This window comes from Achroia grisella, unplaced genomic scaffold, assembly GCF_030625045.1.
Source record: "Achroia grisella isolate CSIRO2021 unplaced genomic scaffold, CSIRO_AGI_Agris_v1 utg544, whole genome shotgun sequence".
Classification (NCBI taxonomy): Eukaryota; Metazoa; Arthropoda; class Insecta; order Lepidoptera; family Pyralidae; genus Achroia; species Achroia grisella.
Genome location: NW_026712929.1, coordinates 3,077,593 through 3,149,681, shown reverse-complemented (window position 1 = coordinate 3,149,681; position 72,089 = coordinate 3,077,593). Strand labels below are relative to the sequence as shown.

The 72,089-nt window shown below is 30.8% G+C and overlaps 1 protein-coding gene and 1 long non-coding RNA gene across 2 annotated transcripts; one reads left to right on the top strand and one right to left on the bottom strand.

Moving 5' to 3' along the window:
* The first annotated feature begins 8,889 nt into the window (after nucleotides 1-8,889).
* On the top strand, nucleotides 8,890-12,907 carry LOC131847937 (uncharacterized). Its single transcript, XR_009357741.1, has 4 exons — nucleotides 8,890-8,974; nucleotides 9,060-9,139; nucleotides 9,942-10,061; nucleotides 12,518-12,907. It is a non-coding gene; the product is annotated as an uncharacterized LOC131847937 (long non-coding RNA).
* A 14,480-nt stretch (nucleotides 12,908-27,387) lies between these two features.
* On the bottom strand, nucleotides 27,388-71,199 carry LOC131847819 (homeotic protein Sex combs reduced). The gene is made up of 3 exons (XM_059197474.1): nucleotides 70,849-71,199; nucleotides 64,555-65,465; nucleotides 27,388-29,513 (listed from the first exon to the last, which is right to left on the bottom strand). Exons 2-3 carry the CDS (start codon nucleotides 65,312-65,314, stop codon nucleotides 29,209-29,211), a joined length of 1,065 nt encoding a protein of 354 aa, XP_059053457.1. The 5' UTR covers nucleotides 65,315-65,465; nucleotides 70,849-71,199; the 3' UTR covers nucleotides 27,388-29,208.
* Nucleotides 71,200-72,089: the final 890 nt, after the last annotated feature.

Here is a 72,089-nt window from a genome sequence, read left to right as displayed (position 1 = left end):
CCAAGGATGAAGTTATCGCGTATTATAGCTTCGAATTGGATAGATAGGTATATTCAAATTTGGTATCATAAACAAACAACGGTAGTTAGTAAGATAATGTTTATCTATGTACAAAATTAAGACAAAACACCACAAAAATGTACTCCCAATGAGGTTTTGTTTAAAAATAGAGGAAAAAATTTTACAATTAATATCTTAACACTTATACATAAACTAAAGACTTCAAACACTTCTAGTAAATTTAGGATGAATACAAAAACAATAAGGATATAATTAAGTACCTACAAAATACTTAATATGTTATATAAACCTATTTTTACACATAGCTATTTATAATTAAAACATGAATTATACACCAACGTTCTTAAACAAAAACACGATTACAATATAAATTACTCATAACAATAATTAAAATAAAATATTCCAAAACCACAGAAAGTAAATCCAAAGCAAAGAAGCAGTTTCAATCGTCATTAACGATACAGACACAAAATTACCAGTTTATCGAGTAAAAATGGTGTATAACGATACACTAGTAATTTGTGGCACTAGAAACTGCATGCGTTGAACTTCGTGTACTAAATATATAAGGTATAAATCAGAAATAACTGAAGACATTTTCTTATACAAAAAGACAAAAGATATACATCTTTTTAAAATACATCTAATAAGATAAATGCCCGACTTATGGTATAAAAAATATTCGACTCCCCAACCTTTGAAACCCTGAAAGGAATTATGAATTGAATATATAACATAGTGATGATTTAATTAATGTATAAAATAAATATAATAAATTATATATTATGGGGAATAACTATATGACATATAACAAGAGCCATAAGAAAATATATATAACCACATAATTATACAATATTAACACAGCGTCAACAAATATACTTTTCAATAATAAAGAGAATTGATACATATATAATTGAAGAATATTTATGAAAAAAGAAAACATCTTATTGAACATTGAGGTACATTCTTAAATTATATTCCAGGATATCTTGATAAACAAATCCAGTCTCCAGTTGTCTTGCTCTTGATCGTTGCAGTGCATGCACCACACAAACCTCTCTAGAACCGAATTTGTCGCCTCACTTCAAACAAATTCGGATCTACAGGGTAGATGTAGGGCACTAATATTGATGCCGACGGGCACCAAATTAATATTGACAAAGTGCTGAAAAGAATGACAAAAAACATATTTAGCTACGAGGATAAAATATACAAGTATTCATACACGGTTTTTATATACGAATTCCACAGTTATTCCGCAGCCACAAGGAATTTTGTTACAATTATTTAAGTTTTTTATAGATTTCGTGGTTTTAGTGATCTATTCTATTCAACAATTGCTATTACGATATACATATTATATAATAATATGCTATATATACCCTTTTAATCTAAAGGGAAATATCAGTAAACTCATAATCTATTTAATTATTAATAGAGTAACAATATTTTAAGGAAACCTTATATACTGCCTATATAAATTATTCGCATATTTGTATACAAAATTTGGGATGTACAATATATGAAACCAAAATATTTTAATGTAAGTTAAAATAACTAAAAAAACATAAAGATATTGATTAAGAGTGAATTAATTTATTCTTTATGTATTATAATAATACAAACGCCTATTTGATATCTTATAAGATCATCTAACCCTAATATTTATTATTTCAAAGATGAGAAAATGATATAAGGTGATTTTTTTTTACAAACTCTACTCCTCTTGGTTACAGGTACTCCTTCGAAGTTCCAAGTGCTTCGTTGTAAGTTACACTGCGTCTGTAATAATAGAAATACAAGCCCAATTATTTCGTGTATAAAGTATGCATACATCGATTTAAATTATTAATAAAAGTGGGTAGGTAACATATCATACTGATTAATGAGTATTCATTTGTACGGAGATTGATAGGAAAAAAACATGAAAATATGGAAGTCTCTAAACAGAAGACAGGTTAAGGCATCACTCATTTTGTCACACGTTAATATCAAATTATCAAAACACCCATCCGTCAAATTTATAAATAGTGCCGTCAAGCCGTTATGAATTTTTTAATCGACTAAAGTTAAATAATCTGAATATTGACTCGTCACCTGCGATTCATTTCTTAATTTGACGTGTAAAATTCGACAATGGCCGCCTGTCATAATCGATCATCGTAATTGCGGTAGACGACTCTTAGATAAACAAGGTGACAAGTGAGGACGACACTGTTTGAATGGCCTTACAGAGTGTCCACACATAGGTTATTAAAGTTGACTCGTGATCGCATTAACTCGACAAGGTTGAACGCCTCAACGAGGGAAAGTTGTGTTAAAAATTCCATTGCGTTATGCATATTTACATTCGTTAACGGAAGGATGTTTTAGAGGAGAATGCATTTTAGATGGTATACGCTAATCATTATTTAACAATGTTTGTACAGATCGTGCCTATAGTGTTATAGAATCTTGCAAATCTTGCATCATTATGAGTCACGTGAATACGTCATTTATAAACTATAAGAATAACAATTTAAAAATAGATGTTTTAGTTACTATAGTTAACTGTCTCGTGACTAGCTGGAAGCTCGTGATGAATATTAATTGAATGTGTGACACATAAGGCAGCGTTGTTTTAGTATCGAATAAAGAATATCATGTACTGATAATTACCAATTCTGTGATGAACGTTACAGTATTTGAAACATGAAATTTCCCCACTATCCTTCGATTCGAACAATATCACACTAATGTAAAAAGAAATGACTATTATACTAGAATTAATTTGTTTAGAATTCAATACTTTTCTAAAATAGAATAGATTTATAGAATTTATCGAGGCGTCGCGTCACTACGTCTGCGACTCGCGAATTCGTTGATTCGCCAACCTTGGCGTAACGAGGCCGCCATCCGTTCGGCGCGGCGGGCGATGGCAGCGACGCGGCGGTGGCAAGTGGGTCAGGGGACGCGCATGCGTGCTCCGGACACAAGCAATGAGCGCCGCCCCCGGCCTGGGACCGAATGAATGGCCTAGACCCCCACTTGTGACCACCCTAAATTGATCTCCCCTAGCCAAGCCAACCGGTGATAAACTGCCTTTGTTAAAGGCTCCTTAGAGCTCTTCCCGTTCTGGCAGCAATGTAACCAAGCAGCTGTTGGATAAATCTGTTGAGCGCTCAGCCCACTAGTTGCTAAGCGGATCTTAGGACATTTGATTTGATCTGTCTTGTAGTTAACAATTTTGTAGACTACCTAATTAATTATACTTTTATTATGCTTTTATCTATAATAGCATTTAATAAAAAAAAATGAGATCGTTATTGTAACTGACTGTATATCGATTAACATTACCTCAATAGTTATGAATAAAAATGTGTATATGAACACTTTAGCAGCTCTCAGCTTACTCCTATGTCCATCTTTCCTCATCCCATTAGAAAGTAATGAAATGCGATTTTATATTTAAATGGAAATATCTAAAATATTTTCTTTTGCAGACAGATATAGAAGTCTGCAGTCTAGTTACTTAAATATAAACATATTTGGAGTTATCATTAATATCATTGTGATAAAACAAAAATGCTATTGTTTAAGTAAAGAGTTAGAAGAAGTTAATTATGATGTAAGTGTTATATAAAATGAGAAATATTTGTAAAAAAATAACCAACGAATATTTTGCCAAAATATATATAGTAACTTAGTACTCTGTCAGATAGAAATTATTCATCAAGAATAGGTACTACTATAGCTACAATACAGATAAACTAACTTTACGAACACACATAATTCGTATTTATGGCATAGAGTGAACCAAAGTTTATTTTCTTTATGTCGTTAACTTATAAATAATTTATGAAGGTAGCACTTCCGTCTATTCTGAATTATTTATTTTATGACATACACACGTACGTGAGGTGCTGTTTTGAGCCTGAAGGCAAAACAAATCCTGTATGTGAATTAGGAAATAGAACAAAGACTACATACAATACGAACGCTAAACCATAGTAAACAAATAGAATAATGCATGAGTAACATTTAAACTTACACTAATACATTCCAGGTACGAGTATTAAATAAAAATTGCAGCACTAGATAAATATCAAACAATTTCCTATTTAGTCTAAATCTATCTTGATATAAGAGTCCTAAAAGTGTAAGACTTAATACTAAGTCTAGTGTTTTAGATAGTACTTACAATTTAATTTCTGTCTTTATACGATATTTACTCTTTATCATGTGTGCAATTAGGTTATTGAACACTCCCGTTATTGTAAAAAATGCGTGAATAGGAATTGCTCAATCAGCAAATTATCAGAGGTTATGTTCTCAGTTCAAAGTCAAAAAGATTGTATAAAAGATTCTTCTTAAACGGGTCAGTTTGAATCACGCTGATTTAAACTAAAAGGACACCAGAATAACTTTCGGTAATTGAATGCAATTGAGAAACAAAAGAACTCTTTAAATCCATGCATAATTGTATAAAACAGAAAAGCCGCAGAAATAAATGAATAACGAGTATATGCTAGGTTAAACTCAAGTATACAGAATATATAATATGCAAAACTATAACAATAATCTATGTACAATTTACAATTACGAATAGCTTTGATCGAATCCACAGATATACTATAATAAATATTAGTTGATAATATTTTACCGTTATAAATTTAAAATCAAAATCTATTTGAAGTTATCGGTATAGCCAATAGATACTATTACTATTATATCATAACATTAAAAAACTATGCCAGTGGGTTGTGTATCTTGAAAACTGGTTTACGATCATCATTTTTAAACTGCCATCGAATATTTGTTAAGGTAGGTTTGAAAACGAAATGGTATATTGTGTTATAATTATTTAATTTAGAGACAAAAATGTTTTTCTTTTTTTTAGTGAAAGATATCACAAAAAATGTGTGTTTTATCCTTACACTTTATAAAAGTAATTTGACTTTTAAAGTCAGAAGTTTTATGTTTCGAAGCGACTCTACAATAAAACGTTCTAAAGTCCAATTAATGAGCCAAGTCCGAATTTATTAACAGTTAACGGAGGGTTTAACACTTTTGAAACTACCTTTAGAGTCGTTAAAATTATATGTGAGCTTTGGAACTTTATAGCTAAGCACCATTAAATTATTGATCTATTCTGAAATGTAGCGCACATGTCAAAATCTTTTCAAAAAATTTACTTCATCTTTATGAATTAATAAATTAGTCAAATTAAAGTACTATAAATTTCATTACTACCTATGAAATAATTTTTATATATGCAATAATATCCAATGTATAACAGAATTGTATAAGTTATAACATGTTCAATGTTTCCAATAAAAATAAAAATAGTAAAAGTGCTTTTTAAGCATGAAATATATTAATAAAAAACAGGGACATACCTTGACAATGTAGCCACGAGGTGCCAGATAATACAAGATGTAACTGAAATTAAACAAAAGAGAATCTTGAAGAACACTATTTAGAATATTTTGTATTAGATATACTTTGGATATTTTATTATCACTCTCAGGAATGAAACGTTGTGATCATAACGAGGGACGGTGTCGATCTGATCTGTTCTCATACTGCGTATCGTTTGAAACTATTGGTGATGAAAACTATTAGCAACCCACTAATTGTACGGTAGCCTACATTCACAGCGGTAATTGGCCCATTTACACGTTTTGTTAGTCCGCTCTGCATAATTGTAGCCTGTTTACACGAGATGATACGTATGTGCCAACTCCATAGGTATTAGGAAATCATACTAATGGAATGTCGGAAGAAGTGCTCTTCTTAAGACTTCTCAAAAACTGACCAAACACACTAATTGTGATAACATGGAAATTAAAAAGCAATCATTTTAGCAGAATAATGGTAAGTAATCTAATAGATAAAAGTAGGTTAGAAATGATAGAAGCCTTCATGGTCAGTCTACGAAAGAATTTATAGAATACTAGAATATGTACAGATCGATATTTGTCACGAATTATAAGCACCCGCTACTTCCTCCATAAGAAGTTAGTTCTAGTTAGTTACTATATATGAATCATATATTAAAATATTTAATTTAATAGCTGCAAAGTTATCAGACTAGTATTTGATAATGTACATTTATGTTAGTAGACCATGTATACAAATGGAAAAATAAAAATATAAATGACGTTCCAATACTAAAAAAATATATTTGTAGATGGCATTGTGGTAATACTGAAGTCTGATTAAGGTGAAGTATTAGAATAAATTTAAGACATATATAGAGCAGTATATTTAGGTATTTTCAGAAAAAAGATAAAGAATTATTTTTAACATAGGAAACTTTACTGCATGTACAAGATATATTACGTAATGTAATATATAAATTTCTAGTATCAAAATGTTTATAACAAAACTCCTATGCAACCGAGTGCTTGACCGATTCTCATGAAATTTTGTATTATAATTGTATGGCAAAACGTTTGCCGGGTCAGCTAATATAATATAAAAATAAAATAGAGACGACCATTGCACACTAGTAATGGACAGTAAATAAAAAAAAACTATGACAAGAATTCGTGCATTACATTTATGGGTGACAAGTTTTATATGAGGCTTTGAATATATTTAGCGTTAGACAATGGCGTCAGTTATATGATTTATAATAATGTTCCTACTCTTATTTGGTGGGCGAGTGATAAATATTGTGTAATGTCAAATTAATTATCAATTATAGAATATCAAAAGATTGTATGAATATATTGGATTTTTTATGATATATTAATTATCAAGTATACATTATATTAATATTCACTCATTGTTTAAAACACATTAATTTATAGTTCGATTAAAAATAACTCGTACCAATCACAGGAGACATTGACGTTATAATGGAATGCTGTGAAAAACATGCTATCTAAACATGTACGTTTTGTTAGTTTTATGCATCAACATAGTAAACACAATTCTTTTAACTATACTTTTATATCTCATAGGCCACAGCGACAAACAATAGAGTGACAAAAAAGTAAACTCGTAGGTTACGTAGGTACATACATATATTATGAAATTCTTTCCGCAGGGATTGAAATAATTGCAGACCATTATTTATAGAAAACAGCTTTAAAATCAGTCGAAAATTTAATCATTAATGGGAAACAGAAGCCGTTACTTCACTGACTAGTCGTCCAGTATATTTTTACCTTTTAAATTCGAGACCCAAAAGCAGTAACTAATGCAGGGTCTTTGGCGCTAATAAACAGCGACCCAGAAAGTTTGTTTGAGCTCAAACAATTATCGGCAAAGCTTTGTTACGTCTTTTGATGTTGAACACATTGAATCTATTGTCTATAACTTAGCCTTTTATGAGATCTCTGACTCTTTCGTAAATTTTATTTGTTTATTTTAGGGAAGCACAATAGATATGGTAACCAATAGAGCAGGTCTGGGCTACATGCTATGGTCAAAATTCAAGCCTATGTTTATTCAAGTTATAAAATTATAATATTTTAGTATAACATAAATGTGAAAAAAAAAAAGCTTCAAAATTATTTTGCAAAGAATATTAAAAGAACTCGTTCACATATTAATACAAATATTTATTTATTGTCCAGAGGCCTATGACAAACGAGGAAAATTACCCATAAAACGAACAAAATGAATGTTCTTGGAGTGGTGCCAAAATATATCCAATATTTTACTTAGGGGGAAGAATTATATAAGATATTAATATTTTTATTCTATACAATCAACTATATCTGCAACCACTTACAATTGATCTCGCTTCTTGTCCGCTTATAATCCATTGGACGCCATCTGAAATAGATTTTATAATTACTATATTATAAAATTAATTTAGAGGACATATGTTATGATGTAAGGTATAAAATAGGGAACAAAAGATTTTCACTGATGGAAACCGACCTTGTTCATCCAGCTTGATACGCGCCAAACTGGCGTTGACTTGACAGTCCCGCCAAACATGGCTGCCACTCGTGTGGGAAGCGGAAACACACGAATTAGTACGAGTCAGAAAGGATAGCACAATCTGAACGCGTGTGCAAAAAGGGGATGGGCGACAGGTCCTGGCTATCCGAACTTTTAGACAGAGATAAGGTTATATGATTTGACAGTTGAGTAAGAGGATAAAAATCTTGTCTAAACGGTTTTTAGGGTGGAGCTGTCTGGACGTTCGGGTCGCAAGCCGCGCAGATGGCAACAAAAAGGGACCAGTCGGGACTAAAATTTGGGCATAAATTGAACAACATTTTTGGCACATAGCTGTAAAGGTGTCCTCTTCGGGCATAGACGCAGAAAAATGTTTACACTAGAATTGTAATATAACTATTATGCATACATTCCACAGTTTGAATTAATGTTCTATTTTCGTACATTCCTACATAAGTAGTTTGTTTTTATAATGACTTTTCATGTGAATCATAAATAGTAGGTAGTTATTTATGTTAGTCTGGATATATGAGCATACAACACATGTAGTATTCTAGTCACGAGGTCACTGACACAGGATTTATTGTTAACTTCCTGCCTTTTTATTAACCTTCATATATTTTTCCTAAACACGAATTCTCTTACTAAATTCGTATTTTGCTTATACATATACCCATAGGATTGGCGAATATTTCATGTATATATCTATTTACTTTTATAAAATATACAACTTTACACAGATTGTAGCTAAATGAATTACAGGAAATATATTTATTTTATTATTACATCGATAATGTTAATCAGTTATAATTTATAATTTTGATACATTTCTTCATAGATTTAAAAAATATGTTTGACAATGTTTGAAATATTTCAATATTTATAAAAAAAAAATTGTTAAAATTTGACATGAAATTATCTTACTGTATCACTGATATTGTTTACGAATATGTTCCGGTAATACAATGGCACTTTAATATTACTATGTTATTATTTAAACCATGAAGATTAAGGATAAATTATTAATCTTCAGATATCTCACCGGCATTAGGTAAATATTGACACCAGATAAGATTAAGCACTTATTTATTGAGTTAGCCTACTAAAACTTGAACAATTATCTCCTTTATTTATAGATTAAGCCAACGGAAGCTGCCTTAACAAATGTTTGCGCTGTTTACATCTTCTAATACATATTCCTATCTCTGAGATTAAGGTGTGTACCAACTGTTTGTCATCTTACACAGTTAACAGATAACAATTTATTTGTGTTTGATTATCCTGGGTAAGAAAATTATTACTTAAAATTCCATGACATAGTGAAAAGGGGGTAAATATAATTAAGAATACGAGTGATAAAATGTCGTACCATTTTAGACGACATGAAGCTTAGATATAGAGTGGAGAAAGGTTGGTATATACAACAGTAGCCGCGACAAAATAAATAATAAGTTAGATTAGGATATATGTACTATATGTATGTTTTTATAATATCTTATCAGAACTTATCAACACAAAAGAAAAATGATTGTATTATTACAATTTATATAGTTGCTTATGTGTAAATTGTGTAGATGTAAATTTCTTCAATATGGATAACATTGGATCATTGAAAATTAATATCGAATTAAATTCTTTTTAAATATCAAACAAAAATACAGTCAATTTAAGAAACTGTGTTTTAGGAAGTTAATTGAAAATTAGACCATTTAAATAGACTATTTCGGTCACTAATTGCTATTTAATTTAAGCAATGAGCCCACTAGTGTGTGTATACTCCTAACTAGTTATATGGTTTTTTTTAAATTCTTTCCATAAGATTAGTCACGTGACCATTAATAGAGGTGGTAAAATGATTATGAACACCTCTTTTATCGTTGGAAATCAATAAGAATTGAATTTGTATAAATATTAGCTTTCCTGAGCTATGAAGTAAATATATTAATTCTATCACATTATGCTATCGAATTTGATCAATAGATACGTTAAATTATTTTTTGTTCTTTATAAACGGACAGAAAAACGCAACCATGTTAACTCAAACGAAACTAAACGGCACGCAATCCTCGAGAACATTTATTTATTTACCGGCCCGTTTATGAACTTTGAAAGTTTTAATGACAATGAATGTAACTTAGGTAAGTAATAAAAATACATTATTTTCATACAACTTTGTCACGCGACTATCCCCATAGGTACGCGCTGTCTACAACCTTGCGCAGAACAAGATTCCATTTTAAAAAACTTTCCTGTTATTTAATAAATAAATGGGGAAATGTTCGCTATGTAATTACACAATAATTCACGGTAGCGCGAGAAATTTTATGTTCATGTAGATTTACAGGATTTACTTCTGGGCGTTGGTCTATTTAAATTGTAACTAAAATAATTTCGGTTAGATATAATTTTCTCGCAAATATATCGATACAGTAAAAAATTATAATTGTTCATGTTGTTAACTGTCTACGTACGCAACTCTATGCCAATATATTTGATATTGCATTAGATTGATACCAATATATAGCATTAGATAAAAAGTTCAACGTTTTTTATTAGACAAATTATAGCAACAATGCAAATATATACTTTAATGGAAAATGTGTGGACATGTTCTGTCAAAGGTACGTAATGAAGAGAAAGGAGATAGAATGGTCAGACCTCTTTTGATATCATACATTAACATGCATAAAAGGAGAAATCAGAATATTATCAAAGCACCGCCAAGGTTTCCGCACATGCGTACTAGGGCGTTCAGTATCGACGAGCGGCGAGGCGTCCTTCGTCGCGCAGACTCCCGCATACCCCGATAACGTAAATAATACAATAAAAATAATACAATCCCACTCGATTTGAATGTCTTCTACTCTTGGTAGGTTTGCCGAAGTCAGCTTGATGGACTGTTACGAGCGGTCCCTTGGTACAAGGCGATTTTGTTGCGAGTATACGATTTTTTTACGACGACGGTGTAATTGATCGAGTTGACCCCGAAAAACGGGAGGTTGTGTCAATACAGACAGGGCAAATTTAATAGATTACATGCGCCAAAAACGGGCTGACAACTAGCTTACATATTGATCAAGTCGACAATGTAAATTTATCATAAGAAGAATAAAGACTGGCAGTAGCGCGTAGGAAAGATTTTCATTTAGCGTTATCGCATGCGGGGGTGTTAGGGCACTTTTATGGTGTAGATGTGCGTTTTAATACATCCTATAAACTTTTATTCGTAATTCAAGGTTGAAATTAACACCTACTGGAATACATTTATTGAAATTGTCTTAAATGAATATTTCTAAACAATTTAGTATTTTAATAAAAATACCTATATTTGCCTAATATACATATTTATATCAATTACATGTATAAAAAAAGGTATGTATTTTCTATATTCCTATAATATAAAACAATGGTTGAAATTTACATTTATTTTTATTACTATAGATACTTATCTTAAAAAACGTAAATGTTACATAAGCATAATGTTCAAGTAATAATAATTATTAATATTCATTTATAATTAAAATATTTAATAGAAATAGAATAATATTATAACTTACTTATTATAAATACTACAATATGTACTCTATGCTGAATTTTATTCCTACATCATAAAATGTACGCGGAAATATCCTGTGGTCTATGTCAGAAGCTTATGTAGTTACAAGTGTTAACACCGCGCCACCGTGACAAAGCAGAATCACGCGGGCGTGACAGGGGAATGCGGTCTGACATATTTGAGTATAAATGAGTGTACGGTTAATCTAATATTTGTGAAGTTAACCCGAGGATAACAATCCGATGATATGAGAAAGCTATAATAGCTGGGTACGTTTTGATTTAGCAAGTCATTATTATACTGACTATTACAATAACTTACATAGTATTAAAAACGTATTGAAATTTGTCACAATCGTTTTTTTGTTGAATTAAATATCAAATCTTTAATAAATAATATAATTATTAAAAATCAATAGATTGACTCAGTAAATATCTTCGAACTGAATCGTACTGATTTCTTTCATGTATGAAAATTTATATTATATATTCAGCATAATTTTACTCATTTAATTACTATTTTCACTTTGTCAACTTAAGTTAGTCATTCAGGTTGACCTTTATCCTCTTACTTGGACCAAACCCTAAGTAACTAAATGCTACAAGCATTGAAAATTTTTACTTTACTAGTAATTTATTGGAAATTAAAGATATAGGCTACTAAAATTTTGATACTTCAAAGATTTGTGTGAAGAAAATTGCTAAAAATTGCATGTTATGTATAACACTACGCGTAATATAAATAGACTGGGATTTTTTATCAAGTATGAACTATGTATCATTAATTTTATTTATTGATTACGAAGGATAAATGAGTATTAAACTTACCAGTCTTTGTAACGGCACCCATAAAATTTCCTTTATCTGAAAATAGAAAAAAATTGTGTTAATTCCTTTAGTATTCTGTAAATGACTTTAAAATGTGTATGTTAATGATAATTAGTCTAGTAATAATCTATCTAAGATCTAAGTGCAATTGGATATCTGTACGGTGGGTGTAATAAAAAAAATTAAATGTGACAAATCTAACCGTTTGCAGAGCACGGGAGCGTGTGGGCCACAAGCCAGCTGCGCGTTGCGGAGTGCCACCGGCGACACAGGCCTACTACATCACCCCCTCTCACCCTCCCCCACACGCCTCACTACCCCTCCCTACACCTCAGATTTGCTTACCCCTCGTTCCGGGTCTAACAAGGTCTGCGAGACCTAATAATAACCAGGAAGGGATGGTTTTTCGAAGCTCCTCCATGTCAAGTATCAGAGGTTGAGGGCAAATGGATTTTCAAGTGTTATTTTACGGCAGTGTTTAGGACAACGATAATATAATGTATAAAGTAAATTGACACATAGTTCAGAGAAAATGGATACCTTTAAGTATTAACGGCCACTTTTGTGGGACATAAAAGTTGCTAATAGGTTTTTGCTAAAAATAACGTACCTAGTAGAAATAAAAATATCCATTTAATGATATTTTAGTTACGTTTAAATTCTATAAGAAAAAAATATTATAGATATATAAATATTATATAGAAAAAAAATATTATTTATTCAAATAAACTTACATTGATATATAAATATTATATATATAATATATATATATATATAAATATAATATTATATATTTTAAATAAAAAATCTCTCTGTGAATCGACTAAGTCTTTGCGACTTTTGACTAATTGCGATTTTTTATATTTCAAAACTAATTTGGAATAACACATTAATTGTAACTTAGTAACTTCACCCTTCTAATTGTAAACTTTGGAGACAATACATTGCCCTTTACAAAGTTAGTATTTTATTTAAAATAATGGGTGCGGCCAAATGAAATCGGCAAACTTAACCGGCTTACCCGGCCGTTGCTGCTAATGGTCCTTCGAGCAGGATAGAGAACATGTGCATGTCGTTATTTACTGTTCTATTTCTAGTAAAGCTGCGTTTGTGAGTATATATTTGAAATTTATTGGATTATCGACCCCAGATATACTATATTATTAACAAAGAAAAGTACCTACAGAAAAACAAATCTGGTCATTAATTAAATGCAACCAAATGAGAAGTTTGTATTTCGACTGAAAATAAAATAGATGACGAAATTCGATTTACAAGAAGGGAATTGTTTTTTATTGAACATGACGCAATGTGACGTCTAACACATTGACTAATCTCCATAAGTGATAAATAATGCTAGCTTTCAATTGAAAATCTATAATGTTCCCTAGAAGTGTTACAATTAACTATGTAAGTTAAGTATATTATATCTGTAATTAAAATAAGCCTTTGAATAAAATCTAAATACATAATTTCTCAGATTCATTACAATTATTTTTTAATATCAGTGAAAAGTTTATTCAGCTGACTGTAACAAGCTGTTTGTATCTTTATTTGTATAATAAAATAAAGTGTTAATTTAATCAATATCTACATTCACTTTGATTTCTGTTAGGAAGATATTTACTTATATGAAAGTGAAACACAGTCAACATTTTATTAGCAAGCTCTGCGTAGTGTGTGCAATAGTAAAGTAAATAGGTAGGTACAGGTACCTACAATTTTATCGAGTTACAAAACACTTTTATTACTAAATAGCAATAAAAATGTTTTGTTAAGGTAACTATATATTTGTATGTATGAATGTATGTCGTCTTAGATATATATCTTGTGACGGTCAGACCGTTAAATAGGCGGGCACGTGTAGTGACGTAACAGTAAGCAGCCGGTCTCTCTTCTCAGGGTGTGGTCATACTACGGTATATGGTAATAGCAATAGTACATAATATGTATAATGTACTAGTACATGATGCTATTTAGTACATCCATCACAAACAATACTAAGCATTTTTTAAATAATACACGCCTAATAGTGAAAAATCATTTTATTTTGCAAGTACTTATGAATAATATTGTTCTCATAACTTTTTTTATTAAAAACGGTTAATTCGTATATTAAATTATTAACGATGTTACGTTATATACAAAACACGGATTTTATATATAGATAAAATGTAAACAAAATGTTTATAAGTAATAAAATAATGAAAAATTATATATTAGATACACATATTAAAAACACGAATATGAAAGAGTACTTGTAGATATGTCTGAGAGACGCCTTTAAACATATATAAGGAGAATATAAAAATAAATGAAACCGAAAAAGCAGAAATTAAATTTAATATTTCTGGTCAATGGTTAGTGCCAAAGAAAAAATCGAGATCATTAAATTTCTACAGAAGCAAATAAAACATAAAAATATACGCATCGAACACTGTTTGAGCCACAAGCGCAGAAATCACGAGAATGCGCTGGCCATCAAGATTCAAGCCGTTACATTTTTACTCTTCTAATTTTTGCGTCATTGTTAGTTTGTTTGACATCGACACAAAATGAGGTCAGATTGAAAGCTTAGTTTTTTAATTTATAGGTTTATATGATCACCTTCGGTTACAATATCGGCTATCGATGTACAATTTTCAGTATTAGAAGCAAAATATAGTTTAGCTTTCAAGTTGCACATTTTAACAAATTATGAGTACAATATTTTTAGTTGGTTTAGACTAATAGCTTAGTGTGGACTACAAAGTTAATGTTGTGTTGTACTTTTTAATTTATTTTCATAATATAATAATTACATATATCCCGCGACTTTCCCTTGAGATTTAATCTAAAACATATTCTAGGAGTGTGTACTAATCCAGCATATATCTCGTGTGCTATTTGTGGGGTCAAAATTTAATTTAAACCACTTTAGAATTTTAAACGTAATTAATTAAATTACATCCAAACACATATAAACTTTTACGTTTATTGCATTAGTGGGATTAGTAGAATAAATAAAAAGACATAGTAATGTACCAAAATTACTTAGGTGAAAAATTGCAAGCAAAATGAGGCAACATTATGGCCGTAGGTTTATCACCCGACACGACACGTCCGTCCGGTACTATGTCCAACTAACAAGATGCCATATGTTGTCTCAGTTCACGGGCCGGTGACTCAATACATTTTGTACAGTCCGCCGAGAATAAACAGTGAAATATATGTTTATGTCTATATTGTTCTGTTTGTGATAGCGCACAAATAACAATATATTTTTAATATACCTACTATAGAGATAAATTTTATTTTAATGAAATTATTGAAGTCTTTTATATATAGACATATATTTATAGGTCTGGTAAATACGCTGTATAATTTTTTGACAATTCACCTCCGTTACATGATTTTATTCGCAACAGCTCAATAACTGAAAATACATGTTACACTAAAATTTATCACTTTGAAATCCTAAACCTTATTGTTATTGTCTCTAAATGTACTTCAAAGAATTATTTATTTTTTAAAGAATAAGTCGTAAAACTTAACGAAATTGACCTATAATGTTAGTTTAAATGGATTTGATGACATGGCGTATTTCTAAACTACTAAAATATGCAACTACTTACTGCTCTTAGTCATAAAATATTTAATTAAATATAAATTTGCTACTTTACTTTGACTTTTCAACTGTATAAAAGTAAAAAGATAAATTAATCGTTAAAAGTTTTCGAAATTAATATGGTCACGTAACAAAATCCACGTCTAATATATTAAAAAAATTACAAGATTTTTTTATAGTAAGTATATACCTATTATTTATATACTTAGTATGTTTGTGAATGTGAACAATAATTACATGATTAATATAAATTTCAATTAGTTAACACCTTTATAGGTATCTGTTAAATATTTGATTATACTGTCACTTTGGTTGTGTAAATTATGATAAAACTATAATTAAGTAATAGAATAGTTATGTTATACATGTGACTGAGTGTACTTAATTGTTGGACACCGCCCAATGAAGCATACTATAAAATATGTTTTTATCATTGATATAAGAAATACTCATCTATTATCTAACAGTCTATTAATTCTTTTTATTAAAGAAATTAATTTTTCTTTTGTTTCACTACAGACTTCAAAGAAACAAAAGATCATTTTCCATTGCATATGCTTAATTATAGAGATTTATATAAACATTTCAACCAGTAACTGTTAGTTTCTTAAGACTATACAAATATTGAAACTCGTGGTAGCATGCAATGTTAAGACATCTTTGCTACAACATTGTTCTATAAATAAAATATGTAACAAACCAAAGCGTTATGAAATAATAATATCACAAACGCAACAAACTGCATGTCAATCAGAGGATTATTTCGCTCGAACGCATCGAGCCAATCCGACGTCACCCCTCCCCCATTGGTGAATTTAAAAAAGGAATTTCAATTTAATCGCTCCCCTTCGAATATAGCTGACAGGCGGCTCTTTACCCAGCCGGGGCCTGGTTCCCTAGCAAATTATTAACTGTTCGCTTTTTGAATTTGTTTTACTTTTTAAATAATGATGACGTAATGTTATTTAATTCGAACTTTTTGTTTTTAGAATGTTATTTAGTTTTTAATATTTACTCAATACTAAAACAATACCAAAGACACCCAAAATTTTATTAATAATTTTGTAAAGACAATTTATTACTGCATATGAATAATTATTATAAACTCATGAGTACCTATACATTATAAGATAAAGATATGTAGGTACTATTTTTTAATAAATACTATTATATCTGTCTATTTCTTTGTATGACTCTCAATATTAGGAGTGAAATAGAAAATAAGGCAGTGATTTTGTATTTCGATGAATGTCTATTACAACGTAATATCTTTTGTTCGTATCATGTGAAGCAAACCATACATATATAAGAATCAAAACATCTACAGTATCCTACCTGCCCCCAATCCTGATCCCGTTCTGTCAAAATGCGCAAGTCCGATATCGGCGCAGCCGCACTAGAGGTGCCTTTGTGGCAGCCTCATTTTTATTTCTTTTTATTTTTTTCTCTCAAGCAACGTTTAAACAAAATATCCATTCATGGAAGGCAGGTATAAATTTCGTGCTAACAGTTTTTATGATAAACTTCAACGCAACATTCGGCTACTTATTTAACAGGATTATAGTCGGTTCGATTCTCGGAAGTATTTTTTGTATTAAATGTCGCTGTTAATCTTATTATGTTTAGTGTCATATTGTAATCGATAGGAGTATGCTATTTATTCTTTGACTAATACTGTTGCCTAAGGGACGCTTAATTTGATTTCAATCCTTGGTATTGGTTGGTATATTTTGTGTTGCCCAAGAATTATATAATTAATAATGGCCTAAGGGGTTTAGCGGTTTAGTACACCGCTTTACTTCCGATGGACGCGGGTTCGATTCCTCGCGCCTTATAAAGATTTGTATTCTTGAGTATGATTATTTTTGTATTGTATCGCCCTGGGTGTTAAGTATGTATATTATGTATTCCTTTAAAAAAAATGTAAGTATTGATATCACTTGTCTAGGACCCATAACACCAGCTTCGCTTACCGTACCGGATTAGATAGCGTTGTGTGAATTATCCTGGTTCATTATTATTATTAATGAAACAGTTATTCGAATAAGGATATTTATACCGATTATTTTTAAAGGAGGAAATTTATGATCGTTACATATCTACTCATTAACATTTTATACTAAAAAAACTGTACCTAAATTATATTTATCATCAGATTTTTATGGTGCAAAATTAATAAAGCTATAATATTTTTTATTCAATAAACTTTTTTATTATATTAAATAATTACATGACAACGTTTTTTTTTACTTGGAATTTATTTATCTTAATGTTTGTTATTTCATTGTTAAGTCCAAAATGATGAACTAAATAGGGTTACCATTTTACATCTAAATACATCTGAAATTTATTTGTAAGATAACTATAATATCTATACAGTTCTGTTGTATCTCTTATGAATGATTTCCAAAAATTATACCTCCATCTGATATAGATCCTTTTGCGTTTTGAATTAAATTGATAACGTCAGATATTATTGATAGACAGACTTACTTTATATATTATAGTATATATATAGATATATATATTTATTAAATATTTGCCAATATAAATATTATGCCTAAATTTGTATTATCTTTTTGCATTTTTTGTGGATGATAATAAAATGATACACTCGCCTACGCTAACGGATTACGCTGGTAAGATATCAGTGGAGGATAATAAAATGTGCATATGGCAATTTATCACGATGGTTTCCAGGGGAAACCGCGTGGAGGTTAACCTGACATGGTACATTGCTAGTAATAGGGTTATTACTCCACAGTACTAATAATCCCCCCCCCCCCCCCCCTCCGCCTTCATTCGCAAAATGGCGTTATATTTTTTGAGCATCGGTTGGGATGTCTACCTATTATTTTTCTGGAAGGAGCTGAAAGGGAATCAAGGAAGGAATAGGAGGATATGAAGGCGAAGTGCCTTGAATACAAAATTACCTACTAGGGACCCGCCCAGGGGTTTCAATTGGGTGTAATTATTGAAATATTTTTTATTTCATACTATATTGAAATTTCATACAGTCGGCTGTAGAATATGAATATAAATTTGAATAATTGTAAGTAACTGTGTAAGTACCTATTGTTGAAAATAACTGTAAGGGGTTTTTTTTCATTATAATCAATTTAAAACAATATTTAGTGTATGGAAAGCAACTTAATGAGCAGCATGTATAGATTTTTTTGTTTTAACCTTACAATATTATTCCCTTCTAATTATTTTCAACAATAGGTACCTACTTATATATTAATTACTTATTATATCACAGATAACATAATATTACATCTTATATACATATTTTTCTACAGCCTAAATTCTAAAATAAAAAAAAATTCATGCAGTCATGAATTTTTTTTTATTTTATCGATTTCAAATAAAAATTCAGTCCTAGGTCCAATATAAATTTTAACTTGATAAAGCATTTATAACTAACTTACCTGTTCAAAGTTTTTTCATTCTTCACCTAGTTCTTTATGGCGCTGGCAGCATATCAAAATGGACTGCAAATGTTTACTTGAGGCTTGAACCTGTAATTAAAAAGTAACAAAATTTGAAATAATGATAATTGAAAATGATTTCAACACATAATTAGTCTGATATATTAGTTGCATAAAAATTATTATATATTTTTTTAATAAGGAAATAGTTAAGATTTGTTTGCTACATAATGATAGTAAATAATGTAAGTATTTTTAGCATCTTGTACTAGATTTCAATTAAGTATATCGAACTATTTTAGAATATATTATATACCTACTAATTTAATTTAAATCACTAATAAGTTCGTAACAATTGCAAGGTAATTCTAAATATTATGAAATAAAAGACATAAAATACAAGATTAATTAATGACTATTTAAATATTGATTATATACGGATAAAAAATTGGTACAGTCAAAATTAATATTAAGAGTACTCACCATCATATTCCAGGAAATATTTTGCATAAATTTGAATAAATTCAATAAATAATAAACAAGATATAAAAATTGAAATTGAAACAATAAAGGAATAATTTCTTTGCAGTGTGATGAGCTTTGTACATTTGTAGCAGCTTTTGAGAGCTTACTGTGTAGAGATGAAGCTTCTGAATGTTATACGACTGTTTTATCGACAACGTAAAAACAGCGCCATCTACTGTAGAATAGCAGAAATCAATTGAGTTCATACAAGATATTATCTTTTGACTTTTTTGGTTTAACAACAAATCCAATTACATTACTTTACAAAAGTTATAAAAAACACTGTAACATAAACATATTCTTTAATTCAAATGTACATAATTGTACTATAATTGATTACATATGGCTATTCTAAGAAGATAGTAAATACAATCTTATTAGAAAACATTCAGTTAGATTCAGAAAGGAACTTAGGCGCCATCTATACGAGTACGTAAAAAATATTTTTTACGTAGTAAGGCTTACACGATTTCGTGCTATTCAGGCAAAAGCTCCAGATGGCGTTTAAAGTAACATGCTTTTGAATAGACTGCTGAAATATTTTAAACCTGCCGGAATTGTAGTAGTATGAGATACTTAATGCAGATAAATTTCATAAGATGTCGTCTTTAGGCGTACTTTCCTAGCTATATCTGCCCTATGTTTGTGGAAGCATCATGCTCAACAAATTTTAATACAAAATATAAACAGTGATATAATGAAAATAGCTTAAAGAACAAATAAATAAATAATTTTATGACTTATTTTAATAAGTGTTAGATTACTTTTAGAATAACGTTGAATTTAATAGTGATGATCGTAGCTGTAGTCAGCTAAAAAATCATATTTTAATATAAACATAGTACCTACATTTAAATTGAGTATTTCAAATTGTGATGACTCTTCATATAAACATAGACAGAGTCACAGATATTATGTCGTCATGTGATATGCATAGTACCTACACTTCATTCGTAACCAGCCACTTAGTGTTCAGGAAGGTACTCGTATTATGACTTTGAATCTAATAATTTCCCAGTACCTAATATCTCACTCTCCAAAGTCTAAACGTTCCAGAGATCTGTATAAAGTGAGTATAAAGGAATCGAACTGGCACATTTATTGTTGTAATCATAATATAGAAAATGCATAATAATATTATACTTACGTACCTAATGCATCTTTTTTTCAAAAATATGACTATTGTCACAGCAAGGTGTATACTTAGCTCAATGCTAATGAAGTCATATGATTAATGGACTTTAAACAGCTATTGGATAACTATAGATAGGTACGTGTTAGTAAAGTTTGCAAATATGTGGATAACTCAGAATACAGTCCAGTGATTTATTTATTCACGATATCTTTTTATTTTGTTATTTATATATTATCTTGGAATATAGACCCTAAAAAGTGTCCTTTGATTTAACTACAAAGGTTGTCTTTACAATAAAACAACGTTTATTCACATTTGTTCAAATAATAAAATAATTCCTAAAATAAGAACAATTTTACACTAATTAAAAATAAAATATTAATACTATTATCATGCAGACGTAGTTTGGTTAAATATATTTCGTATTTTCCTTCTGTTGCACTGGTGATCAGTCGCTTTTACGTCAATTTTAGGAAAAATAGTTGTGATGTATCGTATATTTTCTGCAGTATTATAGAGTAGAAGTATGAAACCGGAATTTCCCTATAGATGGTGCCCGCTATCAGTTTAAAGACCACAAGACCGCTTCTGTAGCTTCATCTTCTTCCTCTAACAGCTGATGAAGTTTGTCAACATAGAATAACCCAAGTTTCATATACCGGTATATTTTTCCATAACCTCAAACATGTCAAGTTTTGTACCTACGAATTATGATTTGCGGACAGCTTTGGTTTTCTGCTATCATTTGAAGAAAACTGCTGCAGAATCGCATAGAATGCTTGTCGAAGCATATGGTGAACATGCGCTTGGGAAAACTCAATGCTTTGAGTGGTTCAAAAAAAATTAAAAGTGGTGATACGTGAAAAACGAGGAGCGTGGGAAACCACCGAAAAAGTTCGAAGACAAGGACTTGCAAGCCTTATATGAAGACGATACTCAAACTCAACAAGACCTATTTAAATGTGACGCAAAAAGCAGTATCTCTTCATCTGAAAGCTATGGGAAAGATTCAGAAAGTGGGAAAATGGGTACCACACGAACTGAACGAAAGGCAGCAAGAAAATCGAAAAACCACTTGCCAAATGCTGCTTGTCAGATTTAAAAGAAAATCATTTCTTCATCGAATAGTGACAGGTGATGAAAAGTGGATATATATTCAGAATCTTAAGCGGCATAAATCATGGGTGAATCCAGGCGAACCATCCACTGAAAGACCAAATCGTTTTGGAAAGAAAACAATGCTATGCGTTTGGTGGGATGAAATGGGTATAATATATTATGAGCTACTAAAACATAGTGAAACCGTTACCACTGATCGTAACCAACAACAAATGATCGATTTAAATAGAGCTAATACTTGAAAAACGACTGGAATATGCGAAAAGACAATACAAAGTAATTTTGCTTCATGATAATGCCCCCTCACACACAGCAAAACGGGTCACGGATACGATCGAGGCGTTCAATTGGGAAATACTAGCCCATGCGGCTTATTCTCCAGACTTGGCTCCATCTGATTACCATCTATTCGCATCATTGGGATATATATATATATAAAATGGCTTGACAACTGGTTTGCTTCAAAGGAAGAGTTTTGTTTTTGGCGTGGTATTCATAACCTGCCGAAGAGGTGGGAAAAATGTATAAATTCCAAAGGATCCTATTTTGAATAAAATAACTTTTAAAATTTTCAAAATACAAACATGCAATTTTTACAAAAAAATTCCGGTTTCATACTTCTACACCTATGTATATAGTGGGTAGGAGAAGATTGCTAGTAAAGTTGGCTACAGGCCTATTGCTAGCAATTCATCAGGTATATTGCTAGCAATAGGTCTGTAGCCAAAGGGCTATTTCCAAGTGAATTTGCGACGATGGGTCAACTGGCCTGGCTTCATTCTCATTCTATCCTTCCTCTATACGTCAATGTGTCAAGATAGGACTATCAGTTAGGACAGATGAGTGCATAATAGGCAATCTTCTATTAAAACAAACTAAATATAATATAATATCATCTGTATTGGCATTAAGGATATGTATCCTTAATGCCAATACAGCTGTATGATATTATGTACGATAGGGCGGTAGGTACTTAGATCATATACTATTTGATGTTGATCTGAATATCGCCCTGATATGGTACATATTCTCTTAGCTACACACTTGCAACTATCTCATTGCTTATGATTCATAAAAAGTAATGATTTCCAGCGTTTTAATGCTGATGATAAATTCCTTCCTGTAGGTACAATTTTTCAACTCACAATTTCACACAGCGACATATTTGCCCAAAAACAGTATTAGGTACACGTGCAATTTTATCATTATTGTCAAAACAGTATCTTGGGTAGGGTTGCCATGCAAAGATTTGACGGATTATAGAAATATAAACATTTCACATTTATTTATTCTAAAATTAGTATTATATTTTTAAATTAAGTCTAATTCATATTTTATATATAGCAACGAACTATTTTTAAAATTAGACAGGTAATAAGTATCTACCTATAATATAGTATATAAGTGATGCAGGTAATGTTTTATGATTTAATATAACATAATAAATCAGTTGAAATTTCTGTCAGTTTTTCGTCATTGAAGCAGTTAACTAAAGTGGAAAATAGGTTTAAAAATACAGTGATAAATGTTAGTGTACATTATTATAGTTGATTATATATTGAATAACAACGTAGGTATAAACAGTTTCTCTTGTATAATTATTCTATTATTTGATGATTCCTTTATTATTTCAATCAGTATTGGTGGAAATATCGGTTAACCATGATGGTTGACAACCCTAATCACGGTCACAGCATGCAGTGAAAAATGATTCGCGACATTGAACACGGTTAATGCAAGGTACCTCACATCCAGTCTCCACAATCGGATGGACAGCCGGACATTAATAATATTACTCACTGTACGACATCTGATACACATCGCTACGGGGGCATACTTAATGTACTCTTGAATTAGTTATAGGATTTCACGTATAGTTACAAACGTCTATAACCCATGGGTTTGCCCGCGAAAATTTATAATCATTACTATATTTTTTGTATCCATCTGTGTGCATATAATTCTCTTAAACGATTACTTTTTATCTAATTTGAATGGCAAATGACGACCCGTCTGATGGTAAGCAATAATCGTCGCCTATAGATAAAGATGAACTAGAGGCATCACGTTGTAATGTGATAGTACTTATGCTTATTATATATATGATCAATATTAAAGGACTAAGATGTAAGCCTCTTATCATGTAATTTCATTGCTTAATTTACCCCCTACAAGTGTAACACATCTTCCAAAGAAACTGCTTGACTGTTGAAATAAATGAGAGTGATGAACGCAGATGCCTTTTTACAGTCTACCTCTAGTCACCTATTATGCAAAATACTACCTTTGATAACCTTTTATTGCGGGTCGAACTGGATAGTCATTCTTGCTCACCAACGCGTACCTGGGCCCAGGGACATATTCACTTGAAGTCACACACCAGTACTTTAACACACGATATTTGTATTTAATTTATTTTTAGTTAATGTCCACGTGTGCGACGAGCCATAAGTTTAGGTTAGCTCAACTGTCATGGTAGGGAGATGGAGGGTATACAAAAAACAAAAACCTACACTGGACTACCTACATTATTGAACAATATCTGTTGTCATATTACATTAAATATGAACCTTCATTTGTCTAAAGACTTCTACATTTAAATGTAGTGATAAAAATATTTATAGGTATATCGAAAGCAAATAGCAGCTTCTGTGAAACTTTTGATAGCGGCTTGGATATCAACATTGATTAACTCTCATTCTGGTTCAATCTTAATTGCATTTTTGTTCATGTACTATTTTCTTCAGGATACTTTTATATTGTTATATACTTACCTATAAAAGTATCAAATATTACACTATATTATTCTTACCTTTTCGTGGATCGTGCTGATAACGTGTTGAAATTTATAGATATCCATAGAAAATACTCGGAATATTTAGATTAATTTGAATGATTGTCACGAAGAGAAGTAAATACAAAGTAATTGTATTTACATATAGAATTTTTATAAATTTAAATATAGAATATGAAGATACTTTTAATTAGCCAGATAAAATATTTTATTTGTCAATCGTTCTCATTTCTATAGAAAGGAAAAAAATATTGTTGTTTTAGTCGACTAAACAATATCAATATCAAATACTTTGAGAAGCTACTGACGAACTCTTAATACCTAAGAGCTTAGGCCTTACAATTAATAATACCTTTTACTTGGTGTAATGGTTCATTAAACATGATACCTACCTTAGATAATGATATCGCAATATTGCCTATAGTAATATCTGCTGAGGAGATAGATTGTTAGTAATGTGGACTAATTACCCCATTGGTAGCAATGTACCATATTAGGTTCATATCCACGCTGTTCTCCTGGAAACCATCAAGATAAATTTATGGTGTATATATGATGATGGGCTAACTGAATTAAACTCATGCTCATCTTATCATCCTCCACTAGTGCCGTAAACCATTAGCGCAAGCGGATGCATCATTCCTTTATCATCCATTAGAAAAATAAATATCTGATCTGATCTCATGTCGGGAAAATTGGCTACCTAGGCTGAGCCTCCATTATGTAATCTTTAAATTTATAATAAGGAAAGTAATAGTACATAGAACAGGCATCCGTTCGGCAGTAGAAAATGAACATGCTTTTTACCTTTCGTAGAGCATCTCTGGCAAGAAACCAGCTATTTTATATTCGTTACAAAGGGTTCCAAGGTTTGTAACTACTGAAACACACAACAAGACGGATCTATATCAAAACGGCGTATAAAGCGAATATTCAGACAGAATGATTTATAGGTCCAGCCTCCGATACGCACCCGCGACCTACAAACTAAGCAACCTTCGCATTTTTCGACACTCTTTTGTTGGCACGTGGTGGCGCGGTGGCGCCCCCTCGCAGGTTCGCTTGTCATGTCATTGGTATAACCATCATTTATCATAGCTCAATACTGGCATCGAATTGAACGGCGTCTAGCTGGCGCTTGCAGTCTTATTTGAAGCTCGGAGAGTTTGCAGAGAGAATATTTACTAGTACTAATAGCAACTATAACATTCATCAGTTACAATATTATGCTTATAACTTAATTTTACCTTTGGGATTGTTTGCTGGAGACGGTATGCCATTAATCCTGCGCAATTCACACAATGTCATCTAGTCCCAAGCTAATCAGTTAAAATACAAGTATTTGCACCGTGCGAGGAATCGAATCTGCGACCATTGAAGTTGTCAAGCAATAGTAAGCCTCAGTCTTAGTAGTACTAAGTTGTAATAATTGAATAGAAATGAGAACGATATGCTCCACAACCCCAACTTGGATCTAAACAACGAAAAAAAATTATATAACTACTGTGCATCTCACTCCATTGATTCATGGTTAATGTATGTGTGATATCATAATGTTATGTTATGTAATATGTATTTAAATAACTATTACAAATGAAATTAAATTTCCAGCAGCTTTGCTATTTATACATTACCACCCCATTTCTCTATGGTGATGGTTGGTGATGTATAGAGGTTCTAGAGATATAGAAATGCCCATTTTATCCAGATAGGTACAATGTATTTGATCTTACGACTGCTCTGATTACGAAAGAGGAAATATACTATTACAGAAAGAAGACTCTGTAACACTCGTAAAAATATACCACTGTAGATAAAGCTATCGTAAATAGACACTAATTGATGTATGCGTACTATGGATTGTTTAGAATTTATTTTTCTTATTTCTTGGTTCTGTCAACTAAGTCACAAGAAACTTAACATTAATATATCAGCAATATAATTTCTCGTTACAGTCATCATATACTTATAGGTACATACGATTAAATATCATTGTCTAGATTAATACCTAATCACATTTTGGTAACAGACTTTTAACAGACAGATTCTTAACTTAATTATGGCATTCTACATTGGATATGGTAATATTATTTTGATACTGTTCTGATATAAACAAACATATAACATACATACGACTTAATGTCCGACGATTGTTAATGATTTAACAATCCTAGCCAGGAATATTAGATAGTGTTTATATTTTTTAATTTGATATAAAGTTCCGTCAAATGTATTGAGATACTAATTTATATTTATTCACAACAATCATACGTCAAACGTAGTAGATGTTATCTTTATATTGAAGAAAATTTAATGGAAATATGACGTCATACGTCCATTAACTTAATTAAATAAAAATTAGGACATTTATGAATAGAATGTTTTTCATAATTAAAACTAATGTTTAATGTCTTCATTAATCCAGTAAAACAAGAATAATGAAACTCGTAAATTTATCTTCATAATTTATTTTATCATCTTCACCAATTTTTCAAATTTAATACAATTTATTAATACAATACAATAATTTAAATGATCAAGTTGCTACTTTTCTATAGTTCTCATTTAAATTGGAATGAACGATAAACATATTTATAAGTATTTAGTTAAAAAGAAACAACGTAACTTAAAGAAAAGTTTTTACAATTGACTGATAAAAAAAGAATGGAAGGGAAAATAGGCCACGTCCTATTGCACAGAAAATTAACGTTAGAAGCATTATCAACATAATACATGCGAAGTTCTTACGCAATAAGAATTTGAACATTATTTAATTCATTAACACTATGTGACGTACCTATATTTACAAACAATAAATAAAGTAACAAATGAACCAGTCAAGTAAATCAAAAATAAGCAATACAAACATACTTTCTGAGAAAAAAATCGAATATACGAACATAGATTGCGCTGTTTCACTTAAGAATAAATTTAACAAAATATCACAGTTGACCACGACAATTATAGTAATATGTGATAACAAAATCGAAAGCGATGATTTGCACATTTTAATTGAAACTAATGAATAACAATCGCGTTTCTTTGTGAGAAGAAATGAAGAAAAACAATAATCGCTAAGAATATTTTTAAGTACATTTTACATATACGACATTTAAGATTAAAGTACGTAGGTATAGTCACATGAAAATTTACTTGGTATCGTTTGTCGAAATTTCAAATAAAATACCTATTTTATTTAAAGTATCCTTATTAATGTTACATTACGTACACTGTATTTATAGCGTTATGATAAATATTTCTTATTTACAACTAAGAACAGGAACATAAAGCAGTTCTTCGGGAAGTATACTGAAATATATTAAACTTTTATTGTACCTACTAAACGACAAATTATTTACATCAATGAGAAGAAATATCTACCTATTCACAATTTGTTTATATAGTACTTACTGAGCTTACTTCACCTAGTTAAGTTCACAGCTCTTTTACAAGCCCTCCCTAAGTAATACATGACATATTTAAAATCATTAAAGAAATACAATAATATGACAGATCTAAATATATTTTTGATACATCCTTTTTGTTTAAACAGTTGATTTGGATTCACCAATTTTTAATCTATCCCTGTACAACTCCGAATTTGTTTTTCGTGTGACGGCTAATAGATTATAATTTAAATTTGTGTGTCATTATGTTTGTTGAGCTGCATGATTACAATGTAACACTCTTCTACATTACAGTCTAGCCATCACAATATACACTATTCGGTATTCAGTTGTTTTTTATCTTACATTTTTACGTATAATATGCAAATCGAATTACAGCTTATGACTAGGTAAAATTCTTTCTACTTCAAACTTTAACGATGATTTATCGTTTTTTGATCACGACGACATATTACAATCAATTATCGCAATGACCATTTCTTAAACCCAAAATCTAATCATATAGATCAAGGATTATATATTATTAGACAAATTTAATGTCGTTGATATCTTAATTTAAATTTAATCTGTCGAAATTTAAGGATATTCGGTCTTAAATTAACGTAGTATTCTTGCATTCTCGTAGTTCACTCGTTACCACTCAATTTCACATCATGAAGCACAGAACCGTGTCTTTATCGTCACTTTAAAATGTCTCAACAACAATTTTAACAGAATTATGCTATACTAGAGTAATTTTTCGAACAGCGAATAACTGATCCAGTCTGGTTGCTGTAGCATCAACACTTTCGTCGAAAGTCTATGTTACATGCAACCCCGTGTAGTACGGTCGACTGTCTAGTTTAATAAATCAGTTATCCGCTGTTCGAAAAATTCCACTGATCCTATGCAGAGAGGTGCGCGAACTGGCTCGGGTGAAGATCGAATTGGTAGGGGTGGCCATATGGATTCATATGGTAGGGTACGATGTTCATTGATGCCATTTTGTGTTCTTTCTTCCACTTCATGCGCCTGTTTTGGAACCAGATCTTGATCTGGCGCTCAGTGAGACATAGTGCGTGCGCGATCTCGATCCGTCTCCTCCGTGTCAGGTACCGGTTGAAATGGAACTCCTTCTCCAGCTCCAGCGTCTGGTACCGGGTGTACGAAGTTCTCTGACGTTTCGTCTCTCCGTTCGCGTTCACTGTACCTGGAATTACAAAATAGCTATTTTTAGTATGTGGCAAATGAGATAATTGAGTGCAGTGTCGTGACATAAGTATATTATATATTATTCTAGGCACAAACTCGAAGCACGTTAATATATAGATCTGAATGTTTGTTTGAGCGCCAATGAATACTTGGCTCGATAGAGCTGCACCGCTGCGCCACGCTTGCTCGATTGTGATGTAGAGCTCGCGGCTAACACGTTCGATTCAACAGCAAATTGTACAGAAATCTTTAACACCGATAGTACAATGAATTGTAATTTATTTCCACTTGTACTATTACTATTTCTCAATTTTTAATTATTAATATTGAATACTTCAATATAAGTAAATAACTTAGGAACAAAATAAACTTTGAGGTGTATAAAATACGTTATATCGTTTGTAAAATATCCGAGGCATGCGTACTAGGGAGTAGTCACATCAGAATCAAAGGAGGTATGGCAGCGACACTCAAGTCATGGGTTGCATGCCACACCTGTCACGTCGTGTCGACGGTCCGACCCACCACTTGGTCCGGTTTGGACGCGCGCCAGTTGTACGGTGATCGATACATGCCCTGTCTCGACTCTGTCTACCAAATTAAACTGTATCATTTATTACATTTCTTTAAGCAGCCCACTAATGAGACTCATAACATTAAACGAATGTATTGTCTCACAAAATCCGTGGGACAATTCTATTGTTTGGAATTACAGAATAGTGATATTATAATACTATAAGATTCAATACAATAGTCAAGGATATCGGAGGATTAATAAAAAAGTAAAATATTCTGTAAAAGAATCCAATACTTTCCCTCATGTCAAGCCCGCGTCAATAAAGACGTTTAAGAGGATATAAATATTCGATGTTGTACGAACCAAAGGAACAAGTGAGTCCGCGGCAAAAACCCTACGCGATTGAAATGTTAGTGACAGCTTGATGCACAAACAACAGCCTGACAGCATTATTTTAACATAATCCTTGTACAGAAATGAAACGAATGGACGCAATACGACTTTATTTGAATTTCAATAGGAATTCACGAATAATGCGGAGATGTTGATTAAATGTATATTTATATGGAATTTGAATATTTCGGTTCTATTAACGAGTAATTACTGATTATATTATAGTATTTAATCTTATAAATAAAATAGTTTTTCAAAATGCTTTGTTATATTGTAACGTAAAGTATGCTTAAAGAAACGACTGTTAAATTTTTTGTTTTTAATTTAATTTAAAGTAAGATGTTAATTTTTTTTTTAAATATAATGTACACTGTAAAACTATTTTCAGACAACATAGGCTACATTTAATATCCAAAGTACTTGTTCAGTATACCTACACTACATACGACAATTCTTTCTATATCAATAACTAACTAATTCTAGGTCACAGGCCATTGATATTCTGTGTGTCTGAGTCTAGACATATTGCATGGTCGAATTTTAAACGAATGACACCGCATTAGCCTATGGATGAGACTTAAAAATTTAAAAACTAAAATAGGCAATGTCTGGAAATTTTATATAGAACTGTTTTTTTTTATACATACTATTATTAGTTTTATACAAAGAGGTTGGTTTTAGAATTGTAAAGTTTTAAAGGAAGACTAAGTGGATATAGCGTCTATGTCAGATAATAAATATAGTGCAACTCGAAAATTAACATTACAGCAGTCTAGTCAATAAAAATTGCGCATAATCTCCTTTATGACTAGGGAGAAATAATGAGCGGCACCAACCCTTAACTATCGCCATATCTATTTCGGAAACCAGAAGTGATTCAATTGTAATTAATTATATTTGCTTATAATCTTCTGAAAAAATAATAATATTTTGAAGATCAGAAAACTTCATATTATAAGTTAAGTAATTTTTACATGCAATAACAATTATTAATAGATTTAAATTATCTGAAATAAGTAAAAAATATGATGATTTTTTACTATTGATTCTAAATCTATTTTATACTATTTTCCAGAAGTTCTAAACATTTTAGTTAGTAAGATTTAGGAGCGACACGACTACTGTGGCAGGGGACATGTTGGTATGAAAAATGGATTACATTACCGCAGCCTGTTATTATTTTAGCTTCATTATATTTATAAAAGAAAAAAATCAAGTCATTAACGCACAGATTTATGAGCTATTCATAATTATTGTCCATAATTTTGGGAAGTCTATGATTAATATATAATTTTACGGCTAGAATATAAGAGGGGCCATCAAAAATAATAAGCTACAGTATTCAGAATATTTTTGTGTATCATTCTATCAACGTTGGTAGTTAAATAACGGCTTACGACTTGGTATATGCCAGTATTAAAATGTACAGCGATAAAACATCAAAGGAAACATGACTAATGGTATCTAGATGAAAACAGAATACATGCAATAAAAATGTCACATGTAGTTTTTGTTTGTGGTTATGTAGCAGATAATTGTTTAATCATAATAATAAGAAAAACATTGAAATTTGCTATAAGAAGAATCTGGATTTGTAAGGTTTTAATGTCACCGAATAGGTACTGTGATTGTTGTACCACAGAGATACTTTGCACAAAGTCGTGTACTTCTCTCTCACTTTCTTGTCTTCACATTATGCTTATTGCTTTAAATTATTATGTATGGTAGAGCTTTAGAAATAGTAACGCATTAACTTATACTGTGGCATCAGTGGTATTCATATAATATATATAGACAACAGTTTCTACCTTCCATTAGCGGGTTGATATGTTTGCAATTCTATATAAATATATATATTTATAAGAAGACTTTAAATAAATAAATTAGTCACAGCAGAATTGGTAAGATATCAAGAAACAATAAAGATAAATAAATACTGACAACCGATACGATGGGACTGGCATTATAATATTATGATAAAAGTTCCTAAATAAATGTAAGTATAAAAAATATACCAGGCAGGTAGGTGTTAAAGAAGCATGAAGTAAATTGAATCAGTTGCCATGGAGTCTAGACCGGCACTGTATGTATAACATCTGCCTATTACGAAGCAGTCGGTGCATCGTCAAGCAGGTCATCCGGGAATATTGAATACATACCAATATACTCATTTATCACGATCGTTTACATTTTAATATTTTCTTATACATTTGAATTTTACCGATTATTTAATATTAAGTTGTGCAGTGGACCCGTGTTACAAATGCGACGCATTTTGATTATGTTGATCGATGTAGACGAATAGAAAAATAGATTTTAAAGTAGAAATTTTATATGTTAAATACTCAATGCCTTTGAAAAGATGATATAATCGGAATATAACTATATAATGTGTGTAGTAACTGAATCAGAATACTGTATATTATTTCTCTTCTTTATCCTTACAATGTCTTAAGATGATATTAGCAAAACAAAATACATAAGTGTAAGAGAAGAAAATCTTATACCAATGTTAAGTATATAGGAAGCTAAATCCTTCTCTTATAAAAGGCTATATACTACAAAATGATCTAATACTAGCGAGAAAAAAAGACAAGTACAGTAGAAATCACATCAGAATCGCCTGTAGATTTTGTTTTAAAGTGGAAACTCTGAATGAGTTACAAATAGAACATACTACTAAAATAAATTTTAAAATACTTAGGTATGCCACTACGCACTTGACTGAAAATGGTAAATATTCCCTTAGCCTTACCACTGAATTAACAGAGTATACCATAATTTTTATCGTTATAACTAAACTGTTTCTAGCAGCGAAGCCTTCTTGATTGTTTAAGTTTCGGACACACGTATTGAAAAAAAAATCTGGCGTTTGTCCAGGCCAGAAAGAAACGTTGTAAAGCTATTTCTATTAGTAATTATTACCTTTCAATGATTAAGCATTATTACGCAGAATATATTACATTGTTTTAACTCCCATATAATATATTAAAAATAAACAAGGAAACATATTATTGTCACCGTTTGTCTATATGGCGCCAGCACCTGCGTCCAAAAACAACGCGCCTGCGCACCTTATCGTAAACACGTTTTTAATTTGAGTGACGGTCGCAAGGTGGCCTGACAAGTGGAACGGCTTTTCTGCTCATGTCATCCTGTGCTGTCATAGTGGTATACGTCAGAATATTATAACCAGTCTAATTTCCAGTCTTTTCTTTACGCCATCGTAAGGAACATTAATCAGCGAGGTGCAAACTGCAATTTATCTTCCTTTATAGGCTATATATCTATCAATTTTTTGATGAATTACAAGCGTTGCGAATAAACAACGTCATGCTTTTGTCACTACGGTACATTTATAATGACAAGTAGTTCGCATAAATATTGGCAGTATTATAGACAATAAGATTATACGTTGTATTTACATTATGTATAAACCAGCTAGGTACTAGCTGATGGCAAGAACATTATTGGAGACCCTAATAATAGTCTTATACTATGTAATTTCTTACGAAGTATGTAATTTCGATAATAGAAATTACAAAACGAGATCGGCTTTAATTCAAGATCGACCACAGGCAATCATTTTAAATGTTGTCCAACCTAACTCTAGAATATATTTTTTGTTAGTATTAAGTCTCCAATTTGTAGTCATAGACATCTTGTTAATTTCTTTTAATATTTCTTATACATTATCTTTTTGGAATTTAATTACAATGGGCCATGGAGTGTTGTACTGCCCGCCATACTGCATATATTTGCTATTTACATAATTTTTCGAGGTCTTAATTATTACGGTTCATCAAGGACTTTATTTGTATGATTTATTATATATGAGACAATCTTGTTTGCTGTTATTATTTATAATACTATATTTAAAATTCTGTTTATCATATTTAACTGACTTTAGGATTTGACGCTATGAAATATAGCGATGATGTCTTCGCCACTCTGCGCGCACGCATGTTTCAAATTATGTCATCAGCCAACCCGCTGGATCGTGTTGTGTTACTCCATATGTCAGTGCCTCTTAGTCTCTACGGGTTATGATTTGGCTCGTTGCCTTACCATAATCAGCTTTAACAGTTGCGAGGTATCGATAAATTTGCTTAAAAAACAATCAAAGCTACAATCGTTGCGCTCGCCGATCGTATCCTCTATATATAACTAATATCATGCGTATGGAAGCTGAGTGCACGAAGCATAACGCATTAATAGTGAATTTCTCACGTCTGTGGTCAACACTAATCACGACGTGGAAATATTAAGGACACTAATATCTTGTACACATTTACATAACACGCAATAAATCTGAGTGCGCGGGCGCACCGGCGCGTTTCAGTCGGCGCCGTTGATAAATTCTTATTGGAGCTTTTTCGATGGTCTATTTCGATGCCGTCGTGCCGACTCAATCTTGAATGCGTTCCATTTTATATAACAATGAGCTTACTGTCTACATTATTTTTAATATCATGTGCCAGCCAATTTAAAATACATTTTTTAATATAAATAATCAGTGAAAACTCTTCTTTTAAATATATTTTTACACTATTTTTACTATATCTTCTACATATAAGTGCCAGGATGTGTATAATATTTGTAATACTTACTGACTAAGTATTACAAATATTGGTGTGGTCTACTCATAATTATATGCGCAGTATTTTTTCTTAAAAAATCACATGTAAGTAAGATATTAACTTCTTGGTATTATTTCTTGTAAGTTTAGATTATAATTATGTAATTCCTGTTTACATTTGGTATGATGCTGAAACTTATATTATATTGTTTAGTAATATAGTTTTCAGGTTACAAAAATACTGACTTCCATCGTATTATTAAGGATAACTGAAAAACTACTAATCAGATCAAATTTATATGGAATTCAAATTTATTATCAAAAACAGTAGACATATATAGAAAAAAATTCTGAGAGTTCAAATAATTAAGTGTAATCTCAAAGGCATTCACATACAAATAAAATAGAAATGAATACCTTTTTCTTTTTTAAAGTCTGCTGAAAAATGATCCAAAACTCTGGATGTTATTGCTTATTTTATCCTTGACAGGTTGTCCATGTAAACAGCAAATCATTTGTCTAGGACAATAATATAGATTTGATTGTATTAAGTATAGTTAAAGTTGAGATTTCTTATCTGGAAGACTAATCACCTATCTATCCATACGTTCGTTTGAACGGAGCAAACCGGTAACCAGTTATTTGTAGGAAGGGAAATAGCCTTGCTTCTAACAGTATGGTATGATTTATAGGCATTTAAGTTGAAATGCATTAATTGTACGCTGACAAATAGCAGTTGAATGATATATTTTTTATTTAAATAAGATTATGTCATAATATTAATTAAATTATCCATATATACCTATTGTTTATAAAATTTATGACATTATTCCACAAGAAAGAAACTACTGTTGTTCCACAGAAAATCTCTTTTAACACCTACATACTCTTGTCGAAATTAGTAATGTCTCTACTTTTAAGTATGTTGTTGTATCTCTTATTTAATAATAATAATGAAATAGTTTCATACTCTTGTGCTAATGGTATATGCTAGCAGGCCACCAGTGGAGGAAAATATGACGAGGATGCAGTCAGGCCGTGTTGAGGTTAACTAGATATCAGTAGCGATCTCCTCATTACTAATAAAATAGAAGAGAAAATTCTTTATTCAAATAAACTTACATTTAAGCACTTCTAATTAGTCATTACTTATTTTTTTTATCTACCGTTCATTCTAAAGCTGTCTCATCACAAGAAGAACTAGTAAGAAATTTGCATGTTACTCTTTTATATATTCTCTTCCCCTTGAGTCTATTGGTAACACTAATACCATATCTATCACAATTGGACACCTAAGTATATACAAGCAAAAGTAAGTAACATACGATATAACTAAGAGACATTGTCGTGTTATTAGTCGTGAGTTAAATCTCAGCACAACTAAGAGATTTGTATTCATGATTCTAAAGATCATGATTATGTGGGTATATCTATATTCTATTTGTAGTAACCTAGGTACTTTTCTGTATATATTATGTTCTAATCTATTTACAAAATGTATTTTCAGGTGTGTATCAAGTTATCTAGTATATAGGTATAGACCAATCTACGTTTAGTTTATTTATTATTTAACTGTAATGGTAAACAAACTTGTGGCTAACCTGATGGTAATAGGTTATGGATGGATAGTAACAAGTCTTTATATATGAAATAGCATAACGGACATTAGATAACGTTATGTCGCTCATGCTACTCATGCGTTACCACTCCAGAAGACTAAGATGTTATGCCTCCGTATCCAGTATGTGCCTTGTAATTTCACTGCCTTATCTCACCCATTAACAGAAATATTTTACAAAGGAATTAAATTCTATAAACCATATACACCATTCTCATCAAAACCGCTCTCAGAAATATATTAATAGAAAAAACATATTATATTTGCAGACTTTCTAACTGATAAATTAATATGTCAATTCAACATGACATATTTGATTTAACAACTAGTAATACATGTAATATAATGTAATACAGAGATACCTAACAAACAATATTGTACACCTCTCATAAGGAATTGTACGAAAGGAAACAAGAAGTTTATAAACATTTTATAAATTATATGAAACTACATTGGCCAATAAAATATATAATTATTATTGTTGTACTTTATACGACTTTCTTTAAACTATACCTGGGTAAAAAGTTATCCAGGATTATTTATTTTACATATTACACAGTATGTTACTTCCTCAAAACCGATCGCAGTGCAATTATTACCACGGCCGCTGTGAGACCGGTAATAATTTAAAAAATATCGTCCAGTAAATGATGCCATAAATTTATTTTAATAATACATACGCCCAACACATCGCATCATGTGCGGAAAGCTAATTGAATATTAATTTCATAATAAATCTGACCGAACGAGTCTTTAGATACAACTTTTATTTATAACTTAACTTGGTACGTGCAGCGGTCCTTCATTAATTCGTGTGGTTATAGAAATATTATTTCGTAACTACGTAATCGTGTGATTTTAATTTATTTGTGCGTGCGTTTACGTAATTAAAAAGAAGTTAATGTTTCCTAACACTAGTATTTATTTAAGGTGTGTTTTGGATGTTATTAAGAGATGTAAGGATATTTTTTAAATATATAAAAAAATAATCTGTCAAAAAATGTTTACAATAGACATACCTACTTCATAAATATTATATTGCACAAATTCAGAAATTCAACCATAACTAAATATTTAATTTAAAAGTTGTTTGTATAGAAATAGATTCAAATACATTTTATGAAATATTATTTGAACCTTTATTTAATTAGTTAAAAAGAATCCTTAGATATTAGATAGCTTATGTCTACACTTGTAATAAAATTGTGTATAGCTTTGAATCTAGTATTTTTAATTAATATTTTTGTAATATATATTTGTAGCAACTTATATTAATACAATATTCGACTGTTATAGAATAAAAAATATCTTTTTATTTCATGAACGGAAATTGTATGACTAATTGCAATAAAGTATTGTTCAATTAATTATTGACTGACGGTCTGTTTGTGGGCGACTATAAGAGGAATTAGCGAGACTGCATCAGAGTGACATTGTTGTGGGCCACACCTCTGGCGGCGGCCATTACAAACACCTTCCGTTTCTTGTAATTTATTGCTTTTATCTCGAGCACAGTCGGTCACTGCGCACAAACAAACCACATCTCTGACAATAAGACAAATCGCCCGATTACCAGACACTACCTGCCTGGTGGGTCTCTCCATGCAAATTCTTGGCAAACATTTTATCATGAAATACTCTCATTATCACTTTAAAAGAGAGCAAGAGTATTATGAGCGAAACTTTGTAGAAAATCCATTAGTACATTAATTACTGTGACACCCCAAAGAAAGCCTTTTCAAACTTTCTTCGTTCGCACAATAGTACAAAATACAAATACGTGTACATTTTTTTTCCTCTCGATTTCAATGCAAGTTGACCTTGTGGACAATGCACGCAACATTTTGCAACATTTGGTAATTTTCGCACAGCCGTTGATTTATACTGTCTGCTGGAGATACCCATTGTTGTAATAGTAAAGCATACCTATGTTGTTTTAAAAAGACCACTTGCGGTGAATCCGTAACAAGGGCTTAATGCCCTTACAAAGAATATCGAAATGTGTTACAAAAACTCTCTATACAAACTAATGAAAGCACTGAGTAGATATCCAGTTTAGTACTGTATAGCAAATAAATTCTTTACATAGGCATTATAAAGAGTGTAAAGACCCCGAGGTTAGTATGGATGTAAATGTACGCCACAATAGGCCAGGAATAGATCATGATATCATAATACCTACTAGGCAATTTGTTTATGATCGCATGAACTGTGTGGGACTGGATAGAGCCATAGCTACTATATACTTACATGTAAAATATGACATAGATATGACTAGTAAATGACAAAGGTGCCGTAAATAAGACCTACGAGGCACGAGTATTTCATAATAGAGTGGTAAAACAATCGAGAGAACACCGGTACGTTGGCGGCGCGGCGGCTTGAAAAAGAACTAACGTTTATCAATTTCAAACATTAATTTAAGACTAGATAAAGGCCACTACACGGCAGGCGCGGTACCGTCGAAAGAAATCTCCATACAAAACATTACTCGACAGTGTTGAGGGATTTATGCGACGGCCCGCGGCCTGCGAAGCACTGTATATGCTCCTTATTGTATATTATTGTAGTGACACCGACTAATTTGTTGGCCGACTGATGAGCCAACTGCGGGGAAAGAGATGGTTTATGTTTGAAAACATTGTTTTTCTATATTAACTCAGACAAGATGAAATAACCGCCAACTGGTGAATAAAAATTACAGGTTCCTTCTGTAATTTTGTTTTAGAAGTAAATGTAAATAGGTGTGTTTTGAAGTAAGGGATCTGGCGTGTAGGTAGATGTTTGTGAATATATTCTCTTTCCATTCAGTTTACAATCCGGCGAATTGGTGTCGCAGTAGACATAAGTGGTAATATCGTTGGAAATTAGAAAGAATTAAGACAAATATCACTTTAAAAAGAGATATTGACTTTTAATAATTGTCAATAGTCAAATTTTGAAGTATATTGAATGGAAAAATATGTTGCAGAACCATATTAATGTTTTATTTTAATAAAGATAAGAATTGCGTATTATTCTACATCTATGTAGTGTGATAATTAGTAATAAACTTAATAAAAATTGTAACTAAATGATAGCTCTTAGATTGCAATATATTATATTAATAAGTACCGTAATAACTGCTGATCCTGTTCGCTTAATAGTGGCTTTTCATCTTAGAGGATGGATTTATTTAATCCACAATTCCGGGTACATTTCAGCATGACAGTGTCGGCGCGGTGACAGCGCGCTGAACATGTGTTTCCCTTCGTTTCATTGGTCAGTAATAGCGTATATCTGAATTAGCTACTCAATTTAGTACCCAGTAACATCTTTAAATAAATTTGAATATTTAAAACTTAATTAGGTATTATTATAATAATTAGGTATTATTTGATTGTTTATTTGTAGTACTTACTTACTTTATCGTATAGTAAAATAACTTATAAGAACTGTACAGTACATTAATGAACGTATTTCAAAAGATTTTGTTTATATTAATGATTTCTTAAAGTATTAAAAAAACATGTGTTTGAGAGTGACAGTCCAAATGAAATTAAAATTATGAAGAATACAAGTGAAATAAGAAAAGTAGATACCTATATCAGTACTAGTACAAAAAGAACATTTCAAAAGTGTAGTTATTGTTATAAAGCATCAAGAATATTAGAATAATATCACATATAATGTGTAAACAATATAAATGTGCTTTGATCGCTATTATTGTAATAGAAACGAGTTATTTCATAAAATATTTTGTACTCCGACGTGTTCATCATGACATGAGGCGAGTGGTTCGAGTTCGCGGCTCACGACATTTCAAAACAAACTGATCTTTCTTCGAAGCGCAACGTCAGTATTTAGACGCGCACTCCTCCCGGGATCTCGAAACTGTTTGAAACTTCAAACATATTTTGATTAGTTAAATCGGTGAATACACTACTGGGCTGGTATAAATAACCAATTTAATTTATAATTTAATGTATTGTAATTAAAGTCGAATATTTGAAAACAATTGTTGCGTTTCCAGTTTGATATAGAACATACTGTTTTGATAGATACTGTCTGCAGTTCGTGTGCATATTTCAACGACATTAAACATAAAGTTTTGATATCTCTACGTACAATATACGTATATTGTAAATATTGACTCTAGTATTATAGAAACCTATAGGTAGGTAGTGCACATTTTTACTAATATAAGAAGTGTGGAAATGTATATGTTTTTATGCTGCCTCTTGGCACTTGATTATTAAACCAGTCAATATTAAACTTGACATATTTACATGTAGTATTTGGTATGGAAAAGAAATGCTTTTTATCCCATTCAATCAAGTGAGTATTCCTGGCTACATGGTCGACGTCGCTCGTAAAAACTAGTAGCGAAATCTAATATAGATGAGGATTACGAACTATTTTATATATAATATAATATATAAAATAGTTCGTAATCCTCAACTGTTTACAAGTATATTAGTATAGTCCTTTTCCTATAATAAGTAATAGCACTACATGATACAATTTATAGTATATAAATATTGATGTCCTACTTTTACAATAAGTTCTACTAAAACAATAAATAAAAACAGACGTTATAAAGACGTTGTTAAGCGTGACCATCCATTTAAAGTAGCGTTCGTTCTGCTCTATTCCTAATACTATTTATTAAAAAAAATATATGATGTTTGGTACAACTATTGGTACTCCGGTATGACAAAAGATGAGGAGTATAACGGGCGTCTCGGGGGGATGGGGATTGTTAGTAAAGTGGACCAATGATCCCATTGCTAGCAATGTACCATGTCAGATCGACCTCCACGCGGTTACCCTTGGAAACCATCGTGATACATTCCCGGTAAATTTGTCACGCTGGGCTAACTGATCTGACTTCATGTTCATCCTATCATCCTGTACTGGTGCCCCGCCAGCGTAAACCGTTAGCGCAGGAGGATGCACCATTCCTTTATCATCCTTAAAAAAAAACGGGCGTCTCATGAAGACGTGATGGCCACTATTATATACTTATATATATGTACGTACATATTATGATGGCAATTAAATGGATAGTCTGCTATAACTCATTGTAATTACATAAAAACAGCAAGCACACTCCTGTACTTGTAATATTAATTAGGACTTCATAGATATTACTCATCGAGGATACTTATTATGTTAATATTGAATTTAACACTACAAATTATTTTTTTGCTAATACCCGTGTTCTATGTGAAGTACATACACCATAGTACAGACACACTTGTCTTCCCCTATTCCTAAGGAAGGGTGTGTAATTTTATAAAGCGATTATTCATATCATTCATTGCTATAAAAAATAAATGATAAACGCATAATTATAAATTGAATGAACATTAGCATCGCCACCTAGTAGATTCCCCTGGGTTATGGGTCTGGAACATTAATCATAAGGTAATGACATGTTTTGAATTTATACAAGCAGTCACATGTCACGGAAGTTCATGTGGCGATTACTTAATTACCTTTTATTGTTGTCTGTAACGTAATTATGATATTACTAAAATTATACTTTATAAAATTATTTTTGTCTATAAGTTGGCAATTAGGAACCTACGCCTATAGGTAAGGCGGCAATGATTGAGTATTTTCCATTGTATATTCGCTTATTTATAATAAACCTAAACCTATCTTAAAATGAAATATAAATAAAAAATATCAACTTTATTTCATTTTTATACATTTAACTAGTACTTATATAAAATTTAAATCAATTTAAAATGTAAAAAGTATAAATAAAAATAGTAGGCTAGGTAAACCTCAGTATTGTAATTATCAATGGTATAGACTAATTTGACATTCTCCCATTTTCCTTAATTTATTTGCATCTATCAACGAAGAATTATGAAAACAATTGACATACAAAGTTTGTACGCACACAAATTTGAACTTTATAAATCGGGACAGTAAGCGTATTATAGCCACGAGGGCCTGAAACAACAAATATCTATAGATGGTAATATCAAATAATAGTACAATTTACGCACCAACAAATCTATTGCATCTGATTTCATATTGCAACGTGCACGTGCGCCAACCACGCCCATTTTTGTTCATAATAATTAACCAATTACGGAATGACAACCCATCGCTGCCATTTTAATTGGATAGCAATTCGCTATGCAACTATGCGTTTATGCACTATCCTATCACACTATGAAGTAACACCCCGCAGTTTAGTATCTCTTTATATTATGTACCTCCTGATAGTTTAATACGTATTCAGGAGTTAATTAAGAAATGTACCTACTTAATCATTATTATAAGTAAACTAAAAAGATAAGTAGCATCTTACTGTATTAATACTACTTGTAATATAAAAATGTATCGCGATCTTACCGATTCCGATTCAGCAGTGTTGCAACCACTGTGAAGGTTAATGTGTAATATATAATTTTAGAGGAAAAGGGATTGTTTACAATAATGACAACTGTTCCTATTACTAATATATATATATGTATATATATACAGGTGTGTTTCCTAACCTCCTTGAAAATCAGTATGATTGAAGTAAATACATATTGGTGAATAGGCTACTATAATTTCATACTCATTGACGCTCTGCCAGAGTATAACTCCTCTATCGTTATTTATCATCATCATGCACTATTTCCAATATTATTTATATTATCATTCCTAAAAAAATTGATCGAGAAACGAAACATTTATTTGAATCTTCTATATATATATAAGACCAAAACAAAAGTCATTAAATTGAAATCGTGGTATTTATACAAATTTTGGCATTTATATAAGGTATTTTGTATAAATAAAACAAATGTTTACAAATAAGTACTGAAAATATTACTGTGTAATAAAATTTCTTTAATCAATCAATTAATCAATCTGCTATTGGCATTTTAATTGCATTGTGTTTATTGCGCTTTAAAAGCTGGGGAAACGAAAACGCTACAATATTTTTTCTATATAACCATTAATAACTGTCGGTTCGCTTCCTCGATGGACCCAGTGTGCGGTGGGGTAACTTCGCCTATACCCTTAACTATTGTGTATGATCCTACATTCATTACTATATCAGAAATTTTATTGAAATTTAACACTTATATGACGGATGAGACGCAAGGGTCACGTTCATATTTTCAACCACGATTTCAATGTTTGATAGGTGTATAATTACTGAAAGCTCCTAACAATTGCTAAAATAAAGATATTCGAGAGATAATTATTTCTAAATAAGACGATGTTTAAGACGATGTTTAAAAAGAATAGAGCTAGTAATTATAAAACGTTAATGAATGCTAAAACCCTTATATTCCCTTTTATTCATTTTTTATCAGGGAGCCATAGATCAGTACGTACAAACTTTTTGAACACGCGACCCCCTTGTAAGTTGAAAGGTCTAGCGGGCCCCTAAGACTTTACACTGAAACTTATATATATCATATAAATAATTTTAAAGACATATCGTGGAAAAATATAATATTTTTTTGTTATTGTAAGTCCAACTAATGTTTATTTTTTTAATTTTTGGAATGATGGAGAATAATTTTTCAGCATTCAGATTCGCAACATCGTTCGTAAAGCATTGCTATAGAGAATGTAAAAATACGGCTACATAATATAAAATCATACATTTTGGCCGTAATATGTAATAAATAAATAAAAACTATTTTGAATATGAAAATTGAAATGAAAAATATTAATATTGCAACTAGTAGTTGTAGTAGTTGTAGTACATTAAAATTTATTACTTACATTAAAACGCATTAGTAAAACTGTTGTTTAAACTGAAAGCGCATAAGCATATGGGCTTCTAAACAAATATAACCCTAAAAGTCAATACATCCCGTTAGCAATATGCTATTGATCAGCGCAGTTCAAGAATTAATGAAGTGGGCACGTCGACCCGCGTCACTGAACGTCAGGCCTGTCCTGCTTCCTGACTCCACGTACTATCCCGTCCGACCCTTAAGGAATGCCTATACAAAACGTGTTCACTTCCTTCCACAAATAACTTAAATTATTTCAGAATATTTGTGCTGTTTTCTGATCTGATTTTGAATAATTCATTTAATAATAAATAAGACTGTTTTATAGATTTATATAAATATGTTTTCTTCTACAGGCAGTAAAACAGTTTTTGAATATTAACAAATGTGATTGGACAGTTGAATGATGTTGAAGGGACTCCTGTGGAATGAATCAATCTCCTCTCTATGCAATAAAAAAATAATATATGGTGGAACAGAAAACAGTTATAAACCAATATAAATTAATTTAAATACTTTAACAATAAGTACACAAGTACTTACAAACTTTAGATCATGATTAACTAGTTAAACTTGTTTCCAGTTAAAGTACTCAGTACTTAAGCTAAATATTTGTTAAATTATTAAAGGAATATTTATTACCATAATAATGGTTTTGGTTATAATTTACGTATTCTGAATAAACAATTTATTAATGTCCTTAGTACTACTATCAAGTAGTAACTATAGAGCTGAAAGCTCTTGTACAATTAAAGTTTACACACATAAGGATATATTGTTGTTTGCAGAATAGATACAGATTATTGGCTGGTCGCTTTTTTATATCAACAACTTTCTTAGAGATGATATAGGAATGGTGCATCCGCCTGCACCGTATAAGTGGAGGGGGCACCAGTGAAGGATGGTGGGATGAGTGTGAAGTCAGGTTAGTTTGCCCATCGTGGTAAAATGACCAGAAATTGACCACGATAATTTCCAGGGGGACCGCGTGGAGGTCGAGCTGTCATGGCATATTACTCTATAGCAATAGAGCTACTATCCTCATTACTAACAATCCCGACACACCTATATTAATTTATTTATTACGTTCCCTGGTGGACACAATAAGTATAATCCATGATATTTAAAATAAGTACCTACTGTTTCTCAGCAACAGTAATAATACTAGTACATAGGTAAGATTGTAATTGTGATATTATTGTGTAGAAACCATTAAGTAATAAATTATATTTATTGATTATCCACTGAATATCTTTATCAGTATTTATGGAAGTAAAAAACAAATTTACTGACTCATATGACAATATAATATACAAAAATTTCAAAGAGAGATTTTAAACTACGAACATAGATTAGATATGTTCAACCTTTGGAGAGAAAGCAGAATATTTAGCCAATAAACTGTACTGTATAATGTTTGCATTCCTGTTCTGTTCTGTAAGGTTATCAGAGCTCATCAGTTAGCAGCATGCGCATACTGGTTGTATTGATAGGTATAAAACACCTAGACCGATACAAACAATCATACTCATGAATACAAAATGTTTGTACTCGCGACTATCGAAAGCAAAGCAGTGTGCTAAACCAATAGACCACCGAGGCCGTTATGTTACGAGGTAAATTGGAAGCTTGATTACAATTCAATTCTGAACTGATTTTAACACTTGTTCGTTTATAATGATGTATTTTTAGAAACGAAATTTTATGTTACTTATACTAAAATTACCAATTTTTTCCTTTTGATATGACCATAAGAATTAAGAAAAAAAATAGTTCAAAAAAGAATCTATATATAAATATGTCTATATCTAACATTGAAAATCACGAAATAGGACTAATAAAAGAATAAGAATGACTACTTACGTTAATCTTATTAGAAGAATTTTATTATCAGAATAAAGAAGTTTATTTCTAAAAAAATGTTACAGATATCAACATATATTCTCAAGTATAGAAAAGCTATTAAACAGACTGCACTGTGCTAAGGTCATAGCCCGATGTTGCCAGACTAACCGACAGTTTAATTTTTAATTCACCCGCCACTACTGTTGTCGAGTTTTACGTTGAAAAATACTGGACATAGGAATTGCGGTTTTAACAAAGTAAATCTATTATATTTTTATTATAATTGTCTTTAACTATATATAATAAGTAGGTTACTTTTGAAAATAATGTATTATATCCAACTTAGTCTAGATTATAATTTCTCGATTTAAGTTTAACATTATTATATTGTTCCCTTACGTATTTGTGTTATTTGATATACATATATTTAAATTTCTTATCAATGTGTATTCATTAACATAAAACAGTTGAGGTTCTATTTTAAATGAAATAAACACAGTCAGACAAATTGCAAATAAAGTAATAAATACCTAACAATTGTTTTATTCGACTGGAAAGGCAAAAATGTGATGGTAAGTGGTAACTGGCTTAAACACGGAATTCATAAACCATCATACAATGACGCCTATAGTTCTACAAATGCATTGTAATTCTGGAGAATATGATGCATCTGTATCCTGTATTCCTGCTGTCACATGTCATCCTTCAAGCGAAACATATATTACAAAGCAATATACTTAGCAGCTGAAATAGAGACACATATGACTTTGTGTGAAGTCTACGTCAGTCCTAAAAGATGAGCTAGTTACCCGATTTAAAAATGGAACACTGCTAGGCAGAACTCATCTGCGTGAAGCACGAGCAATATAGTTTATTCGTGCTCCGACAAAATGGAGAATGTAACAAACAACAAATCATATTGTAGTTATCGTATAATTCTATCTAAGCAACTACATTCCGACTTTAAACGCTTTAGTTAATATAAGCTTTGCTTGTACTTGACTGTATAAACGTTTAATATAAACTGCCTAATTTGAATAAGCTGCAGATTGTTTTGTATGAAATAACTATTTACCAATACTAAGTAATCTAATTTAGCAATAGTATATAATTGGAAATGTAAGAACAGAGGTTTTGAGTCTTTGTTATTTTTTTTAATCGCCTTAATACTATTTTTGTTTTAACTTTTATTAATTCTGGTATGTTATTGGGAAGGAAATGAATATTACAAAAAGAAAAGATTATTAAAGAGAAAAAGTCTCACTGCACTGATTTGAGATATTATTTTAAAGATACTAATACAAGAATGTAAGTTATTATAGAGTTATAAAGTATTTATTATGTTCATATATACAAAACTCACTGGGGCGTACCGATTATTACACGTATTTAGTTTAATATCTAGAACATCATTTTAATAACCTGAGGTGATCATTTAAAAATAAATTAAAGAATATGAACAGTTCATGATCAGTTTGTCTTCATTACAATTTCCATATTTATGTTCATCCTGCATGTTATTATGTCTCTTTATGTACTTAAAGAAAATATATTTTTTAGGTAATTGGAATTGAAAGCTTAGGGCCCACCTGATAGTAAGTAGTGACCATCGCCTATAATATAGATATGGATAGATGGATGTTACTCTTTCACACAAGAAATACTGAATGGATTTTGATGAAACTTTACAGTAATATAGCTTATATATAAGACTAACATATAGGCTTTAAATTTCATGCGGGTGAAACCACGAGTACATCTAGTTATACATGAACAGCACCACGAACATCGTATCCTATATATGTATGTGTATAATGTCATTATATAGGCAACTGTGGTAAAATATAATTTTGGTTTTGTATCAGGACATCCTCGTCTAATTCAAATAGTTGGTAACACTAGTTCAGAACAAGTTGCGTTTACTCGTTTCTCGTTGCTAATCTTGGTGCACGGCTGTGTACCCGTCAAGCAGCCAAGTCACTGCACGCTTGTTTTTGTGAGGAGTAACTTGTTACTTTATTATTAGATCATGTTTGTCGACGACAGACGGTGAAAATGAATGTATACATACATAAAGATACAATTCATAATGTTATATAAGGACAGAAAGATATTATCTTTTTTATATAAATACTTTATGTGAAAAAGTTAGAAGACAATAATTACTCAAAGATAATAATAATAACACTTATAAATCATATTTTAGAGTTATTTATAACATATAAAATCTGTCTTGTTAAAAAAAAAACACAGCCCGAGCGATAAACTAAAATCAGTAGTATAATTCTTTATACAAAGGCATTTTTTATTATTAATGGACTATAATTTGACAACCGCTAATTGTCAAAGTGGGGGAAGGGGGTTATTAGTGATGTGACTAATAACCTTCTAGCAATTTACTATGTCAGGTTGCCCTCTTCGCGGTTCTCCCTGGAAGCCATAAAGGTGTCTTTTAATCAAACCAATAAATAATCTATATTATTAAATAATAAAATATTACTTTTTCTGTATCATCTTCAAGCAAAGATGATATTATAGAATTATATCTTTCTTTTTTATCTTATACCCGCTGTAATCGTATCGTACTCTTTAGTTGCACTCGGTTTTTTCTCAACTATCGCGCGAAAAATATAATGCAGTGAGATCATGATAGCCATGTGTATAATGCAATATGGTTTAGGCATAACATAAATAAGATCATAATATTCACTTCACCACCAGTACCCATTTTAAACCTGTTCTTCGTTACTGTTATATTTAGGTTTAGGTTAATTATGTCATATATATCGATCTATACTAACTGTCTACTAGTTTCGAATACAACGTCAGCTTGTTTGATAGTTAAAATTGCATAAATAAAACAAAATAAATATATTACATAATTAAACTTTCAAATAAATGCCACTGTAATCAAGAACCTAGATAATTAGGTAATATTTTATTAGAATTGTTTATTTGCAAATAATATGTACGCTATTGCTGCGATAAATGAACCATTCTTAGCAGAAAGAAGATTTCCGAATGAAGTCGATATAACTATCAAAAAACAATATAATTAATTAGTTTCATTATGTTCCTGTTAACCTGTTTAAAAAAGTAAAATTAATATTAATTTTAAAAGCAATCAAAATTAACGATTTACTTATTATTTTAAATAAGTAAGTTTCAGTACTTTGCTTATTAGTTTTTAAATTGCATATACTATGTACATTTTGTCACTAAAATATGGGCTGTATTACAAGGGACGGAAGTATCAATTTGTATTGTCACGGTTAGCAGTCAGGTCGTTTGTACACCGTTGTTGCATTCCAGCTGTTCGTTGTTCTGGCACTAAAGGCGTCTTCAGACTATTTAAATTCCGTTACGGTTCGTTGCTTCTCTGGTTTATACGGTGCCGTTAATTTTGGCGAAAATTGAATTAAGGGTCGATATCGATTTTGCTTTTTCGATACAGTTAAGTTAATAAAGGATGAGCATCGTTATCTACATTATCTTATTCTGTTGCTAATATCTGCTATATACTTAACGTATAGCCGAAAGTTATCGATAATTTATAGAGCTAATAACATATATTTTTCAGGACTTGACGGAAATTGAAAAGCGAATATAATATTTACTATACTGACACTGCACTAGTTGTTCATTATAATTGGAAATTGTGACTGTTAACATTTTATTTACCTCCAAATTTTCGAATGGTTTTAAAAATATAAATTTTGTTACGTACTACTTACTATGTTTTTTCTTTTCGATATGGCAGACTTAAATGATGGAATCTAGGAAACTTTTTAGTATATTGTGAAAGAGCAATAGCGTTTAATATATACTTTCAAGTAATATAAAATTTATCACAGCTGCAATTAGTCAGAGACAGGAAAGTTTAATTGGAGCAAAATAAGAATATAGACTTATAATAGCTATTACAGCGATACATAATCCAATGAATTAGAAATAAGTTTAATTACATCAATCAAACGAATAGCACCGTCGTGCTTGCACGCTGACAGATGTTTTGACAGCTCCAATATTAATTGTGACATTACACTGTCGTTAGGGCATCGCACAGAGCGCTCTTCCGATTCCAGATCATTAATAAAATGAGCAATAGTAGAAATATTTATCAATGGCATAATCGATACAGAAACAATTATAACCACATCCATCAAAAATTTTAAACTTCTCTCTGCGGCGAAGGTGTTCGGATTCCTATTAGCATGTATTCTATAATGGCCTTTACGTCCCGAACATTTGGTTCATAATCATTTAAATTAATTTTCCTCATTCACTCAAGCTATTTTAAGTCGAGCTGTAAATAGCATAAGGTTCAGTTTCAATTGAAATATTTTTGACAATGAAGTACAGTGGTATCAAGTAACATTAAAATTCTTATCTCTGGTCTGTCACACAGTAAGAACGTCAAAGTTCGAAGTAAAAATTAATAGTCGATGATACGCGTGGATCGTAAACAAAAGCAGTGATAAATGGATTAAGGTTTGATACCAGATAATAGAAACTGTGGGTTGTAAATCGTACTTTCGTAAGCGGCGGTCAGTTTTAGCCTTTTGGGATGGCTGTTTGTTACATTGTACACAAACATTTTGCTACGCAATTTCGTTCTTACATACATGAACATCCCAGGTGAGCTAATCGGGTATCATCGAGTTCAGTTCTTGTCGAGTGCTGAACTCGACAATACCATTTAGAAAATTCACAGGTATTTCAAACAGTTTTTATCTAATTAATTATACTAGAGTTCGTTTAATGGTATAAACTGGAGTATATTTATTTTAAATTTTAACTTTGATTACTAATGTTCCATTTTGTATGTTGTAGATAGATACTTATATTTTTATGTGTGTGACTGTCAGTGTAATGTTTTTTTTTATTAATATAATGTATTTTTTACCTGTATTACAAAAGAAATATAAATAAACTTTAATTGTACCAAATTTCATACAAAACTTTGGTTCACCTATTAATATTATTATTATATGACAAATACCGAATGTATACAATACAGAAGTCACACTGTCATTACAGCTCGGTGTGATGGTCAGTCTGAACTCTTATATCACGTTATAGTGAATTCAATGACATATTGAGTGTCAGATAGTTTCATACATTAAGAGGCGTGACGAGCTTCGTAAGGTATCATTAGAATACGATTTGGATTTTTCGCTGTTATTGATTACGCTTGACAATAATTTGTGATACCCATGATTTGCTGTGGGAATTGGGTTGGCAATATTAATACGAGGTTTGATTGTACTCTTTGTTTAAAGTTGTAACTATGATTCATAAATAACTTTAATGGACTTTACTATTTCGATATTTATTATTCAGCAAACACCTAAAATGAGAAGTTATTTGTGTGTGTACTTACGTGTGTCAATATTAATATTGTATTTTGTGACAGGTATTTATCGAATAATTTAAAATGTAAAGGAATTTCGTAGTACTGATTATTTATGGGTGTATTGTATATATAAATAAATATGATATTCTTTAGCAGTTAGCATCAGTTAGCATATTGCTCTATGATATACCTTCAATCTCACTTTATTAGTTTATCATATAAAAAAAAGAGATGGCTTAGTATACTTGATGGGGTGGTATCCTTTGATGGATACCTTTCCCTATATATAATAGTAACCTTCATAGTTTTATATAATCCTCATACCTTTTTAGTATATATAAATAAATATGATATTCTTTAGCGGTATTGTTTATAAGAATCAAATGTCATATAAAGAGTTGTTGTATACTAGAAATTGAGTATTGCCAAATAAGCCAAAGTGGAAAGGCAATACATACCTACCATCATAACTCGCCTCGAAACGACCTCAACACGTGTGGCTCCGAAATCAAATTAAAATCATGTTTGATAAGATCGAGTGGCGGTTATGGAAATTTATGACTATATTACCTGCGCGGGCGCATCGCGACCGACAAAAACAGGCCCGGACTACGCAATTATTTATAGGGTCCGCGAATGATTATAGTTTACGAGCGTTTAACTGGATACGCCTCTGGCGAAACTGTGTTGAACTGCTGCAAAATTTGTGTCATCAGAATGAAATTTGATATAACCACAGAACGAGTGTTGTAAAGTATTTACAACTAAGAAAACAGTAAGAATTAGAATGAAATCAAAGATTAGAAGAAGGTCGCTCACAAAAATGTGTTGGCCGCAAGAGATACAAAAATAAATCAGACAGATGACAATTTAAAGTGGTTAACCCACTAACTGTGACCATTTTAGATACTTTGATCAGATCTTGATGAAATTGAACTTACTATATATCAGGTAAGCGTATACGAGTCTTACAAATAGAGGCTATAGAGATGAAATTCATTCGTTCGCGTTTCAAAATAGTGGGTGTTTGTTCTAAAGTCCCAAGTCGCTGTAGAGATTTATGTTTTTATTTAAGAATTAATGAATGTGAGTGTTCACAGTTATGCTAATTTAAGCAGTTAAAAATTATAACGTAGATAGACTATTTTCATTTTTAATATGAATGATATAAAGTCAATTGCAGATAATTGCTTTACGTGAAAATGTAGAAAGCTTACGGAGAAATATGTATGAAAATTTATATTATTTTAAATAATTCAATGACTATCTTGGTTTAAATTAAGGTCGACATTCAAAGCATCATTAAAATTACAAAATTCAGCAGAGTATACTGTATATTACATAATATATTACATAAGAGGTCATAAGTGAAAGTGTATGGAAATAAGAAAAAAGATTTATTATTTGTTTAATGTATACCTAGAATATAGTGATACAACAGAGTACGGAGTTTGTTATTTTCATTGTGAATAAGCAAGCTATTATCAAATTTAAGGTAAATATACCTAGTGATTCACTAATAAACACAAGAATTTTCTCTATTCTAATAGCAATTCTGAATTTATGAACTATAATATTAGACAGAACAGTAACTAGATACACTGCATACAAAAAAAATATAAAGATTGTTTTTAAATTCACTCAAAGTACACCTGGCGCCAAGTTTCTGCATTCTATGGCCCTACATACTTTATGATCTGTTAAAAGTCCAAATTCGCCGTCCAAATTAACACGAAATAAAAACGAAATCGATGCTAACAAAAAATAAGCGAAGGTACAAGATAAAAGCTTAAAAAAGGCCCACGTCAAAACATTTGATTGTATTAATATTTATAGGCTTCGTACCGCCGCAGGAAAGTCGGCCCGAGATGGAAGAAAAAAAATGTTTATCAGCCCGTTTAGCTTTTAAGGAAACCGCGAATCTTTTGTAAAAAGTTATTTATGGTCACGAAAACAATTGTAGTGTTACCATTATATCACATTTGACAGCAATAAGTGTATTATACAGTGTTTTTTGTCGCAGACATACGATGAAGACGTTCAGTTAAGTTCATCCTGTTCACTTAACAATCGCGATATTGTTTGTTATGTATCTCGATATAGAAATATGCCAGTTTTTTGTCGCGAAAGCACGCTGAGTCAACGTTAATGGAGTAATAATAGTCAGATATTGAATTAAATTATTCAAAACCTTTATAATATTGTGAATATATTTAAAAAAATATCATAAATGTATAAAATAGTCTCGGTGGCTATTGTTTTACTTTGACATTTGTATGGTGACATTTAAACATATTGATTACACCTATACGTTTTATGGAATATATTTACATCTCACACAAAAAATCTCGAACTTATAGTAACCAGACAGAAGCAAGTCTTATTTGTCTCATCCTCATACCTTCATAAATTTTATGATTTTATTAAAATACTAATAATAACTCAGTACTTAAAAAAAAATTAAGCCTTTATCATAATTGCTACTAAAGTTTTATACATTACATGAAAGATGGTGATGGTGATGATATACCTACAAAATTTTTTTTTGCTTTTTAATCTCGTATAAGTGACTAATTAATACATCCTGTAGTTTTTCATAAGAATTAAGGCAATTATTCAAATATGCAGTGAAATTAATGAATAATTTTTTAAATGATACTGTCATTACAAGTATAATATGCAGTCAAATATATGCGTAAGAAGCAAGAGTAATAGACAATTAAAGCTTGCAAGCATTTTACACTTGCAAACGTCTACGCCGGTTGCTTGAATAACGACTCAGGATTCCTATGCTAATTTCGCATAAGCCAGACTGAATATTAGTGATGTTATGAGCTTCAGTAATCATTTATTCCAATAAGAAATCGACCACAATGGATTTAAAATAGAAGTTATAAAAATACTCTTTTTATTTATCAAGATTTATATACAATCAGAAGCATTTATTGTTAATCCTATTACTGATTCATCAGTATGGTTGTTGCGCACATATTTTTTTTGTTTATCAATTTGTGCACCTACCATGTGATCGACTCACTCACCACATAATTTTTTATTGGCTATGGTATAATTATAATTTTTTGCTATTATTGTCGTCTGTAGTATTGATTTTTTATTTACTCTTATGTACTTTGACTTTCAATGCCCATATACTTCATGAACTTTAACAATTATCTTAAAAACTATTCTGTAACTGATATTTTTTAGATTGTCTTCGGAATTCTGCATTCGGCAACACTCAGAAATTCTTATAAAATTTTCTTCGTCGTCTATTTGTTAGACGATTATAGTACTTACATTGAGTAGCTGCTAGTATAAATAGAATAAGTAAAATTGTTTCGTGAATAGACTGCCTATCTCGTGCAGTTGTTTTGGTGCATCACTATAACGCACACAGAGAATATGCGAACTGCGCATCATTGCACTTATGGGAAACTTAATCAGTGTCTGCGGCGACATGGCTTATTGAATCTGAATTAAAATGCAGACATGTAAGCCGTTGTATGTTTTAATTGAAATTGTATTCATGTGTATAACACACACAGTATATTTCAAATGAATTGGAGCCGAGAATGTTATGTCAGTATAAGTACAAAAATATTACGTTTATTGACTTATTTCTAGAAATTAATCTTATCGTATAGATATTTTAGTCATAAAATGGTTATTGTTCTTATTATGCAAAAGTGTGTGTAATGAAATTTTGAAAATATTGTTTTCATCAATACATATTGCTACTAAAATGTAACTTTCATGAATCAAAGCGTGATTCTTCATTACTGACTAAATAAAGAAACTTTAAGCCGCACTGAGAGCTACGAAAAGGCAAGTCACTTCATAGTAGTTCATAGTAAGCAGTTCTAGGTAGCTTACCGGACTACGAAGGATTAGGTATATTCGGATATTCAATAAGACATAGAATTCAACATATTGACATCTCTAGCAGAAATAATTTTAATTCTTGCAGCCCAGAGGATTGTACAGCCATAGTATGTATTTACATACTGGTCATATAGTTCGATAAGAACAAGAAAGATCATGCACTAAAATGGACTTAACTACGATCTTAATACGACCTATGTAGAAATCATCTCGAATGACCTCAAATCAGGACGGCTTACGTTCAGTAGTGGATTCTGAATGACTTAAATGGTTATGATTATGAATTATGGTATAATAAAGACATTTTGATTTGATTTATAGACAGTTTAATGACTCTATGATGTCCATGTGTAGTTAAGCATTGCATCTGACGAGTCTTTATTTTCCTTAGCATAAAAGTATTTTTATTCCGCTTACGATCAGATTTATTTTAATTAAATATATTACAATATTGAACAGGAATTAAAATTGCCATTCCACTTTACCTTCAGATTATACAAAATTGTCGGCCTCTGTACAAAATGAACAAAAAAAATATCACCCGTTTTAAAATATTATAAAGTCCATAACGGGAAGTAAAATGCTAACTACAATTTACATAATAACGTATAAAAACGCGTCGGCCACAATTGCTAGGTAGAATTATGAGTAATTAATGGCGTAATCGATGCTACATGACGGTAAATGCTGATGTGATGATTATTACGTGAACTACATTGACGGAGCTGCTTGTAAGGTGCCTGTATTCGTGTAATGTGAAACAATGTTTATTGCTCGGTGAAGATGTTAAATTAAAAAAAAACTCTATTCAAATTTATTCGAGTCTGGGATGCAGGTGTGAACAGCAGTCTATTGTCTGAATTTTAATAATATATTTATACTATATAAATGCTGTCGATTGGTAATACTCTAAGCTAAAACTTAGAGGCATGGTATAGTACCATTGTACATACTTAAGTATCTATTATTAATAGTACTAATATTACTAATATTGTAAGAAATTAGAGGAGGCCTTTGCCATAAGGCACTTTATACTGCATGATATAATGTAATTAATAATTAATAAAAAAAATAGGAAAATAAAAATACTAGACAATTGTACAACTAATAATAATAATAATCTTAAAAATAAATATATTGTACAGTATAACTAATATTGTAATTGGAACAAACAATACCTGTAAAAGAAAAACAAAAATTTATTGAAAAGTGCAGAATAAAGGTTTCTTTGTCTTCATCTAACATTATAATATACTAGCTTTTGACCGCGGCTTCGCCCGCGTTAATTTATCCCCTTAGAGGTGGAATTTATCAAAATTCTTTCTTAGGGGATGCCTACGTCATAGTAGCTTTATGCAGGCAAAGTCTAAGCCCGATCGGTATAACATTGACAAAGTTTCATACAAACTTTCATCCGCTATTTTATGCCCTTGGGGGTAGAATTAATCAAAATCCTTTCTTATCTGATGCCTACGTCATGCCAAATTTCAGCTATCTACATGCCAAATTTCAGCCCGATCCGTCCAGTGGTTTGGGCTGTGCGTTGATAGAGCACTATGTCAGTCACCTTTGAGTTATATATATATAAATTAAATAATAAACTTACATTAGATAACTTAAATCAACTTGACGACATGTACAAAATGTCAAATTATTAAACTACGTATAATAAAAGATTTCTGTTGTATTGATATTCGTATAGTAGTCAGAAAATTAATTGTCGTTTTGGAACTATTTAATAATATTACCCTACCTAAAATATTTAAGTAAAAAGATTCTTTGTTTATAATATATATTTTAAAAGAAGTAATACGAAAAATAAAAATGAAAGTCGATTCTCTAAACGCATCTGTAAGGGCTTCGGTGGTTCAGCGGTTTAACACGACGATTTAGTTCATGTCGCCAGTTCGATTCCTTGCACGGTGCAAACATTTGCATTCATGAGTATGACTGTTTGTATCGGTCTGGGTGTTTTCTATGTATTATGTATGTATTTACAAAAATATATATATATATATATAAGTATTTATATCAGTTGTCTAATACCCATAACATAAGCTTTGTTTACCGTGGGACTAGAGGCGCTGTGTCAATTGTCCAGGGTTATTTATTATTATTACTATTTTATTATAAAATCATTATTTATATTTTATATAGGTTGTAATTGTGTAAGTAGGTGTTACTTTAAATTCGCATTGCATCGCATGTTTATATGAATGCCTAAGAACATAAACAACAATTCTGAAATACCTAATTACCTATTAGGTACTGTTCAAACGTTCTACAGTCGTAATCTGAATCACAGTATACTTACAGTATAAATACTTTGCATGTATAAATTGTATGTTTTTACATTTTAAAATCTAGCAATAAATTCTGTGAAAGTGCCATATAGCAACGAGTTGTTTCAACCTAAACCAGATGAGAAATCGTAGTATCTCCCCTATATTTTATAGAGGCTAAAAGTTGCCATCAATAATTGAGGTTGAAATTCCCAAGGGTGCGGGGTTTAGTGGAATCCCTTATTGGAACTCTACTTTTAGTTACCACTCGGTTTGCAAGGTTTCTTCAACTTTTTTTAAACAATTTTATACGTGATCTACTTACTTATTTATTTATTTATAACACCTACATTTCATACGACAGGCGAATATATTTTCTGAATAAATAAATTTAAAATGCATACCTAAAACATGTTTCGTTTAATTTATTACTTCAACAATGTTTTATTTATGAGATGAATATAATTATTAAGTGATAAATTTGATATTTATTAATAATCGATCGGTTCGGTGTTAAACGTTAACAGTTAATAGGTATCTACCAATTTAATTATTGAAATAGTTTCATGCTTATCGCAAATACTTGTAGCCGCAAATGACTAGGTAAGTATAGCCGCCAGGAAATACTAGTATAAATGAATATATTGAATTATTTATTACCTAACACTGGTGGCTATAATTTATGACCATAGCTTTAAATGCCACTAAGAGCACACAGCTTATCAAAACACGACGTTAGAAAGATACCTACCGATACAACTGTACACGACAAGCAGTATCCCAATACACTATAGGTACCTACAGTTATATGGCACGATTTAGCATGATTCTGCACAATCATCGCCGCCATAGCTTTGCAGTCAACCAACCGCGCGCTTCGCACTAATCCCTTTACAAACGTTTATTTACTCATTTTGTTCGGCCACTCGTGTTATGGACCTTTATTTTTGTAAACCCTTTATGCATATTTAACGTATAGCCGGTTAACTTCAGACTTATTAACGTTTTTTTATTCGATTTTTAATCTTATGCCTATTAAAATATGGTTAGGTATTGCAAGTCAAGTTTATTCGCCAGGCGGGGTTTTGCTCTAGAATTCTAGTCATGCCGCTTGTTCATGTCGTGATTTTATCGCCGCATTCACTATTTAAATATTTAAGTATATACTTATGGATATTTGCGCTTGTATCTACTTTAAATGACACGATGCTATTGTAGATAGATTCTCTGAGTTGATTGTCAGGTCTACGATCGTTAAAGCTGATAGTATTGCAATAGTATGCAGTTGCGATATAAATCATGTTATTTATTTGCACACTTCACTATTTTATGAATTATTTGAAATTGGAACGTTTTGTATTTGTTTTCGATTGTTTCAAATTGTAAAATGCATAGTATTGAAATAAAAACAGAACAACATATAAGCGAATGGGGCCATTAAAACGGCGGTTACACTATGTAGCATGCACCTTTAGCATAATATTATTTGACTCATAATTTACGGCAGTCTGCCGCGACCGAACGACTTGATTTATTTACGAGCACTGACTCTGCCACTAATCTTTACTGGAATTTAATTTGTTATTTATTTACTAATCGCTGCTAGCGTACGAGACAGGTAGGCCTGCATCTGATGTTGATGCCACGATTATATCTCCTGGATACGGCGTCTTAAATATTTTAGTTTTATTTGGATGAAGAAGAGAGGTAAGTATAATATATTGTCGTCAAGGTAAAAGGGTATTACAATTACGTTACTATAAAGATTATTTTCCGTAATCAAAAATATATGTCGTATTTATGCTATATGCATAGATATATATTAAATAAAAAAATATTATGTTAGAATGTTATGACAAATCAATGCAGTTGCATTACACTGCCTATATATAAAGTTAGAAAATTCTAGTTGCACACAACTAAAAGTGTTTAATTTTTTTTTATGTATTACATATGCCATATCTAATAGCCAATATTAACTGATCAAGTGATAAAATATCTGATGAAGTGATGAAGTGATAAAATAACGTATTCTCAGATGATCAATATACTTATAATACCAGTTAATTCTTTATCTTCTATAAATATTTTTGCTTTTTTTATATAAACTGAAACACTGACCTGATCTTTGATGCTGTATCTAATTATTAAAAAATGAGAAGGCAATCAAGGAAAAAATTTTAGATAAATATTTATATGAAGAAGTAAAAAAATCTCAGAAGCTACAATTTTGCAAAATAAACGTGTATAATGAATGCATTATAATTTTTTATCGTTCATTGAATAAGTTTTAAATCTACAAATTGGTCTTTAGTATTTTAACGCGAAGAATTGTATGTAGTATCAAAATCTTAAAGGATTTATATTAATAAATCCTTTAAGATCAGATACTTTATTTAAATTACAAAAAGAAGTCTACTCGAAGAAGAATATTCTCAAAAAATAAATGTATTTTGCTATTCCAAGTAATATCTATCTATTGTGGGTACTTTAATTATCTTTAAGACTTTACCTTAGGTAAATCTCCGTGACCAGGTTGAACACAAAGCTGGTCCTTATTATATGAAATTTTCTCAGCTGATAATGGGGTTCATTGAATAAGTTTTAAATCTACAAATTGGTCTTTAGTATTTTAACGCGAAGAATTGTATGTAGTAAAAATCTTAAAGGATTTATATTAATAAATCCTTTAAGATCAGATACTTTATTTAAATTACAAAAAGAAGTCTACTCGAAGAAGAATGTTCTCAAAAAATAAATGTATTTTGCTATTCCAAGTAATATCTATCTATTGTGGATACTTTAATTATCTTTAAGACTTTACCTTAGGTAAATCTCCGTGACCAGTTTGAACACAAAGCTGGTCCTTATTATATGAAATTTTCTCAGCTGATAATGGGGTTCGGTCAGTCATCTCGCAGCTACTGGCAGAACCTTTCATTACGTATTTTAAATATTCACATCGAAGCACTAAGCTCATTATGGTATATACCTCACATGTTTAAAATATCATATGATTACAGGTAAATTGAATGCACGGGGTACATAATTGAATTCACATAATATCAATATTTTAAATGTTTTCTTTGTTATTTGTAATCTACATTAATAAACAGTTAAGGTTGCATTCCATGGCTCACCTATAATATGGCCTCGGTGGTCCAGCGGTTTTAGCACGTCGCCTTACTTCCGATAGTCGCGGGTTTTATTATTCGCATATATTTAAAAAAAAGTGTTAATTTTTTTTTAAAAGTTGTTTATTATACCTACATATACAAAGGGTGATGTGTAAATTATCCAGAGTTATTATCATTATTATAATATTTAGTTAACAAGTTCACCTATAGTTTTCCAGAAATATTATATAAATTATTATTAGAAAAATTCGAACAATCTATTTTTAAAAAAATACGGCATTTATTTATGCCTTATTTTTCTGATATTTTTAAACACATAGTTTTATTAAGTAACAAGTTATTCGTTAATTATATGAATAAAAACCTACATTTGTAATTTATATTGATCAAATATTAATGCCATATTTACAATTTATATCACATTTTAGAATATCAGACTGGGCGGGTCCTATTCATACAATCAATCGCTTTACATATTAAAAATACTGAATAAATATACTGTGTACTTTCATCTGAAGCTTTGTATAACGTGGAACTTCCTGTTTTATCAAATTACAATCTTGTATACAATTGAGTCTTATTTCATTAAGTGAATCGACATATTCGGTCAGTGTTAAATAAAGAACAAAGAAAGTATTGTAACAATAGTGATAAAGATTCATATATTATGAATCTTTATATATTTCTATCCTATGAGAAAAGAGTTATTAAATAACTTTAATTGAAACATAATTTAGAATAAAAGTTTTATCTTTATTCTTTGCAGAATATCAATAATATTTACAGTAGGTAAATATGTATTCATAGCATAAATAATAAAGTAGCTGCAGGTTTTACACATTGCGTCCCTACACTATTCTCATATCACATGTTGAATAAGCACTCCGGCTAACTAGAACTTAAACAGAATATTGAAATCTTATAAGTTGTGAGACGGCACGCATTCGGGGCGGTTGCTTCCACAGTGAGTTATTAGCTTTAAACATGTAAGGGTCATGACCTACCAGCTTTTCACTATTTGCATATTCAGCCTTTCCGTACACTGTACAACTTGAAGTGCCTAGTAATAATATTATTTTAAAAATAATTATACTAGATACTCGTTGAAGTACGTCTGCGTGGTTACCTCTGTCCTATTTATTCTGATGCCACCAACTAAATTGCAAGAAACTTTTATATTTTGTGAGTTGATATATGGAAGTGAAATTACTGGTTACTGGGTACTGGGTACTGGTACGAAGATGGGGCTTATTCCAGGATGGCAATGCGTTACAGGTATGCAGGTAGGTGTTACATGCATTACGTTCTAATGTTCATTTTGCTTTTCATGTACGAGAATATAGGTGATGGTTTTCACTTATTACGAGATGGGCCGTCAGCTTATCCTGCTATTTCAATTACTTAAAAATATTATATATTTAAGTAGAACAGGAGAGTAAAAGTTTTCGGGTAATCGCTAAAATATTCAATATTCGGCCGTGTCTAGTTTTTGTATGTACCATTAATTTATATGTATATCCCCTTTTTAATTAGACCATTATTGTAATTTCATCAGAATTACTGTAGTTAATGTAGTATATAATAAGTGGAGAAACTTTAGAACAATTTTCATTCACTAAAGTTGACTTTATTTACTTAATCTTGTGGCGATTATTTTTTAATCTATACCAAAAATATTGTAGATGAAAGTCACATGCAGTTAAAACTAACACTTTATTATTACAACTCTGCAAATTTGTAATATATTATTTTTACTTGAGAATACATACGTGAATTTTTTTTTGCATTTTTAAGACGTTATTCAAATTTAATTTATATCTTGATTATTAGCAGCAATTTATTGTGGAGTGGCCCTTATGACTTGAATTTTACATGTTAATAAGGTCTTGTCATACCAACAAACGTGTAAGGTGAAACGATGGAGTTTCCATAACAAAACAATCACGAAACATTATATTCGTGTACATTTTGGATGAATTATTGCATAATGATATTGTCTAGAATTTAGACCTTCATGATACATTACAAGTACTTTTAAATATCTGTTTTTATTATACCGTTTGTAAAGCTAAATATTAGTCTATAAGAAATAAATGAGTTTGGATTAAATGATAATAATTTAGAACTCGAGGTACATATTTGTATTATTTTTAACTAACGGTGGTGCAATGTTTACAAAGTAAGATTTTATTTAAATTTCTTAGTACTGCTGTATCGAATCTTTATCTAAATTAACATTATAAATATTTTATTTTACATTTGATAATTTCAAAAATACTAAACCGATTTTTATAATGATTACCGTGTAAAATGTGGTATATTTTACTTTTAAAAGATATTAGGAATTTATAGAGCAATTACCATAGTGGGAAGGTACAGGCGAATCTCTAGTAGGTACCTAATGTTTAATCTAAAAAAGTACATTAACATATTCATAATGGAAATAATCATGGTGGTGAACAAAAAACTGAGCCAACCAATTAAAACGCAAGCCCTGACAAGGTCGCAGTATGTTTGCATAATGTGAAAACAATGCGAGTCGACACAAAGAGTGTTATTTCCGGGAATCTAACATCTGTGCCTGTCTTTATCTAGCGACATCTACAGCGACATGCCGTTGGGACGTACCAACTTACAAGGTTATTATTAACCAGCCATTTATATTAGTTTTCTTTTCTATTCCTGAATAGTATTAGATGCTTCAGCTGTTAATAAAGTTATTCATAGTACAAATGGAAAATTTGGTGTATTTATATTATTTTGAGGATTACACGTTGTCTTATTACGGTATATAAAACTTAATAATAATAATAATGAAAGTTTCTAGATCACTATAAATATTTTAGTAAAGTATTCGAAATAATTACCATTATTATACCAAAGTTGTTAAAAAATTGTATGTTAAACTTTATTGATTTTTAATTAACTAAATTTAGATTTTTTTTCTTATTGTATTCATGGTTATACTTTTTAGAATTCTTTCAAAGTGATAAAGCAGTTTTAGTTGTCAAACGTATTGACAATAATGAATTGAAAAAAAAATTACAAGCTATAAAAAAGCAATAGTTTATGATATATTTTATTAATATTTAGCTTACTTACTAACTGAAAAAAATACACTCAATATAATTGAATAAGCGACCAAATAATAAAAACAGTTTATGGAAACGAAAATTAAAATTTAAAACATATGAACGTTGAATATTTTAAATAACGCTCAATACCAGAAGTTTAGGATTCGTCAAATTAGACGTCACTATGACGAAGCACTTTCCTCGTCATTAGAAGACGGGAAGAAAAAAGGCTTCGGATGTTCAGATGTAAGCGCCCGCCAACAAAGCCATTATGACTTATTATGGACACCATCCATCAGCCAGGCATATCGATCCAACATTAATGCATGCTAATGCTTTATAAATAGATATATAATTTGTTTTGTCTCCACCTCGGTATCCAATTGATGGATAGCTGTATTCCTATTTCATCAAAATGTTGGTTTTTATCGAAGGCGTGGCCGCGGTATTCGTTTTTACTTACAAACAAATTGAACTATTATATTATAAAATTTCACGCTGCCAATAAAAAAGGTGTTAATTGAACTATTGAGGTTCTATAAGTGTTAGAATTTTGTTATTGATATAACGCTAATTGTTTGCTAAATATTGTGGAAAAAGTTTGTACTTACTCTGTCCTAGGTGCACTCTCTTCATCCACGGGTATATCTGAGGAGGATTTGCTTGCGTGTTGGATGTTGACTTCGAATTCTTCGTATTATTTGAACTAGAATTATTAGCCTCATTGCTTTCATTGCTTGATGTACTCGAAGCTGGACTGGAGATATTTTGATTTACATTAGCTTTATGCTCTACCGGAGAAGCGATAGGAGTTGTCAGTCCTAATTTGGTGCTGGTAGTAGTTGAATTTTGACCACTAACATTTCCAAATCCTGGAGAAGTTCTCCCCGGCCCCGACGAAGTGGATAAATCCTGAGGAGATGCAACACCCGTCGTGGAAGTCGAATCAGCAAATTTACAACTAGCACCAGCGGCTTGGCTGGGCGGAGTTGACATCAAATTGGGCGATAAGGCTCCAGGACTAGGATTCGAATGATGCATATGACTTGCCGTACTTCCAAGTCTTTGAGGGTGCAATTGGGTGTAATCAATCATTGATTGTGGTTGCATATGTGTGCCAGTTGCGGGTGTTGCATATGGATGTTGAGGGTAGTGATGACTGACTTGTGGTGGCGAGTAGCAGGCATTAGGATAAGCAGATGCTGCTGTATTGGGATTGTAATAATCCGCTCCTGGTGTGGGAAGACCGGGATGACCGGTCTGTTCCACGGGTGTCCCAGTGCGTCCTGGCGCCTGGTTCCCATAGCAAGAGGCTAGGGAATTGACGAACTGGTAGGAGCTCATCCCTGCGTTATAATTTAGGTCGTTCATCGATAACAGAATGCTGTATCCTTTGCTCAAGTTCACTCGGCACTTGTCATCATTCGGATGATCACTGAATAGTGTAGTTGGACATGTTAAGTGCTACCGATGTCCGCGATCCGCTCCAATTGTCCCGTGGAGTGCGTCTTGATTGATGGGCCTGCGATAAAATGAGACACATTAGTTGGTCAAGTGCGTCACCTCGTTATTTGTGATGAATGTTGTAATGGACCTGTAAAGTGCTTCGTTTAAACAGCAGATGATATAGCGCACTACGTTTTTTTATTATTTATAGGTCAATGTAATAAAATAAACGCGTGAGGCTATGTAAGTATATCGTTGCACTTTTGATAATATTAAAGAAATGTTATGTTTCTTTATTAATTAATGACTCAGTACTTAAAGCTCGTGTATGATATATAAATTCTTGCGAATGGTTATCGGCTGTATGATTAATGTAATGCATAATCGATAAGTTTTAATTTAAATGTTCATTTAAACTTATTCACAAAATTAGGATGAAATGAAAACTATGAATTTTAAATACAAACAAATTGTTTTTCGTAACTATGGATTTAACAGCCTACCTAATGTATCTTAATATTATTATAAAATATCTTTTCTATATTTTGTATTATAGTGATTATTTCTGTTATTACAATATAACAAATGGCATGAAAAGTTACTAACATTAAAATAGGTATAAATTGTTAGTAGTTAGTAATTAGTGTGTCTGCCTGTTACGTTTGCTTGTTAGCCTTGACTAATTGTGAAGAAATTTGGCAATACTTAAGCCAAGATAAGAAATAGAAATAGAAATGCTGTTATGTAAAATATATCACTGGGGTAATATCATGCTACATGTTCAATATAATAAGTAGTTTATTTAAGTAGTAATCTTACATAATGCTTAAATAAATTAATATGAGCATGTAGTATTTATATGTACTTATGCATTGCATGTACCTATTTAGTATACTCGTAGGGTCAAACATTTGACAATGCCGCTTTATAAACGCTTTTTATCTAAATTAAGTTGCTATGAGTGGAGCGGGAACACAACTACTATTTTAATTAAAAATCAAATAATAGTAAAAAATGTGTATTTCTCCCAAAACGGCCCACAGCGAAGAAAAAAGTAACAAACGAGAATTAGTCAAAAGTGACATATAAAAAAATAGATATCAAAAATATAAAGTTTATGAAAAGAATGGTAGACAAACTACCAGCAACAGTTGCCTATTGCCCAAAAAAAGTAACGCACTACACCTACTCTTATCTGTTTAGAAATTAATGTAAAGATAATGAAAATAAAAAAATAAATATATTTACATTGTCTATGGCAAATAAGCCAAAATTGTTTATTTTGTCACGTTTCCAATGTATTAGAGGGGGGTCTATTCTAAAACAATAAATTAATACACGGATGCTTCCTAAAGCGGTGTACAAATGTCAAGTCAAGTGTGGAAAAAATTCCGTCCCCGCCACGTGGTAGAGTCATAAAAGTGTCCGCAGAGCTTTATGGGTGTACGCGGTAGGCCAAATCTGACTTGGTCGGATTTATGAACTCCGCTCAGTGCATAAGTCTTTATGAGCAAATTAGCAGTCATTGTGTACTGGATTTATATGTTCCGTTTGCGCAAACGGTGACAAATGTGCGAATTTTTGTCCATCTCTGCATAATGTTGCATTAATGTTATGCTCATATAAATTTATGGTCCTTGTACTGATGCAACGAAAGTCGTGGAGGCATGCATTCGGTTGATTAATAGCGATATGGAAAAAACATTACAATATTGATTTATTAAATAAAATTTAAGTAAATACCTTTTTAAGTATATAATAAATATTACTTAGTTATATTGTTAATTTCTGTAGCACAAATTATTTATACAATTGTATCAAATTACTAGTACCTATGGAGCTATCGCCCAATAGATACTTTTATTTGACTTTTCATTTCTATATAATATAGGAACTATATACTAAGAACATATAATATATAACTATACTGTATATTATTTGCATTTAAAAGTAAGCACCCTGCTTATTTAAATGCATGAATTAAATATTAATGTAATCTAAGTCTTGGTTCCATTAGCAACAAACCAAGATTAACAACATTACATTATTTATAAGTAAAGCTAAATAACCATGTAATACCTTACATTGATTATTATGATTTGTAGTTTAATTATTTAGATTAGTTCAACACATTTGTCACAATTACATTAGATTTTATTACGATTGCCATGTTTTTATTAGATATACCTATTAGAACATGTTTCATTAGCTTAACATTCGTACTTTAAGAAAACTGATATTAATTATTTTATCTATTTATAACCATACTAATACGTCATCATTATAGGGAAAAATTGAATAAATAGGCAACCATACACCCAACAAGTATGGTATCTTCTTTAAATACAGTGTATAATGTAGGGTCAAATTAGACGCAGATTTGGCCTGATTTCAGATTTCTTTTCTTTAGGCACAAGTTGTTCATATAAGAGATAAAAAGAAACAATATATTTCTACAGCTATCCATATCATGCTTATATAATATGTAAGAAATGTATATTAGTAATTTAAAGGCAAGATAATACAAATAGATGAGTATATAAACTACGTCTAAAAGTTGCATCACCTAACTTACAAATAAATTGTGAAGTTTACTTTTGTATGACCATACCATTTGAGGGAACGAAAACCATGTTTCAAAGTGGTATAATAAATACAGATGAACTTAAAAAGTGAATACTACTTGAGGCAGAATGAAAGAACGCGTAAAAACAGATAAACATTAAAGGCGAGTAAGCTGAAATGAAATATTTTAAAATGTGTTCCTATTTCATGAACTTTAATATATAAGGCTATATTACATGTATTTTAATGCTATATTACACAGAACGTTCAACAGTAACTACCTATTACTTAAATAAAAGTTTTACCTAACCCTAGAATCCTTTTTCATTACATGGACCTATTAGTATTCCATGTTTCAGCATGTAACGACCGATATACCACTCGTGTTCCGATAAATTAGAGATCCTTTGAACCTTTTGAACATACCGACTATATTATAGTATAGTATGTTATCATCTTTGACTATGAACCAAATAATTAACATAGTGATTAGTATTAGAGAAACCTAACAAAATTGTCAAAACTACATGTAATCTAAAATAAGGTAATAGGAGGCTTTTAGTCTATTACGGTTGTAATATATTTATAGATTTTGTCAAGCGTACTTGCGTTAAAAGATTTAGAAAGCAATACGAACCTGCCATAATTCAGTTTAATCGGGTTTATATATATTTTAATGATTAGCTCTTGAATATGCAGTTTCATGCATTGTACTTACTATTTTAAATAATAAAAATACATATTTCATCATAATATTACTGTATAGTAATAATTGAGGAAGCTTATATTCTCACTAAACGATATTACAAAAGAACTCACAATTATACCGATTCCACATCGTTAACGATTACTTAATCATTGTAATATCTGAAAATATCTATCTCTGGCTGAAATATATAAAAATATTTTTTAGTATTCATATAAATAAGTCGATAAATCCTAGCTGCACGTTATTGTCACGTTACAATGCGCAATAAATAAACTTAAATTAGATGCCGAAGAAAAGTTCCGTGTTCCAAGTTTGTTTGGGCCGATTATTTATTTGCGTACACATACAGAATTAGACTTTAATATCAACACACTCAATCTTAATTTATAATTGACTAAAAAATAGGTAGCAATCTAAAAGAAGCTTCAATCGATTGTAAATAGTATGAATGAATGAAGTACCTATTGTGTTTTTGGATTAGGTTCGAAATCAAAATTAGGGAACAAGTATTTTAGTGAAGATAATCTTAATAATCTATTTAATATCTTTTCCAGTTATATATAAAGTTTAGTAGGCAAATATGTACTAATCTAAACATTAACTTAATCCTAGTATTGCATTTTAAAAGTAATCTGTATTTATATTACAAATAGGTAAGGTTTGCTAGTTTGCTTGTTTTGGGTAATCTTCAGCAGCAATGATATGCAACGCGTGAAGCGTGCTTAGAAGTGGAGAGCAATGAAAAATGAAATTCTGGGAAAATATAACGCTGATTAAGTCAGCTAGTAATCAATAATTCTACTTTATATTCTGTGTTTAAATAAAGAAATATACACACTATAATTTTAAAATAAACTAATTAATAAGTAAGTGAGTATATTTCTTTATTTAAACATAAAATATAGAGTAAATCCTACTCACGTAGAGTAAATCCACTACACATTTACTTATTAATTAAGTCGATTAGTTTATTTTAACATTATAGTTTAAATAAACGAATGATCTTTCATTGTTTCTTTAGAGTAGGTATATCCCTGACGAGTGCCCACATCTGTTCGCTTTATTTCAGCTTACAATTTTTGTCACTCCCGTCCGGTACACATTAAATGGGCCGAGCGATTTCATTGCTTTTTTTTAGTTTTCATTTTTTTATTTTATTTCAGTCAACGTTGTTTATTCCCAGACATCCTTTGATGAGGGGACACGTTTTGGATGACTGTTTTAATTATAATTCAGTTGTTCGATAGCTTTTATTGTCTTGTTTAATTTAGAATATTGCATCGTTCCATTTTAAGTTGGATCTCTATATAAGTAAAGATATATAGAGAATGATTAAGAACAGTTATTTTGTTTAGAATGCGATGATATTATATTATACCTACCTTCATTTGATATATATATAATTGTACGTAATTAATTTAATTTATTACAATATAGAATAAATTTTATTATCGGTACCAACTACTTTTTATACTACTACTTTTTAACAGGCTTTTTATTTTATAAACCGTCTATTTTACTAAACATTGTATTTTATATTATATCCATAAAATAGGATTAAATGATGAATAATGACAATTATTTTTTATACAGATCGATTAAGTAATTACGTGAAATTAGCAACATTAGAGTTGAACTCTTAATAACAATTTTAAGCAATTAATTTTGATTATTTTTTATCGTTGCCAAAGTATTTAATTATATACAAAAACTAATTTAATCCGGTAACACTTATATCTTATGACTATATAATATAAATATTATAAATGTAATAATTTAGTTTCACATTTCTTATAATTATATGATAATAAAGCAGATTACAATTAAGATCACGTGGCAGATTCTTGGTTTACATTCAATTTGCTTCCAAATCGTTAATGGACACTTAATAATTTTAATAGCCTTTGATACGGAAAGCTCAATAGCTATAATAACTTTTAATGCGCCGTGTCAAGTGGACAGTTTGAATCCACAGCAGGCCGGAGATTTACTGCGACACGCTTTGATATTACGACATTGCGCCTTTTCAATAATAACTATGTAAATAGGCGATAATTTTCAAAACATTATTCTTAGTGTATAATAGTTTACATACCTATTCACTTATATTATTTTAATAATATCTGCAATTAAGTATACTAATATACACAAAAGTTTAAAAGAAATAAAAACGACCTATACTTACTTAGTATTTAATTTAGAACCAAAACTGCGTCAACAGCAGCTTTACTATAAATCACAATCAAGACGGTCGGAGACAAATCACAAACATCCCACAAGTTTATGTTTTCCAACCACTTTTCACAAATACCAATTTATCAAAAAAAAAAAGAAACATTAACGAAACATGAACTTTTATAAAATTTATATTTAAAACGTTACTCTGTGGTCCATACAATTAAGAACTACCTACTATTGTTAAAAAAAGTAACTTTCGAAATTCGAATGCGACCGTAATCCGAATTCGAAACTTCGGTGTAACGTCGCGGAGGAAAACGACTCGTGTTTTCCCGGCGTTCGAGCGTCGAGTGCAGCGCGCGTCTGACGATTAGGTGAGCGGTTGGGCTGATGCGGAGCGAGCGGAGCAGGCGGGGCGCGCGCGGGGCGGACTCCACCTGGGCCGCCTCGCCACGTGTGCGCGCCCGCGCCCGCGCCCGCTACCTCCACGAGCAGAGCGGATGGCGTATTCGATTAGCGTAATTAGGGTACACCGTCGCAACACCACGTATCCGATTTCAATGGACCGATTGATGATTATGGATGGTAAACGATTGGTCGTATTTTGTTGTCGATTTTTTGTTTTAGTTCTGAAATTGTTATTGGTCCATTTTTCTTTTCAATCTCATGTTAGTATTCTTCGTTTTGTTGTATGTAATAGTCCAATTAGCGAGTGATATTTATGTATTTGTGAGTAATTGCTAAGTACATAGGAGGTTGTTTAATTTTTATTATGAAGAGCTTTCGTAGCACTTCGTAGACGGTAGGTGAACATTTCAGTAAATGTTTTAGTTTCTCGAAATATTTAAATTATTTATTCAATATTTGTTGACATAAGTATATTTATTATAAATTGTTTCTATAAATTTATTAAATTATACTATTATTATATGCTTTATTTTTAGTTTTATTATAAGTACCTATGTTACAGTATTATAAAATATATTTACCGATACTTAGGTACCTACTCTTTAAAATGTGCCAGTACTTGACTGAAATATTGATATCCTCATAATTATTACATTATAAGCAGATATTTGGAAATCTATTATTTTATTTATCTAAGTTACTCTTCAAATATATCTCATATGATGTAATATTCTTTATAAATAAATAATATTTCCGCTTTTGAATATATTTATTTCATGAAAAATAACAAAAAAAATATATGGTATTGTTTATTTTTCTAAGTAGAAGTCATTTTATTTA

Bases quoted from the DNA above. Each gene is read 5' to 3' on its own strand.
- LOC131847819 (XM_059197474.1), bottom strand. From the start codon at position 65,314: ATGAACGACCTAAATTATAACGCAGGGATGAGCTCCTACCAGTTCGTC. The intron at 29,514-64,554 runs GTAAGTACAAAC...TTGTAATTCCAG, and splicing joins GAGAGTGCACCTAGGACAGA to GTACAGTGAACGCGAACGGA.